This window comes from Cibotium barometz, chromosome 48 (genome assembly GCF_041138505.1).
Source record: "Cibotium barometz isolate CiBa-2024 chromosome 48, ASM4113850v1, whole genome shotgun sequence".
In the NCBI taxonomy this organism is placed as follows: Eukaryota; Viridiplantae; Streptophyta; class Polypodiopsida; order Cyatheales; family Cibotiaceae; genus Cibotium; species Cibotium barometz.
The window spans coordinates 31,446,616-31,518,704 of NC_141093.1; positions in this window are offsets into that span (position 1 = coordinate 31,446,616).

Sequence of the window (72,089 nt, forward strand, 5' to 3'; positions counted from 1 at the left end):
AGATGTCCTCATCTCGCAAAGTGGGGTTAATCCTGCATCAGTTCGGCTTCTTTCTCCTAGGTGGCGTCTTCAAAAGGATAGAACTTCCATTTGACTGATAATTCTCTTAGAATTCTGTTCCTGAGAACCTTCTCTCGAACATAAGGGATTTCTTCAAGTGTTAGAGTTCCATCTGCCCTTGGGTTGAAGAAGTTAAGAGTTCATCGTTAAGCACATAATTCGGGCTCGGTACATACTTCTTAAGTAGGCTGACATGAAATACGGTATGTACTTTGAGATGAGGAGGCAAAAGAAGTTCATAGGCTGACATGAAATACAGTATGTACTTTGAGATGAGGAGGTAGAAGAAGTTCATAGGCTGTCACCTACTTTCTTTGTAATTAGATATGGCTAACAGTATCTGGGGGATAACTTCTTGTACTTCCCAAGAGATAGAGAACTTCTTTTGGGGCGTACTCGAATGAAGACCATATCTGCTTCTTTGAATTTTCTGTCTGACCTCTTCTTATCTGCATACTGCTTCTGTCTATCCTGGGCAGCTTTTATATCCTTGCGGATTGACTACATCTGCTGCTCCATGTCGTCAAGCATCTGTCTGGACATCTCGACCCTAATCAATGGGTCGGACCAAGTTAATGGTGTTAGGCAATCTTGTCCATACAGAGCTTTGAAAGGGCTCATCCCGATACTTCAGTGATAAGAAGCATTGTAGATGAATTCGACTAGGTGCAGATAGCTTAGCCACTTCTTGGGTTCCCTGCCCCACAGCATGACCGAAGTATATCTTCGATTACTTGGTTCACCCTTTCTGTTTGACCATCGATCTTGGGGTGGTAAGCTGTGCTGAGATCCAAGAAAGTTCCTACTACTTCGAAAAATGCAGTCCAGAATCTTGACGTGAACTTGGGATCTCGATCACTTACTATTCTCTTGGGTAGGCCATGCAATCTAAAGATTTCCTTGAGGAACACTCTGGCCACATCCACTGTAGTGCAGGTTTCTTTTATTGGAATCAGATGGGCAACTTTGGTTAGTCTGTCAACTACCACAAAGATGGAGTTGTAACCTGATTGCACTGAAGGTTGTCCAGTAATAAAATCCATACTGATACATTCCCACTTCATCTGGGGGATGTCTAATGGATGTAACTTCCCAGGCATTTTTACTCTCTCGGCTTTGACTTTCTGACATATCAGGCATTGACGTACATGATTAAGTACATCCTTTTTAGTCCAGGAGCTTTGCTTCACAGACATGTAGGTCTTGATGAAATCTGGATGTCCTGCTATAAGGCTATCATGGGCTTCATTCAGAATTTGACCCTTAGTTCCCTCATCATTGAAAATGCATAGCTTACTATTATAATACATAATTCCTTCATCTAGGCTGTACCCTTGAACTCGGTTCAACTCCTGGAGGAGTTTTGCTTTTCTGTATAAGTAGGGTAGATAGGGCCAAATAATTTATCCTGCATGATATTCTCTCTTGCTTCATAAATCAATGGATTTGACACCATTGTGATTGCAAGCAAGAAGGCTTTCCTGCTGAGGGCATCTCCTACCACATTTTCTTTACCTGGGCGGTACTTGATTTCAAAATTAAATTCTTGCAGGGTCTGCATCCACCTTCTTTGATGCATGTTGAGATCCTTCTGAGTGAAGATCCACTTTAAGCTCTGATGATCTATCTCATCAAAGTGAATCTTTGACCCAGTAGGTAATGTCTCCACAACTTCAGGGCATAGACTACTGGAAGTAGCTCCACGTCATGGATAGCATGATTTCTCTCATGCGTTCTGAGTTTTCGGGATTCATAGGCCACTGCATGACCTTCCTGCATGAGCGCACCTCCCACACTGGCATCAGTTACTACCTCAAAGGGTAGAGAGAAATCTGGTGACTTCAAAATGGGATTGGTTACCAAGGCGGGGTCTTCAGCTTATCAAAGGCGCTCTGACACGTGGCAAACCATTGAAAGGGGGTATTCTTCTTGAGAAGATTAGTCAGGGGGGAAGCTATGAGAGCATACTTAGGTATAAAAATTCTATACCAACCAGTTAATCCCACGAATCCTCTGACTTCTTTCACTGTCTTTGGTTCAGGCCAATCTATGACTGCTTGGACTTTTACGGAATCTAGAGAAATTTTGTCTTTGGATACCAGAAAGCCCAAGTATTCAACATGGTCAGCAGGCACAACAGCAGAGAAAGTGCATTTGCTCTTTTTTGCAAAGAGTTGGTGCTTCCTTAGAATCTCAAGAACTTTACGGACGTTAGCTTCATGGTCAGCTGCATTCTTTGAGTAAATCAGAATATCATCAAAATAAACAAGAACAAAATCATCCAAGTATTCTCTGAGAATGTCAAACACCTATTCTCACTTCTAAGCTCATCCCTCTGAATCCTTGAAAAAGGTGGGGCTCCTGAGAAAGTGTTCTTAGGGAAGGGTCTTCCTTCACTTCTGAATCTCCCAGCATCTTGATTCTGATTAGGGCCTTGCTGCCTCTTTGGGGGTGGAAAGTTTGAAGCACTTCCTGGGTTTTGGAACCTTTTAAAGTTTGAGGGTGCAGGACCTTAACAACAAATACTTTTGCAAAGTCCTTTGCCATTCTGATAGCTTCTGCCATTGAGACTGGTTTGGCATTTTTCACTAAAGTATCCAATGGCTCGTTCATCCCTCGAATGAATTTGGCCATCACCTGCTCTTCATCCAAAAGTGGAGAATATTTGAGGAGAAGGGCAAATGCCTGATGGTATTCTTCAATTGTTTGGCTATCCTGCTTCAATTCCAAGAACTCATTCATTTTGGTTTCCAGGAAGCCCGGAGGACAGAACCTCTTCCTGAGGTAAGCTTTAAGATCTGACCAGGTTTGGGTATTTCGGTCAAGATGGTTTGTCTCGCAATGGTTCCTCCATGCGACCCTGGTCATTTCCACAATTTTCAATTTGGCGAGAGCCATCTTGCTCCTCTCATTATAACCGGTTACATTAAAATATTCTTCCATTGCCTCGATCCATTTTTTCACTGTTTCTCCTAATTGTTCCCCTTCACCCTTGAATGGACCAGGTTGGGATCAGTGCTGCAGGGCTTTACGAACGTCCAGATCTAACTCTTCATCATCGGTAAGAGGATCCGACTACCTACCAATGGGCTGTGCGCCTCATGATTCTGACCAAAACGAGATTTTTGTCAACTTAACTTTGTCATCAGATTTATGACTATTTAATTTTTGAGATTTATGTCTTAAACAATAATTATTCCACCATAATTCTTAAAAACAAGATTCACTCTGATATTTTTATTAACCAATATTCACAATCATGAAAACAATTTGGAATCTTTTACAAAACATTATTTATTATCAAAAGTTTTTGATATATACATAGAGCATCTCGGCTCCAAAAGTCACTGCCTCAATCGCGTACGCATAAAAAGGTGATACTACGATGGAGACATGCTATGATATACACGATTCATCACTGATAATGGTGCTATAATTCTTCTCCTAGGAATAAAGTGGCTAAGAAGTCTAAAAATTTGGCAAGAAATTCTAAAATTTCGGGGTGAATGATTATAGAGTTGGACATAATGAATAACTCCTAGCCTTATCAAGATCATGGCTAGCGAGATATTCTGTCTGAGTCTCTGATGTTGATTTGTATTGACGTTGTCACGCGCATTTTGGAAAAAAACTCAGCTTTTTGTACCTATTGTATATATGTGTGCATAAGCGGATGAAAGTATGATGGTTAGTTTTTTTTTGGGGTTTTACAAACCTTATTTAGAACCCATGTGCACATGAGTATATGGGTTGTGATGTAGATAGTGTTGAGGATCTGCTCTGGGATGACACCTTGGAAGGTGTCCATGATTTGTTTGAAAAGTATCTAGATATGGATGATGGTGAGCTATTTGATGCTCAGGAGAATGCTGAAAAAATGCGTGGGAGATAATCAGGTTTTGAATGCCATGAGCAGGTTGGAGAATAAAGAGTTTGTGGATATTGACCAAGAGATGCAGAATGCTGAGCAAGTGTTTGATTTGGGCTCTTTGTTTGATGGAGCTCAAGATGGTCTAGTTGGGAAAGTTTTTTATGATGATGGAGATGTATCGACGAGTGGAAACATGGTAGGGGTGTGATAGGGGAAGAGATGAGTGCAAATGTTTTGAAGCATGTGAGCAAAGGAGGGTTGATAAGGATGGAGAGACAGGAGGAGAGCTAGATGGTAAGTGCGCTTGGATGATGCAGCTAGTTGCGAAGGGAAAGGCACAGTTGCAGTTTGAAGACAGGCTGCAGGTTGTTGATCCGGGCAGTTGGATCAGTGCAGTTAAGTGGTTTTGGAACATTTTGTTGTTCCCCTTTGATCCAGGAGGGCTATATGTGAAGAGCAGAATAAATCCCTCACAAACACAATGCAAAGGCAAAAAAACAATGTATAAATGGTGATGCATGGTCAATCCAGGATGGTGAAAAGGGCCCGTGGCAACCAAGAGAAAAGGCGCAGGTGTGCAATTCAAAATAGAAGGTATATGGCGACCACGAGGAGACAGGGTGGAGCAAGGTTCTAAAAAGAAGGCGAAGGCGGCATCGGCTCTACAAAGGCGAAAAAAGATGATTTTTAGGGGACACACGAGGATGGGCAAAAGAGATCATCAGAGGTAAGGTTGCAGTTGAGAGTCTCCTGCAGATTTGTGCGCCTAATTGATGCATGCAGGCTAGAGTTCCTGCAGTTCTTTTCAATGGACAGTGATGACTAGCGTAACTTGAGAAGAGTAGTTCGTGGATCAAAGTAGAGAGAGGGTTGGATGTTGGATAGTATGTCTGAGGGTTCTCAAAGCATCTCCTCTGTTAGATACATGATCTAGTTTGATTTCTTCTCCGACAGTGGCCACTGAAGATGGGGCTTTGAAGTACTATTGTCAAGGTCTATCTATGGATGTTCTTTGAGTTTTTCATGAAGTTTCTTCTTGTCTGATTTTTCCCATGTCTCATGGTTGAGACACTACAATGATTTTGTATATGAAGAAGACAAAGAGGGGCTTATGTCAGTTGTGTCAGTTTTCTACTTTGATGTTTAGCTATGATATGTGTGGTGTTTTCATAGAATACATGAGGGTTGAACCCTTGAGTGAACCCGTTTGATGACTAGAGACCAGATTCTGAGTTAGAATCTATTGAGAAAGGGTACAGGGTCATTTGGTGTCAGCTGAGCTTCAAAATATGATACAAAAGGCTTTCTCTGACCTGTTTAAACTTGAGAGAAGTGTGTATGGGTCAGCGCTAAGAATCTAGACTATTAGCAGTTAGCAATAAAAAGGCTAGTGGACATAAGGTGTTACTGAGGAAGAAAGATATCAGTTACTATCAGTTGAGGGCATGTAGTGATGGATATTGGTTGGGTTTGAATGTTTTGAGAGCTTGAGTATGTCGGCTAACCCAAAGAAAAGAGAGTATGCTTCAAATGAGTCAGATTTTTTCAACCTTGAGAGGATAGTCATTCGGAGGCATCTGTGGATCAACAGTAGGCATTAGAGAGCCAATTGTGTGGTATCTTTGCATGGTGAGGTAGTCTGAGTGCTAGGGAGAGTGTGTAGGACACAGAGGGAAAGGTTTGTTTCTGTAAAGGTTTTGGAAGTAGAATTCTGCATCAGAATTCTAAGGTAGAAGTCAGTCTAGATAAGTCAGAAGAGAGATAGAGAAGTGTCAACATAGGACAACATCTCCTTGTCGTCAATTTTGCTACAGTTTATGGCAGCTTTGGTGTAATTCCGTGTAGTGGGGGCTACCTCCATATGTACACAAATTATGAGAGATATGTTCGAAGTGGATGACTTGGAGTGTTGAATTGCTGAAGAGGAAGCTCTTGCCTTCAAGTGCATTGGTAGACATGTGTCGTAATTCCATGTCAAGACAGGTGCTTTCTGGGTGTATGGAGTGATCTTTCGGGTGGGCGTGTGCTAGTAAACTCCCAAGAGATCATTTCTTTGAGTCCTCATGGTTCATGGAGGATTGTGTGTTGTGATTTGTGGTGCTGATCTTGTGTCTTGAGCACTTTTGGGAGACATTGCTATAGAGGTGTTTTGCTTTCTTGTTATCCCAACAACGTTAATACTTCGCTCTCTAGAGAACCACATATGCTGACGTCTCTCTACTGGATTAGGAAAGTATAGATCCTCAAAGTGACGAGCGAGTCTCACTCTGCTTTCTCGGGTTGTAGCGGAGTTGACGAGATTTTTGAAGGCAAAGGCGATCATATCCTAACTCTGGGAGAGTCCAAGAATACTACACAGATTTGGGGTATCCATCTAAAAATCCAATTAAATTTATGAGTTTTCAATTTATGAATTCATTTCAAACATAATCTTAACAAGTGAAAACATTATTTCCTAGATTTACTTTAAAATTTTAGGCAATTTCTACTGCTGTTTCATAATATTACAACACCGCTTTGATACCAGCTGATGTGAGACCCCTCTGCCCCCTCCGCGCACCGCATTCCCGGTTACTAGCATAGCGGAAGTAGCTTCCTCTTACGCGGGGCAGGGTTTCCCACTCGGGGCCTCGCCCACGAATGTTCGGACACGAGACTAATCTGGTGGTCATTCTGAAACCAAAATCGAGAAAATTTTCCTTGCCCGGAAAACGGGGACGATTCCACCTTTTGATTTTCTTAACAAATTTTCTAATAGGGTCAAGACGCTAAACTATCCTTCACGCAATTAAACCAGATAGAAGGAAAACTATTATAGACTTAACTTGAAGAAATCAACGCTTTTTTCCTAACCGAAATCAGGCACAGCCGTTGATCTAATCATTTGAGAAAGTCTTCAGGTTTTTATTTAACTACTCGAATTCTAAGCGTATTCCTATATTTTCAATTTCATTATTAAAACTCCACTGATTCCAGCCTCATCCGGCCCCGGCCCATGGGTTAGCCACCACCACCCAACCACTCGAATCGGTAGAACTAGATAATTACTCACCCACCCATAATTGAATGCCTTTCTTAACTTTTGCTTTCGAATACAGATACGCACACACTCCTCTTTAAAATTTTAACTTATAAAACAATCCATTGATAAATAGTTATTGGTTACAGATGTCATAACTCAAAATTTCCATCCAGCCCCTTGTTTCTCAAAAACAACAGTATCACTCTGGACTCTCTGTTGAGACTAGCTAGTCAGCACAACGAGATCCAGTATTAGATTTTAATAATTTCGTCCATCATACATATCTTCCACGACATACGCATGGGTGTCCTAGGTACCGCGAGCCCGTGCATCGCTTGGTCAGAACCCTCCAGGGTCCTCCTTAGAGGTGTCCTAGCACTTCACTCAGGGATCGCTTCGTCAGCCCTCATCCATCGTACCGCCGCGTGAGCTGTCCTTTGAACACTCCCACCAGCTGTTACAACCGTACTTCCCTTACAAAAACACATAAAATAGGGTTTCTATGCAAGTTTTCAATTTGATTTTCTTTTGAATACAATGAGTATATCTTAAATTAGTATCCCCAAAAACTTCTTGATCGTAATTCTGAATTTCATAACAGAATTCCTCGAATTCTGTAACCTTGATCCATAGATCAATTCGAAGGGTCTCAAACTTAGATTCAGATTTGGCGAGAGACTTGAGTGTATTTCTTTAAACTGGTCACATCTTCTTTCCTCGAAACTGACGAAAGTGTTTGGTCTTGGTCATAGTCTGATTCAAGGTTCGAGTCTGATAAGATTTTTTCTGAACTATCTTTCTCGAAAAGGTTTGATAATTCAGTTACTATTTTACTGAATTTCTTTCTTTGAATATTCACTTAACTGATTTCTAAATTAGTTACGAATTCCAAATGAGGAATAAATTAATCATTTATTTAAATATTTTGATCTCGATAGATTTCTTGAATTTTCTTTTTACAATCCGTGTGAGTATAAAACGATAGAAATTTCTCTCTTAGAGTATTTACTTATTCATTTATCAAATACTCATAGAAATTAAACATAGAATTAAAGAGAATTCTAATGTTGATATAAAAATTCTTTATGCATCTATTTATGCATAAAAATCAACTTTAATGGGAATAACACTTTTATAAAAAAATCCTTTTATGCATCTATTTATGCATAAAATCAAAGTTAATAGGAATAACACTTTTAAAATAAAAAGAATTTCTTCATGCATCTATTTATGCATAAAAATTAATTTTTATAGGAATAACGTTTTTATAAAAAAAAATTCCTTTATGCATCTTTCTATGCATGGAAATAAAATTTCATAAGAATAACACTTTTACAAAAAAAAAGAAATTTCCATTATGCATCTTTCTATGCATAGAAATTAAATTTAATGAAAATAACACTTTTATAATAAAAAATTTCCATTATGCATCTTTCTATGCATAAAAATTAAATTTCATGAAAATAACACTTTTACAATAAAACAATTTCCATTATGCATCTTTCTATGCATAGAAATTAAATTTAATGAGAATAAAACTTTTAGAATTAAAAAAATTCCATTATGCATCTTTTTATGCATAGAAATTCAATTTAATGAAAATAACACTTTTATAAAAAAACATTTCCATTATGCATCTTTCTATGCAGAGAAATTAAATTAAATAAAAATAACACTTTTATATAAAAAAACTTCCATTATGCATCTTTCTATGCATAGAAATTAAATTCAATGAAAATAACACTTTTATAATAAAACAATTTTCATGATGCATCTTTCTATATGCATAGAAATTAAATTCAATGAAAATAACACTTTTATAATAAAAAAAATTTCCATTATGCATCTTTCTATGCATAGAAGTTAAGTTCAATTAAAATAACACCTTTATAATAAAACAATTTCCATTATGCATCTTTCTATGCATAGAAATCAATTTTAATAATTAATATCAATGATATCCATGCATATTCATAGGTGAATATGTACATGGAGTAAATTAGAATATTTCTTTTAGAATGCACAAACGGTGGGAATTACTCTTTTGAAATAACATAAAAACAAACTTTCTTTTCCACCAAATTCTGGAAATTTTTTTCATAACTTCCTTTGTATGGCTGACCATTTCTCATTTTTATCATTCTAATTTCAACTTAAATTAACCCAATCTAGATGTATAGGACTCTAATCTACTCAATTTTTAGAATTCAAGAGAGTAAACAATAAGAAAAATTTAATTAATCATTTAACTAATCTTTCTAAGATTAAGAAGGGCTGAATTGTAAAGAAGAGAAGGGGGTGGCCTTTTCATCAAGGCATAGCATTATAATTTACTTCAATTAACTATAAAACAAGAAAATCAAGAAAACCATAGATTTAAAATTTAAAAAAGTAAGAAAATTTAGCTTACATGGAGCTTGTAAGCTTTCCTTTGGCTTGAGGGATTGAGGGTTCTACTCTTGTTTGAAGCAAGAGTGGCCACCAATTACTTTGGAGAGGATTAGGCCAAAAACAATTGAATTATCAAGAAATTCAATGTAAATGGCTCAGGGTAGGAGTAGAGTAACAGTGCATAATTACCATTAAGCTTTTACAAAGGGGGAGGCTTCTATTTATAGGAAAAAGTGAGCCTCTAACCCATTAGGAATTTTTTGGACCCAAAGAGGGCCTCTTGGATTAACTTTTGATTGGGAATGGACCAATATAGGAAGAGGACTGGGTGCACATTTTTGACTTCTTTGACCCTAGGGGGCCTAGGCTTTGGTTTGCTAATGGGGACTAATTACTACTCTTGTCCCCCTACCTCTTGGGCCCAAACTTAGAGGTCCCCCCACCACGCAGATTAAAAACCCTAAAAATTAAAAATTTTCAATTTTTTCCAAAAGTGTGTTTTCCCTCTCAGACTTCCTTCCAACATACTCTAGGTTTGGAAAGCTCATTTTAAACCTCTTTCTTTCTCTTCTAAGCTCTCCATTGCTGCTGCAGAAACTCCATACCTCTCAAGCTCTCCCTCCTTGTCAAGCTCCCTCAGTCTCAAGCACCCTCTCCCTCTTTCTTCCTTTTCTAAGCTCTCCATTGTTGCAGAAATTCCATACCTCTCAAGCTCTCCCTCAGTCTCAAGCACCCTCTCCCTCTTTCTTCCTTTTCTAAGCTCTCCATTGTTGCAGAAATTCCATCCCTCTCAAGCTCTCCCTCCTTCTCAAGCTCCCTCCCTCTCAATCTCCCTCCCTCCCTCCCTCCCTCCCTCTCTCTCTCTCTCTCTCTCTCTCTCAAGCTCCCTCCCTCTCCATTGCTGCAGAAAATCTATCCCTCTTTAGTCTACTCTAGGTTCAGGAAGCCTATTCTCAAACTCTAACCCTCTTTTATGCTTTCCATTGCTGCACTGAAAACCCTCAACTTTCTCTCCTCTCCACTCCTCTGTTGTAAAACAAGCTTTTCTTTTCATTTCTTCTCTTTTCTTACCACCATGGCCTCTTCCAGTAATGTGAGAAGACCTATGGAGAAGGTGGAAGAGCTTGTGCTGCATAACACAAGAGATGAGAATGGAGTTTGGGCTCCAACAAGATTCAGGGTTGGGGCTTGGGTCTACATGCAGCCAAGCTCTAAGGGACCACATCGAGTGCGTCAACTGGGGAGTATGCTACATCATTTGGAAGGGGCGGCTACAAGGTTTCAAGCATACTAAGAAGGAAGGATTGGTTGCCATAGTGCAACATGTGTATACCCTTGTGGAGACTTGTACATTCAAGGCCAACGACCAAGGTTTCCTTAAAATTGTCAGTGTAACATAAACACAGCTTTAACAACATGCTAATATTGGATTTTTTGTTTCAAATTTTCTTATGATTCTCCATTTTCTTATGTCTCTCTTCTGTATATATTTTCCCCTCTAATTATATTGAGGAACAACCACTCCAAAGCCTCAATGGAGTTTTCTATACTATGCATGCATCCATTGGAGAGGCAATGTTTGTATCTCAAAGCCCAAGTGATCTTGTACAGAAAAATATCTTTTTCTTTTCTCACTCATATTTTGTAGATAAAAAATCAGGTTTATTTGGCAAGCTAGAAGAGATCCCCAACCCCCCTCTTAACAATCTCGAATGGCCCAAACCTGATGCTGCTTGGACCATCTTATGCTTAAAGTTTAAGATGGTAAGTGATATCAAGACATCACTCAAGTTTTCAAAGGCATCTAGGTCAGTAGGGCTAAATTGGTTTTGTCCTTTACATGTTTTTGTGCACATGTTCAATTCCATGCCAATGCACCAAACAAAAACAATGTATATTTGTAATAAGGAGGTACGGTCTGCTGACCTCATTCAAGGATTACTAGGAGAGGGTTGGGAGGTTAATGAGGGGTCACATCAAGGTGATGCGTACAAAGTGCAATGTAGTAGATTCTATAGTGTCTTCAGGTTCTTGAAGGCATGCTCTATTTTGTACATGCGTCTACACTACCAAAGATGGATGCAAAAGCATGGGACATGGATCCCACTTCAAGTCTCAGAAGAAGAAATTATGCCTATTGAGGTAGTTGTGATGATGCAAAATGGATGGATTGAGTGAGTGGCAGCAAGCAAGCATTGGAGCCTAGCAGACCTACATCAACACTTTAGCATCATGGGCTTTGACAATGTGGAAGTTTCAAGTTTCAAGTTGATGAGAAGAAAGGTATATCTGATTCCACTACATGTCTAGAATTAACCCTTACACTTTTTGGTTATTGTGCCACTTTCTATATTTTTATAGATAGGGAAGCGTAAGGAGGGGACAACCATGGTCTCAGAATCATGGCAAATGGGGGACCTTGAATTTTCAGCAGGTGCATAGCCCTACCAACACATAGTAGGCATGTGGAAGAGCTTGAAGATGATTTGAGTATATGAAAAAATAGCCTCTATTTTGATGCACGTGAGGGGCAAGAGTTTCAGGATATCGAGGTGAAGGCAATGACAAGCTTTCAAGTCAACAAGGAGATGGAGATCAACATGAAGTAAATGTCACAAGAGGGGCAAAAAATGAAGACATTATAAAACAGTTTTAGATTAGATGATATGCTTGTAATTTTGTAGGAGGCTCTTTTTTAACCAATATTTATTTAATTGAAATCTTAATATTTATTTAATTAAAATCTTAATATTTTTACAAACTGTAATTTTTTTGTCTAGTGGTCTAGTGTGAAAAGGCCAAACTTTAAATTTTAACTATAAATAGCCAAAGCTGCCTTCTTTCTTATTTTCACGCGATAGAAACCAAGCACGAGCTCACAATATCTCTTTGCATTCATATGGCTACCCACTTTGACAACTTCTATGAGTTCCTCTCCACACCACCCCGTGGGCAGGCAAGAGTGAGCTCTTTGTCATGTTCTCTCGTGAAGTCGACTTTGAAAAGTCGCTCGCCCTTGCATCCCAACGTTATGAGACGCAGATTGCATACATGGAGCAATACTTGGCTCCCCACTCCATCTCCTTTCCCCATTGCCCCAATGATCGATGGGTGCCTATTGAGCTGTTTAAGTACATTCAACAATATGCCCGCCCCTACATCTAGCGCCTTGAACGCTTCATCGACATCTGCATCCCCGGAGGAGATTACTGTACCTTCAATAAAGTAGGAGGTGAAGAGGTTGGGGAAGGGTAATTTAGGAACTAGGTTCCTCTCATGGCTCGCCACTTTTGCATTCTTGGAGAAAACCAAGATATCATCAAAGAATACACGTGTGAATTTACAATGGGGTCGAAATATCATGTCCATCATATAGTTGAATGTTGCCAGGACATTGGTAAGGCCAAAAGGCATCACCAAAAACTCATACAATCCAAAAGCTGTCCTGAATGTGGTTTTATGGACATCTTGGGGTACCACACGAATCTGGTGATAGCCACTCTTTAAGTCTATACGGCTGAAACAAGCCGAGCCATCAAGCTTATTCGAGATGTCATCTATGCGTGGGATTGGAAACCAGTTCTTGATGGTGAGCTTGTTTAAAGCTCGATAATCCACGCACATGCGGAAGGATCCATCCTTCTTTTGCACAAGAAGCACATGAGAACAAAAGGGTGAAGAGCTTGGCTGAACCAAACCCTTCTCCAAAAGCTCATTAACCTGCTTCATGATCTCCTCTTGTTGTGCAGCACTCACACGATACGGGTTTGTTAGGTGGGGAACTACATCAGAGCACTTTCCAGAGGGGGCACAATCTGTAGTTGAACATCCCAGTGTAGTAGAAGATGTAGGGCCATCTTCCCACACGAGGAGAGCAAGGTGCTACCAGAGCTTGAGATCAATCTCTTGAGCACCATTGTGGTGGAAGGTGAAGAATACTTATTTCTTCATGACCTTGAAAAGGTAGCTGGCTTGAGAATGGATGAATGCTTGGGCATTATATGCACGCGATGTGAGGTGGACCTTGATACGTCCAACCTCAGCCCTCACCTAGATAGTGCTATATTACCCCTTGGAGAATCTATCGCAGAGACAATTGCTTTGGTCAAGGAAATTGTGGTTGAGACCGCGGAGCAAGCCCTAGTTCGAGAGGAGGAATTCACAACCTTACAAGACAAGCTAGAGGCTGAAAAGGATACCCTTGCTACTAGAGTAATGGAGGAGACCAAAGCACCAAAAAAGGATGAGGCTAAGTCCTCGATTGACCTCTCCTCCCCCACCAGCACTTTGGCAAAAGAAGACATTGAGCAAGAGGTACCTTTTACAACCTAGAAACATTTGTAATTATGTATAGGAAAATATTTTGATTTTTCCTTTGATTGCAGAGGGTGGTTGAAATTGACGCATTTGCTGGGAGAGGCGGCAGCAGCAGCAGAGACCAGGCCAAGGTCCATGGACATGATGCTGCATTAGCGCACTATCTTGGTCGACTTCTTGTGGATAGCATCGCCATTATCCATAGGGACTACACCCCTCAATCTACCTTCACTCTCTTCTTTTTGAAAGCCCTCTCTAAGGTGCTCTGTGTAGCCTCTATGGCACAGAGCACCAAATGTATAGTCCTGATTAAAAAATCCCTTGCCTTCGATGTTTTTGGTTCTGGATTAAGGGGTAAGCGCTCGTATAGGTATAGCCAAAAGCATAGGCATAGAGGATCCTCAAGAAATAGCCCAATCACTCCTTGAGCACACTCTGCCCAGTTTAACAAGACAAGGAAGCTCAATATTATAAGAAAGCTTTTGTAAAGATGATGTATCACTTCTTATTAGAATACAATACAATGTTTACAAACTTATTTTCATCAAGTATATCATTGTTTTTTCTAGTTTGTACCATCAATGTTTTTTGTGAATGCATCAGAAATGACCCTGGGAGCCTGGGGGAGCAGTGCCAAAACAATACGAATTTTGAGCCTGCACCATTGCTGTAAAGCCCAAATTCGCACTGTTTTGGCACAGCTTCCCCAACCCTTCAGGAGCAATTCTGATGCATTGGATGACAAATAATGTATTTTTGCACATGATTTTCCTAATGCACATTGGAAAGTTCATTTTGAACTTCTGTTTCAGGGGAAACCATTTTAGACACTAGGAGGATTTTTATATCCAAAGATATCTTAATTTTAGATTATCTCTCTCTAGACATTTTCTCTCTCTAGGCCAAAACAGGGCAAAACAAGATCTTTCTTCTATTTCAGAGAGGGGAATAATTACAAGAATAGAAGGGGAGGTTCTTACACTTACACCTCAAAAGCTGGAGGGAGGATTCTTACAGCTGCCTTCTTTGGTTTTCTGTGGCGTTGGTGGTTCCATATCGCCTGTCATTTCTTGTTTTCGTTTGTTTAAGGGGCTCCATAATGGAACACTAATAGTATCCTTGCCATCATGTAGTTGTACTGCTCTTTCTTCCCATTGGATTTGAGAATTACTCATCACATAAATCCAGGATCATCCAAGAATCATCTCTTCTTCCATGGATCTTGCAGGCATGACAAACACCTTTCCCACCACGGGATTATTTCTTATAGAAATATTAACATTTAAAAATCCCACAACTTTTTTAGTTGATAAATGCACACTTCATTCTTGTGCATTTGTAGCTTTGAGGTGAGGTTTGTTTAAAGCTACCCAGGTTTCATAAGAGATCAAGTTATGACTTGATCCCGTATGAATTAATGCAATGCTCTTTGCATGACTCTCTTTCGTAGTAGAGACTTTTACACTGAGATGTGTTGGCCCAATGTCCAGGTCATCCTCATTAAGAAGTGTGAGTGAAGCCATGTTCACATGCAATATTCTCTCTTGGAGTCTCTCTTTGGCCTTGGCTTCCCTCACCTTGGCTTCTTCTTAAGCTCGTTTGATTTTTTATTTGGCCAACTCTTTCTTTTGTTTCAGTGAATGCTCATGTGTGAACATCTCCTGGGTCAGTGGTCTGTAATACTTCTTGAGTTTGCTCCCATCGATGTACCCTTCCATTTTTATTCCCTCGATGGTTTCAATATAGACCGACCCTTGAGGGGTGATTTCGAACACTCTAAAAGGTCCTAACCCTTTGTATTTAAGTTTCTTCTTCTTGGTGCTTCCGACACCATGCATGAGGACGAGGTCCCTCGTTTCCAATTCCTTTTATTTCAGGTTTCAACAAGTTTTTCTAAATCAATCAATCTCCCAGCCTCTCCTATACTACAATTTGCAGGCTTGTAACTACTCCACAGGCATTACCACATCAAATCCATAAGCTAGACGGAAGGGAGTATATCCCTTCGCCCACCTTATACAATGTACGATACACCCATAGAGCTGCAGTCATCTTATGTTCCCAATCCATGCGACTGGCTTCTAATGTTTTATTCAAGATGGAACATAAAATCTTGTTCATGCTCTCTGACCATTTTCTTGTGGATAATAAGGTGATGACTTTCAATGGACTCCAAGAAATCCGACAGGTATTCAATCACCTCATTAATCAAATGTGAACCCCGGTCACTCTAACTAGTTTAAGGAGGCAGCCAAATCTTGAAATGATCTATTTGTATAAGAACTTGGTTATGGTGCATGCATTAGTCACTTAGAGGCTCTTGCCTTTGCCCATTTTGTGAAATATTCTATGGCCACAATCACATATCGTGCTTGCAAGCGACAGATGCGTTGCTGGACTAATGGGTCCAACAAAGTTAATTCCTCACTTCTCAAAGGGTTGTCTTACAATCACAGGGGTGAGTGGCATCTTGTCTCTTTGTTTGTGGGGTAGCAAATCTTTGACACTCCTCACATCTTTTCACAAACTCTATGGCGTCTTCTCTCTTTGTTGTGGCGTCTTCTCTCTTTGTTGTGGAGTAGCAAATCTTTGACACTCCTTGTATCTTTTCACAAACTCTATGGCATCCTCGAATAACGTAGGCCACCACAGTCCCGCTTGAAGCACTTTGTGAGCTACAACTTGTCCAGCAAAGTGTCCTCTGACTATTCTTGAGTGTGCTTCCTCTAGTATCATGACAAATTCATCTTCTCGCACAAACCTTCTAAGGAGATCATCATTGCCTAGCTTATATAATTCTCGAGCAATCAATTGATAAGGTGCGGCCAGCTTAATAAGCCGATGCATTGTATCCTTTTTCAAGGGTCGTTCTTTCTTACGAGATAATTCATGAGCTAGATAGTCAGATATTTCTTCACTCCACTCAGGCACCATATCTAGACAAGCATCTGGAAGGTCATCATCAATACCAGTGGTGGTGGATTCTCCATTCTTAATTCTAGACATGTGGTCAAACAAGACATGTTGTGTCCCATTTCAAACTGTGATCCATAAAGTCGAATTCCAAGAGTAAAAGTAACCAGCGTGTGATTTTCCCTGTGGTTCAAGGCTTGTTCGCCAAATATAGTAGGGCCTGATAGTCCATAAAGAATACAAATTTGTTGGCCAGTAAGTAATGTTGATATTTCTCTATAGCATAGACCATGGCCAACCCTTCACACTCCGTGGTAGTGTAATTTATCTCTGCATCATTTCGTTTGACAACTAGCAAAGCAAATTGGGTAATCTAATTTGAATTCTCCAGGCTGTGCTAATACACAACCTATTGCGAATTTTGATGCATCGATGTGCACGTGGAATATAAGATCCCAGTTGGGTGGTCTCAGGATAGGTGCACTGGCTAGTGCTTTCTTCAACTTATCGTATGCTTCTTGGCATAACTTAGTCCATTCAACAATAATGAGCGGTCTATACAATGGTCTGGCAATCTCAGCATAGAATATGATGAAGTGACGATAATACCCAACATGGCCCATAAACCTTTGTACACCTTTGTAGTTGGTGGGTGGGGGTAATTCCAAAATCAGTTTTAGCTTGCTCTCATCCATGGAAATACCGTTTTTAGACACAATGTGTCCTAAGATTACACCATGTTTGACCAAAATTAGAATTTCAAAGGGTTTAAGGATATACGATACAATCAACATCGCTCAAACACCTTTCGCAAAGCAAGCAAGCAAAATGTTCAGTCAAGCGTGAGTGTGCACACAGATCATTTTAATGAATACCTCCAAACAATTTTGCAAATAGTCCTTGAAGGTTGTGCACATCAACCATTGGAAGGTTGTTGGGGCATTGGTGAGGCCAAAAGGCATAACCTTATAAGCATATGGTCCCCGCATTGTATTTAAGGTTGTTTTGTGTTGGTCTTCTGGTGCTATGGACACTTGATTATAGCCTGAAAACCCATCTAAGAAGCTGTAAGCTTCTTCACCTACTACCCGTTCCAACACATGCTCGGTATATGGCAGTGTGGGTAGTGGTCTTTCCCGGTGGTTGCATTGATGTTTTTGAGATCAACACAGACCCTTGATTTTCCATTCTTCTTCGGCATAATCATGATTGGAGAGAGCCAATCTATGTGCGCAATCTCATAGATGAGTTTTCCAATTTGTGTGCTTAATCTCATAGATGAGTTTGTCAATTTCCTCCTTTATAATTGCTGCATATTTTGGATTCATCTGGTATGGCTTCTGCCTAGATGGTCTTGATCCTTCCATGATCAGAATCGTGCGTTGTACCACTTCAGGCAGCACACCCTTCATCTTTGTGTATTTCTAGGAAAATCAATCCTTAAATTCCTTGAGAAGAGCTATGACTTCAGTTAAGTCCTTAGCAATAAAGACAAGTTTGGTTGGCTCTGCAATATCAATTTCCTTAACTTCGACTGGACCACCGTATGATGTGGATAGACCACCTTCCTTTACTCTTTTCGTCGTCAATTGGATCACTTTTTTTTTGTGAATTTGTTGTTGGCACTCCTCAACCAGGGCTTTAGCTTCTACAAGCTTCCTTATCTCTTCTTCTGTGCTGGGACATTTGCCAATCTCCTTAGGGGTTGTTGGTCTCTCTCTTTGTGTTTCTTGGGTATGATCATCTAGTTTTTGCACTTGGTCACTCCCTTATTTTGATTGGGTGGATCCAGTGTCAATGGTATCTTCTTTGGATCCATCTTGGATTGTGACCATGGTATCACCCTTGCCCACTTTTTTCACTCTTCTCCTTCTCCTAGTTTTAGGGGTTGTAACACTGGCAGGGTTCTTCCCTTTGTCTGCTTGTTTTGCCTATGCTCGTGTCAGGACATTTAGTAGCATGGTATTCCCAGGTTGCACACTTATGGTCCTAATAGTGGCATGGTTAGAAGTGGAAGTAGAACCACTGGCACGATATGGGCAGTATTTGATCAAATGATCAACCCCACACTTAACATGAGTAAGTGTTGGCATGTTGTTAGGCTATGTTGCCATTTGCTGAGCTTGGCCCACATGAACCATGTTCTTATTTAGGACAGTCTGCTATTTGATGAGGTCCACCACAACCAAAACACTGTAGTGGTCCCCTTCTCATAGTTGAGTTTATGCCTTTACCTTTCCATTGTACCGTGGTTTGGAACACTATCACTGGCATGTTATTCTGTAAGACAAAACTCTGGCACAATCTCTGGGGCCTCTTCATAGAAATCATTACTGATTTCTACCACTGGAACACTATCACTGGCATGTTATTCTGTAAGACAAAACTCTGGCACAATCTCTGGGGCCTCTTCATAGAAATCATTACTGATTTCTACCTCATGCATGACTTCCCCCTCATCCAAGGGTTCCTCAATCAACACTTGGTTGATTTTAGCTTGTGGAGGTTGTGGTGGTACAATAGGAGACGGTGGCAAAGATGACGTATCCTGTATCGAGCACATCCTACAACTGCAGTGGTTTTGTAAGACTCCTCCCTAGCCCTCAAGATGTCCAGTTTCTTCCCCTGTAATCAATCCCCTTTTCAGAATAATAAAAGATCTTATTTCTACTTGTTTTGGCCTAGAGAGAGAAAATATTCTAGAGAGAGGTAATACAGTTTTTAGATATCTTTGGATAGAAAAATATCCTTTCTTATTAAAATAAATTCCCCCAAAATAGAAGTTTAAAAAGAAATTCCTAAGGTGCATTAGAAATAAATTATAATCTGCACAAAAGACCTTAGCCTAAGGGTCCAGATTTTCTGAAAATTTTGGATTAAGGTTTTGATGGACCAATAAGATTAATCCAAATGTAGGGAGGAGATAAATTGAAGAATAAAAGAAAAACCCCCCAAAAATGAGTAAATGCTCACATAAGATGAAGAGTGGACTAAGGACCAAAGAAAACATTAAAAAAGTTGAATTTTTGATACCTCAGAGTGGGGATCTCTCCTCATGAAGGAGGTACCTTTTTTCTCATCATTACTCCCAATTTTAAATCAATTAAATGAGATATTTCATCTCTCCTCTCTCCTATTTCAAGTCTAGTTCTAAAAAGTAAGCTGAACTAACCCAAAAATGGTCAAAAATTGACGAAACTGATCTGGAAAATCCTAGAATCAGTTTGCTTGCATTAGGAATTTTTTGGACCCAAAAAGAGCCTCCTAAGGATTCCTAATTTTAAGGGATTAGAGCTTAAAAAGATGGGCTTAAGGGAGACAAAGGCTATGATGACCCCGATTTTTTACCTTGCCACATCAACCATACCCCCCTAGTTTCACTTTTTTAAGGGAATATTCTCATACTCTCTCTCTTACTTTTTGACTTTTCTCATACTTTCTCTCTTACTTTTTGAATTTTTTATCTTCACTCTCTACAAATTAAATCTTTCTTGTCAGTTTGAAATCTCCTTTCTCATTAACTCCCACCATATCTCCCTTCCACATCAGCAAAACATTCTCGTATTTAGGTGGGCCCCAAAAAGTGAAAATTTTTTATTTTTTATTTTTTTACATTTTGAGGTGGAAAAAACACCACCCAACCAATATGTATAATGAAAATAAAATTTTCCCTCCAAAAAGCTTGTAATTCAAGGGTCATGTTAGAAGCATGTCAGGAGCCAGTACATCCATAACTAACTGTCAGGTCCCCACAACCCCATAAACATAACTAATTGTCAAGAACCACTACATCCATGAGATCCCCAAAATTGTGGGGATCCCAAAAATTGTTATTTTTTATTTTTTCTCATAAATGTAATTTATTGATGAAAAACTCCGTGTTAGTATATTTGTATATCAAAAATATCATTTTCTACTTAGAAAAATGGATTTGTGTTAAACCTGCAATAGCAAAGTTTTACAATCTCTCTCTCTCACTCCCCCCCCCCTCTCTCTCTCTCTCTCTCTCTCTCTCCCCCCCTATGAGGATCTCTTTGCTTTAGCTTCTTCCTCTGCTTAGCTATGGAGCCTTTGCAAGCTGTGTGTGTAGCCCCTTGTGAAGCTAGAAAATGGAAGGTTGATTTACACATTCGTATTCCTGAAGAGTATGGCAGCTCTAAAAAAACCCATCCTACTGATGCACAATCTGTCCAAGCTCGTAGGATAGCTAAGGAGAAAAATGTAGATCTTTGGGTTAATGGGCATCTCTATCCAGTTGACCCTCCATTAAGAGCAAACCCTCCTTTTTTCGTAATTTATCATCTTTTATGTAATTTGTTGGTGAAGGAGAGCTTGGCTTGTTTTAGGATACTGCAGAAGATTGACTACAAGTGGAGCTTGGCAAACCCATATTCTCCAATCTCAATTGCAAGCATCACAATTTAGTCTTTTACAATGTCAAGAAGGACTTAAAACATCATCAGATAAAATGAAAGAGATCCTCGCAGACAGAGAATGTGGAGAAGAATGCAAAGATTCAAAGGCTGGAGGAACTTATCAAAACGACTCAAAGCAACGCCAAATGGTGCTCGTGAACGCAAAAGTGTTCACCAAAAGTGTGCTAGGTGCTTGGGGAGAGAGTAAAGTAACACACTATATGGTAAGTTGTACGGTAAAAAAATAAACTGGTGTTTTATCCTTGACTTTTTCTAATTAAATTCTATTGTCATGTGTACAGCACATAGTTTATGCGCATGGTGCGTATTTCATGAACAAGTATGGATCGCTCGACATGTGGAGTACCCAAGGGATGGAGAAATCACATTATAAAGCAAGAGGGGTTTATTTCAAAAATACAAGACATGGAGGTGGAGCTTCTGCAGGAGGAGGAACACGTACAAACTATCTACAAAAGATGTTCAATTTGTTGGAATTAGGGTTGTAGGAAAGCACACAAAGCTTGGAGAAGAAGAAGCAAGAATGCACACAACACAAAGTGTATTAGATTGTGTCAATGTACAAAAGATAAGTTAGCCCTAGAATTATGGGCGTATATACAAGCCGGGGGAAAAAACCTCCTAAAGAGGGAAAAAGTGCCCCGGTGGTCCTAAGTGTGTTCACACACATCACTGCCTATGTATATGGCAACAAATCTCCCCTGGGAGTGATGGTGTGAACGAGAGCTGGCACTCATGTATAGGGGAGTGCCATGCCCGAAGTAGATCAATCCACAAAGGGGAGCAAGCCCAAAGCTTTGCGGAAAGCTTCAAACTTCTCACGAGGAAGCGCCTTTGTGAAAAGATCGGCGAGGTTGTCCTATGTTGGCACATAGGCCAAGCTGATCTCTCCTGCTGAGAGTCTCTCCCTGACATAGTGATAATGCACCTCAATGTGCTTTGTGCGAGCATGAAAAACTGGGTTTCTCGCAACTGCCAATGCGCTCTGACTGTCAGTGTAGATAGAGGTGGCAGACTCCTGTCCAACACCCAAATCAGCCATAAGCCGTCTGAGCCACACACACTCAACCGTAGCTGTGAAAGCTGCCCTGTACTCAGCTTCACAACTAGAAGTGGCCACAGTAGGTTGCTTCTTGCTTAACCAAGATATGCATGAGCCACCGAGCATGAAACAAAAACCACTTGTGGACACTCTTGTGTCATAGCAACCAGCCCAATCTGAGTCCGAAAAGGCATGTAAATCTGGCGACAACGATCTCCCCTTGGGATAAAACAACCCAAGATGTATGGTGCCACTCAAGTAGCGAAAGATGTGTTTAACTGCCTTCCAATGCTAAGACCCTGGGCTATGCATAAACCTGCTCACCTGTGAGACTGCAAACTGAATGTTCGGCCTCGTAATGCATACATAAATGAGGCAACCAACAGCTATCTGATAGAGTGTGACATCAAAGTGATCTCCAGCATCATGAAGACTCAACTTCAAACCTGTCTCCATTGGAGTAGCAATAGGCTTGCAGTCTTCAAGGCCAAATCTCCGCAACAATGTCTCAATATACTTTGTCTGACACAAAGCAATACCTCCATCACACTGCTTAAATTGTATCCCCAAATAATGATGCAAATGTCCCAAATCTGACATCTCAAAAGAGGCATTCAAATCAGCCTTAAAATCAGCAACATGACTCTCATTTGGTCCTGTGAGCAGCATGCCATCGACATAGAAAGCAATGATTAGATGTACATCATCCATACGTTTAACATACAAAGTGCTTTCTGTTGGACTATTTTGAAAACCATGTGCAGTCAAATATGCATGTATCTTTTCATACCAAGCTCCTGGAGCTTGCTTTAAACCATATAAAGCCTTTTTCAACCTGCACACTTTGTTTTCCTACCCTCTTTGAACAAAACCACCAGGCTACGATACATACACCTCATGCAAATCTCCATTCAAGAACGCAGTCTTTATATCCAACTGATGTACATTCCAACCATTATGAGCTGCCAATGCACAAATGCTACGAATGGTAGTCATATGACAAGTGGGAGCAAAGGTCTCATCAAAATCAATGCCCTTTTCTTGAGCATAACCCTTTGCAACAAGCCTAGACTTATAGCGATCAACACTGCCATCTGGCTTTCGTTTCAACTTAAAAACCCACTTACATCCAATGGCCTTTTTACCAATAGGCAAATCACACAAAGACCATGTACCATTCTTCATTATAGCATCATATTCACTTTGCATTGCAGCCACCAATTTTTTGATTTTTGTGCCTCATCAAATGAAAGAGGTTCTTCCTCTTCACACATACTAGACACAGCCAAAGCATAACAATCTGATGCATAAGAGGCATGCTGAAAACTTGAACGAGTACGACTAGATATACGTGCATCAATTTTACTATCACGCAAGGTTTGCACCAGCCATTTAGGCATACCTCTAGCCTGCCCATTTTCAGCCCTATCTTCATGAATTATATCCTGTAAATCTGCATTAGAAATAGGCTGATCTATGATGTCGTTTGAAATCTGCATAGGCTGAATATTTACCTCATTAGGACTTACATTTGAATTCCCACCTATAAATAGAGGCAACAACGTATTAAATATATCCCGTGAGCTCACACTTGTCTCTTTGGTACATGATAACAAAGGCTGCACAGCATCTTCCACAAAAACAACATCTCGACTAATCAAGATACGCTTTGACTGCGGATGATACAATCTGTAACCCTTGCTCTCAGCACTGTAACCAACAAAAATGCATTTAACAGCCTTATCATCCAATTTTCTGCATTGTTGCACAGGCACTAAAGCATAGGCCAAGCAACCAAAGACACGCAAATGACCAATAGAAGGTTTCCTGCCATGCCAAGCTTCATATGGAGTAATAGACTGCAAGGCCTTAGTGGGACACGTGTTGAGTACATATGCAGCACACATGACAGCCTCAAGCCAAAACGCATGTGGCAAAGCTTGGCTCTTGACCATACATCGTGCCATCTCCATAAGTGACCTGTTTTTTCTCTCAGCAACACCATTTTGCTGAGGGGTATACGGCACTGTACATTGGTGTTTTATCCCACGACTAGCCAGAAATGCATCAAACTCTTTAGACATGTACTCCCCCCCTCGATCAGAACGGAGGGTGCCCACATTACAATTGGATACATTTTCAACCATAAGCAAAAATTGTTTGAAGCACAAAAACACTTCGGACTTTGCCTTTAGTGGATATACCCATGCATGCCTTGAGTAATCATCAATGAAAGTCACGAAGTACAAGTGTTTACCGGAGTTTGCATAGGCCCACATACATCACTATGTACAAGTTGCAATTTGCGAGTGGCCCGCACCACAGAACCATCCTTTGGAAATGCAAAACGCTGCATTTTGCCCAAAATACAGCCTTCACAAACATGTTTTAATGGTGCCTCAAGAGGGGGCAATGAAGCAACCATATCAAATTTCTGCAAACGCAGCAAACTAGCAAAGTTCAGATGACTAAAACGAGCATGCCATAGTTTTGCATCTGAAATTGCCTTTTCATCAGAAACTGCATTTGCTGAATCTTCCACACACTTGTCATAAGAATTGAGCCTATACAGCCCACGAAACAAGGTGCTAGATACAATAATCGTATCACCAGAATTCAAATCATGAACAGTACATCTGTCATCCACAAATTTGATTACAAGTCCAAGTCTAGCAAGCGCAGAGACAGACAATAGATTCTTCTTTATCCCTGGCACATACAAAGCATCTGAAAGTGTGAAAGCGCTGCCATTTGCAGCCCTAAGCATAATTTTACCAACGCCCTTCACTGGGTAAGAAGCATTATTGGCACATGTGACAGTATTCCCATTAGGGACAGCCTCAAGAGAAGTGAACATATCACGATGCGAGGTAATGTGCTTTGTAGCACCACTGTCAAAATACCAAACATGAGAGTCAACAGAAACTGCCAAACGTGCATCATGTACAGATGGGTCATACTGGCAATAGACGCTAAACGCCCATTCTGTATCCTGCACAACATTTGCAGAATCTGCATTTGTAGAAGCATTCGCTATTGTGGCTGCATTTGACTCTTTCTTCTTTGCCTCTTTAGTCTTTAGCTTAGGGCAATTCTTAATGACATGATCATTTACCTTACAATAGTTGCACCTGATCTTTTTATTACCTTTATCAAGAGCCTTCTCAGACTTATTGTTGCTACCTGTGGAAGGATAAGAAGTTGCAGACCTACTAATAGGAGAAGAAACAGTGGAAGGGGCTGCCTTACCACTTCTTCTCTGCTTCTGCTACTAGGCAGCAATAAATGCTTGATCAACTGCACGCTGCCTGGCCCTGTTTTGCCTGGACTGCGCTTCTTGCAAGAGCTTGTTGACTAAAGTATCATACTTGACAGCATCAGGTCTGTCCTCAGTAAGAAGTCTCCACGTGGAAGCAAAAGTCTGATATGTCTCAGGTAAAGCATCAAGAACAGTCTACACAAGAGAATGATCAAGAATAATCTCACCTGCAAAAATCAACTATTCTTTGAGATCTTTAATCTCAGCAAGAAAAACATTCATGTCATCATCTTCCTGCATAATCTTCAATTCTAGCTCTTTACGCAGGTAAGCGATTTTTGCCTCGTTACGACCTGCATACAAACCAGCTAGAATATCCCAAGCCTGTTTTGCTCTTTTAGCTGAACGAATATGTGGGGTGATGTTACGTTTGACAGAAAGTGCAATCAAGGCATGAGCTTGCACATCTTTACCATCCCAACGAGCTTGTTTAGCAGTGGGTAAAACAGCAGCAATAGTAGAGCTGCTAGAACCTGCAACATCCTCAACAGATCCTACATCCACAGAACCTGGACGTACATCCATACCCTGCACAATGTTCCACACTCCTTTTGCAACCAAAACATGCTGCATCATGTATGCCCAAAGTGGGTAGTTGCTGTCTCCATCCAATTTGTCATCCGCATATAACATGCGAAATACATCATTGCTGTTATCAGCCATGGACACTGACTGAAACTGATGCAAAAGCTACCTGTAATGAAGCAAAGACTGAACAGAAAACAACTCGTGCTATGTAGCACGGTCCACAATAGAGTACGTATGCCTGTTTTGCAGAAAACTGCACTGTCGAAATTTCTGCAGAAAATGACGAAAACACCTGTGCAGAACTTGAAATGCAAAAACGGAGCCCAAAACAACCTCAGATGCGATTTCAGAGTATAGGGACCTGCAAGCACTCGTGAAAGCTCACCTCAATCAAACAACGTGAGTCGGAGGGTGCTGGCAGTGTAGCCCTAAGAGCCGATGCCTGCTCTGATACCAATTGTTGGAATTAGGGTTGCAGGAAAGCACACAAAGCTTGGAGAAGAAGAAGCAAGAATGCACACAACACAAAGTGTATTAGATTGTGTCAATGTACAAAAGATAAGTTAGACCTAGAATTATGGGCGTATATACAAGCCGGGAGAAAAAACCTCCTAAAGAGGGAAAAAGTGCCCCGACGGTCCTAAGTGTGTTCACACACATCACTGCCTATGTATATGGCAACACAATTGGTTTTATCATGCAACCTTTGGAAGGGTATTGGTTAGGGAGCGGGCCCAACAATCTAAGCTTTCGCAAGAGGCACACAAGGCTACAAAAAGTCATGCTCGGCTTGAATGGTTGCAGACGAATGCTCCCCATACGCATGGTGCTTGGCGTGCACAAATGAGGAGACAAGGGAGGCATTGGGTTGTGCATGCACCAACATAAATCTACATGTAATAAGGCTAAGAAAATAAGTTTAGTTAGGTTTTTTTTCCCTTAAAAATAACTATTTGTAAGATTCCTCCCGAGCCTCTCAAAATGTCCAGCATCTTCCCCTGTAACCAATTCCCTCTTTAGAAATATAAAAGATATTGTCTCTGGCTATTTTGACATAGAGAGAGAAAATATTCTAGAGAGAGAATATTTTGATTTTGAATATTTTTAGATAGAAAAATTTCTCATATTATTAAAATGAATTCCCCTGAAACAAAAATTCAAAAAGAACTTTCCAATGTGCAATTGGAATTTATTGGAAATGGGTATAAAGGACCTTAGCCTAAGGGTCTAGATTTTCAGAAATTTGTGGATTATGGTCCAATTAAGGTTCCTATGGGCCAATAGCATCAATCCATGTGTAGGGAGGAGATAAATCCAATTTGTAAAAGAAGATACCCAAAAATGAGTAAATGCTCACATAAGATGAAGAGTTGAAAATGTACAAGGTTTATTAGTAAAAAACTATGAGCAATATTAAAAATATGAGATATTTTGGGTATCCAAAAATGAGTAAATGCTCACATAAGATGAAGAGTTGAAAATGTACAAGGTTTATTAGTAAAAAACTATGAGCAATATTAAAAATATGAGATATTTTGGGTATCCAAAAATGAGTAAATGCTCACACAAGATGAAGAGTTGAAAATGTACAAGGTTTATTAGTAAAAAACTATGAGCAATATTAAAAATATGAGATATTTTGGGTATAATGATTCCATTTTGACACATATGTGTAAGGAAGGGGAATTCTTTAAAGGAGGTGCATATTTCACATGCTTGAATGAGTTTTAAACTCTAAAATAATGTGATATTTTTTATCTCTCCTCTCTCTTGAACCAATCCAAATCAAAATGGAACCAAACCGAATCAAAAAGTAACCAAACTAGATCCAAATCTAGTCCAAATTCAACCAAACTGAATTTGGAAAATTCTAGAATTCAGTTAGCTTTGGTTAGAGCTTCCCTCTCCTATAAATAGAACATGAGTCCTTTGAAAAAAGGGAAGAATTTTACTATACTAGAGTTATGCTGAAATAATGCTAGTTTCTACTATTCTCTAAAATTCTCTCCAAATTGAAGAAATTGGAACTTCCCTCTTTCTTCAATCCCCATTGGTGGCTCCATCAACATACTTAACCAATTGATTGGTTGGGGGCCTCTACGGTGAACAAAGAATCAAGCAATATGTAAGGTAAATGGTGAATTTTGATCTTTTCTATAATTTCTCAATGCTTCTCTCTTCTCAACCCCTCTCAAGCTTGAGAAGCTTAATTGGAATGGTTTTTGACTGCTATTGAAGTTAATTGATGAATGGTAGTGAAGAGTTACATAATTTGATGAATGCTATTGAAGTTAATTGATTAATGATAGTTAAGAGTTACATAAATTTCCATTTATGTTTAATTCAAATGGTTTTTATGTAGTTTCTCTCTCTCACTTAAGAAATGGTCATACTCATGATCCATTCTCAATCCAAATGAAGCTTTTCATAAAGTTTTTCCTTAATCCAAGATTAATCTATGCTTGAGGCCAAATTAATAGCTTTTTTCTATGCTTTTAGTTTATGTATTTCATGAATATTGATGATTCAATCCATTAGGGATTAATGATCCAATTAGGGATCGTTAATGATCTAATTAGGAATTAATGATCCAATTAGAGATCATTCTAATTATTTCCTTAAAGATAAGCTTTATCCCTTAGAAAATTTGAGATTTATCAGTCACATAGCAGCGGAGCTATGGCAAAATTTTTATAAAAATTACTCATAAAATAATTTCATTCAAAGCATAAAAAGAGGACTTCCTACCATATTCTAAGAATTATCATCCTAGATTAATTGAAAGATATTCATTGTAATCCTAGAGAAATTGATTTTTATATTATGCATAATTGAATTTCATGCATAGAGGTATGCATAAGAGATGAATATTTTATTATAAAAGAGTTACTTTTAGCTTAATTGAAATTCATGCATAGAAGTATGCATAAGAGATGAATATTTTATTATAAAAGTGTTACTTTTAGCATAATTGGATTTCATGCATAGAGGTATGCATAAGAGATGAATATGCATAGAGGTATGCATATTCATCTCTTATGCATAGAGGTATGCATAAGAGATGAATATTTTATTATAAAAGTGTTACTTTTAGCATAATTAAAATTCATGCATAGAGGTATGCATAAGAGATGAATATTTTATTATAAAAAAGTTACTTTTAGCATAATTGAAATTCATGCATAGAAGTATGCATAAGAGATGAATATTTTATTATAAAAGTGTTACTTTTAGCATAATTGAATTTCATGCATAGAGGTATGCATAAGAGATGAATATTTTATTACAAAAGTGTTACTTTTAGCATAATTGAATTTCATGCATAGAGGTATGCATAAGAGATGAATATATTATTATAAAAGTGTTACTTTTAGCATAATTGAATTTCATGCATAGAGATATGCATAAGAGATGAATATTTTATTATAAAAGTGTTACTTTTAGCATAATTGAATTTCATGCATAGAGGTATGCATAAGAGATGAATATTTTATTATAAAAGTGTTACTTTTAGCATAATTGAATTTCATGCATAGAGGTATGCATAAGAGATGATTATTTTATTATAAAAGAGTTACTTTTAGCATAATTGAATTTCATGCATAGAGGTATGCATAAAAGATATGGGAAGTGATAAGATATGATAAGATGCATATGAGGTGAGTTAGGATGTGATAAGATGAGTCAAGAAGTGATAGGATGTGTATGGGATGAGGTAAGAAGTGTATGTGATGGGATAAGATGTATATGGGTTGTGATAGGGTGAGAATATGGATGTGAATGTGGATGGGTATGTATGGATGTATGCATGTAGATGTGGATGCATGAATGTGGATGTATGGATGTGAATGAGGATGTGGATGTGGATGCATGGATGTAAATGTGGATGTGTATGTATGGATGTATGCATGTAGATGTGGATGCATGAATGTGGATGTATGGATGTAGATGTGTATGCATGTAGATGTGGATGTATGGATGTGAATGAGGATGTGGATGTGGATGCATGGATGTAAATGTGGATGTGTATGTATGGATGTATGCATGTAGATGTGGATGCATGAATGTGGATGTATGGATGTGAATGAGGATATAGATGTGGATGTATGGATGGATGTATAGATGTGAATGGGAATGTGGATGTGGATGTGGATGTATGTATGTATGTGGATGTGGATGTATGAATGAGGACGTGATAATGGATGTATGCATGTGAATGTGGATATGGATGTGTATGTATGAATGTGGATATGGGATGTGGATGTATAAATGAGGATGTGAAAATGGAGATAAGTATGTAGATGTGGATGTATGGATGTGAATGTGGATGTGGATGTGGATGTATGGATGTGGATATGGATGTGAATATGTGATATGTGATGTGAAGGAATCTGAAGTGAAGAGATGGAAAATGAGGTGATTGGATGAGTACACATATAAATGGAATGTGGAATAAGTAATGTGGATTAATGAGGGATAATGTGGAAAAATGAGAGTTAATATAGAAACTGTATTTGTAAACTGTTTGTAAATGCTATTTGTAAATGGCTATTTTATGTCAAGAATGCTGGGGAAGCATTTTGACCGTCTTGTGATTAAGGTCGTGGAGACCTAATTGATAAAGTTGCAATTGCTGACGGAGAGTCAATGGAGGACGTCTCGCGTAGCAAAGTCGACCGAGGTCTTGACCAGCCTTTCGATTAAAATGGTGAGCTTCTGGTACGGTGGATGAGGGACCAAGGAAGCAGCCTATGAGTGAAGCGTTAGGTCACCTGCGAAGGATCCTAGAGGGTGCTGACCATACGGTGCTCGGGCTCTCGGTCGCCTAGGATACCCACGCGTGCGTCGAGGAAGATATTGGAACAAGGAGTAAGAGTTGTTTTTCTGAAACCGGGCATGGATCTGGTTGATTGACCTTGCTGGTCTTCAATGGATGAGTCCATGGCTCTTTTTATGGATCTGTTGGTTGATCTTGCTGATCTTCAACGAGAGTCCATCTTGATTTTTATAAGTGATTATATTGCCGAGTATTATGGGCTAGGAACTATTGAAAAGGCCCCTGAGTGGACAGGTGGTGAGCGTTCTAGTTGCCAATGATGCCATAGATACTTTGATGAAGGAATGATGGGAAATTTGAGAATCAACCGGATAATTTGGAAGACTGTGATCAGTGGTACTATGGTTTCATTAAATAATTGTTTTAAAGTTAGCTGATGCTAAGAAAAAGGCAATTTCATATTGGGTGTGTAAGTGGTGTGCCTAATTTTATGTTTGCATGAACTTCCGGCTAGGGGGCCTTGGAACTCTTTTCCTTGGTACCCGGGACAAAACCTAACCAAATTCCAAATTGGATCCCATCACTACAGTGGTTGGGCGGTTGGCTAACCCATGGGATCGGATGGGGTTAGGCTGGACTAATGGATCCGTAAATCGAGACTCAATTTTTGTTATTACGATAGATAAAGTAAATCTCTGATAGTATTTGTTCTATGGATAGGAATCAACGGCTGTGCCTCTTGATGGGGTAAAAAGCGTTGATTCCAATGATCTAAGTGCAAGTTTCTTCCTTGATCCGAACGAGTACCTTTATAGGTGCAATCGGATTAGCTTGATCAGTAATGGTCTTAACTACGTTAGAGTAAAAAGTTATCCTGGTGGAATCGCCCGTGCTTTCCGGGTAAGGGAAGTTTTTCTGAGTCCGATTTTGGAAAAACCGACGGATTAGTCTCTTGTCCGGATATCTGTGGACGAGGCCCCGAATGTGGGACCCCTGTCCCGCGCGAGAAGTGCTACTTCTGCTGCTAGTACCCCGAATCTGTTGCTTGGTGGGAACAGGGATCTCACAGTTGGTATCAGAGCAAATTGACTAATAAAGATCAACTGAGAAGCCAAAGATGTCAAAAATTTATCAAGAAGCACAAAAAGGTTGTAATTGTGTGATATAATTCATACAATTTGATATTCAAACTGAAAATTCGTAAATTAGCAATTGGGTCTTCAATTGGAAGTACCGCAATTGTATAGAATCCCGGACTTGCTTGAGGCCTAAACATGATAGTATTTACCTTATAGTTCCAAGTACCATGACTACCCGTATATACCGAGGGTATAACTGTAGCTCTTTACCGGCAGTATATATGAGTAAATCTAAGACTTGAAATTATAAGCGTTAATGCTATCCAGATGATGATTTTGAATGTGGTTGATATGATTTTTAATTCTGTTTTGAGAGTTGATGAATTGATTTGGATGCTGATTGAAAAATGATGATTTCTGAAATTTAGTTGAAATATAATAACCTGAATGAAACCACAATGAGGGTGAATGGGACGAGTCCGTGTGATGATATTCATAACTGGAATGATGATAATGAATTCAGCAAATCACTATGAGATTAGTAGATTGTGCTGTCAGATTGCTACTGTTAACACTTGATCGGTAGACCAAGTTAAGGGATGACAAATTGAGAACTTACTTGACTGAAATTTCCGTGGGAGGAATGTTCAGAAAGAAATTTGCGGTCTAATAGACCATTATCGCGTTAAAAATATGAATGTTATTATCCGAATGAATTATATTTAATGATGAGTTCTATATAAGGGATATTTATCCCAGTATTCTGTTGAGTTGACCAGAATATAAGGAACCCCAGAATAAATTGGATCTTAAGAAAAAGAGTTGTCCTCTACCTTGCGAGATGAGGACATCTCGCATTTTAAGTGGGGTAGAATGTAAGATTCTCCTCTAGCCTTCGAGGTATACAGGAGTAAGAATATCCCTTTTTGATCTTATAATTATTCCCTCTCTAAAATAAAAGAAAGATTCTGTTTAAAAAAAAGAAAGACCCTTTCCCTAGAATACTTCTCAGGAGTCACGCCTATTTTAAGGATTCAGAGTTCACAATGAGTTCAGAAGTGAAAATCGGTGTTTTGGATACCAAGGTTATGGTTTTCATTCGAGTACGGCCCAAAAGAAGTTCTTTATCTCTTGGGGAGTATAGGAAGTTATCCCCCAGATATTGTGAGCCTTATATCTGAATTTAATGAAAGTAGGTGACTTAGCCTACAAGCTTCTTTTACCTCCTCATCTCAAAGTTCTTAATGTATTTCATAGAAATATGTGCCAAACCCAAATCATGGAAAGATGGTAAAACTTCAGTGACAAGATACCGTTGGCTTCTAAGTTACACTAGCTCCTTCCTTTATATAAGTCGTAACTTTTACCTGTCACTCACAGTAATCTTACTTCCATCGATCTCCCTTCTTCTTAATCTCCTTCATGGCTTGGCAACAGGAATTAGTTTTATCCATGACGATTTCTCACCTTCAAGATGCAAGTGAGTCTGTGAAGAAAGATTTTATAGAACAGTATGAGCGCTCACTTTTTCCTCACTTGGGAACTTCTGTAGCTCAGACCAAATGGCGGACCTATCAAGACATAACTAGGGTAACACCTTAGAGTCAGCAGCACTTTCATAACAATGTCCGCTTGGCCATGGTTATTGAAGCCTTGGGTTTGGGTCCCCGATACTACTGCGTCATGAGATCAAGGCATCTTGGTTTTTCTGAGCGGATCTTCTTACTGGCGTGTTTTCTTCCTCATCAGAAGATATGCCTTTACCCCGTTTTTGGCTCGCCTCTCAGAGGTCCTTTTGTTAGATCACCTCATACCACTGAGATAGGTGCGGCAATAACCAACAGAATTATTCCCATAGATGAGTTACCTTATACGTGTGCAGCTTGTGAGTGCTGCTTTTGTGATCATATGATGGACGGACTTATGGAAGTGTAAAGAGTTCTTCTATCTTTACTGTATATGTTCCAAGAATGAATAAAGTTTAAATCTTGTTCTTGTCTTGACCCTTACTCTCTTTGAGACTTTTTTATTTGGTGGTTAATCTTAATTAAATTTTTCTCTAAGTCTCATGTTCGTGCATCTTGCGAAATTATCCCAAGTTTGCGAGATGAGGACATCTCGCGTTTTTCAAGTGGGAGAGAATGTAAGATTCCTCCCCAGCCTCTCAAAATGTCCAGCATCTTCCCCTGTAACCAATTCCTTCTTTAGAAATATAAAAGATATTGTCTCTGGCAATTTTGACATAGAGAGAGAAAATATTCTAGAGAGAGAATATTTTGATTTTGAATATTTTTAGATAGAAAAATTTCTCATATTATTAAAATGAATTCCCTTGAAACAAAAATTCAAAAAGAACTTTCCAATGTGCAATTGGAATTTATTGGAAATGGGTATAAAGGACCTTAGCCTAAGGGTCTAGATTTTCAGAAATTTGTGGATTATGGTCCAATTAAGGTTCCTATGGGCCAATAGCATCAATCCATGTGTAGGGAGGAGATAAATCCAATTTGTAAAAGAAGATACCCAAAAATGAGTAAATGCTCACATAAGATGAAGAGTTGAAAATGTACAAGGTTTATTAGTAAAAAACTATGGGCAATATTAAAAATATGAGATATTTTGGGTATCCAAAAATGAGTAAATGCTCACATAAGATGAAGAGTTGAAAATGTACAAGGTTTATTAGTAAAAAACTATGAGCAATATTAAAAATATGAGATATTTTGGGTATCCAAAAATGAGTAAATGCTCACACAAGATGAAGAGTTGAAAATGTACAAGGTTTATTAGTAAAAAACTATGAGCAATATTAAAAATATGAGATATTTTGGGTATAATGATTCCATTTTGACACATATGTGTAAGGAAGGGGAATTCTTTAAAGGAGGTGCATATTTCACATGCTTGAATGAGTTTTAAACTCTAAAATAATGTGATATTTTTTATCTCTCCTCTCTCTTGAACCAAACCAAATCAAAATGGAACCAAACCGAATCAAAAAGTAACCAAACTAGGTCCAAATCTAGTCCAAATTCAACCAAACTGAATTTAAAAAATTCTAGAATTCAGTTAGCTTTGGTTAGAGCTTCCCTCTCCTATAAATAGAACATGAGTCCTTTGAAAAAAGGGAAGAATTTTACTATACTAGAGTTATGCTGAAATAATGCTAGTTTCTACTATTCTCTAAAATTCTCTCCAAATTGAAGAAATTGGAACTTCCCTCTTTCTTCAATCCCCATTGGTGGCTCCATCAACATACTTAACCAATTGATTGGTTGGGGGCCTCTACGGTGAACAAAGAATCAAGCAATATGTAAGGTAAATGGTGAATTTTGATCGTTTCTATAATTTCTCAATGCTTCTCTCTTCTCAACCCCTCTCAAGCTTGAGAAGCTTAATTGGAATGGTTTTTGAATGCTATTGAAGTTAATTGATGAATGGTAGTGAAGAGTTACATAATTTGATGAATGCTATTGAAGTTAATTGATTAATGATAGTTAAGAGTTACATAAATTTTCATTTATGTTTAATTCAAATGGTTTTTATGTAATTTCTCTCTCACTCAAGAAATGGTCATACTCATGATCCATTCTCAATCCAAATGAAGCTTTTCATAAAGTTTTTCCTTAATCCAAGATTAATCTATGCTTGAGGCCAAATTAATAGCTTTTTTCTATGCTTTTAGTTTATGTATTTCATGAATATTGATGATTCAATCCATTAGAGATTAATGATCCAATTAGGGATCATTAATGATCTAATTAGAGATTAATGATCCAATTAGGGATCACTCTAATTATTTCCTTAAAGATAAGATTTATCCCTTAGAAAATTTGAGATTTATCAGTCATAGCACCAGCGGAGCTATGGCAAAATTTTTATAAAAATTACTCATAAAATAATTTCATTCAAAGCATAAAAAGAGGACTTCCTACCATATTCTAAGAATTATCATCCTAGATTAATTGAAAGATATTCATTGTAATCCTAGAGAAATTGATTTTTATATTATGCATAATTGAATTTCATGCATAGAGGTATGCATAAGAGATGAATATTTTATTATAAAAGAGTTACTTTTAGCTTAATTGAAATTCATGCATAGAAGTATGCATAAGAGATGAATATTTTATTATAAAAGTGTTACTTTTAGCATAATTGGATTTCATGCATAGAGGTATGCATAAGAGATGAATATTTTATTATAAAAGTGTTACTTTTAGCATAATTAAAATTCATGCATAGAGGTATGCATAAGAGATGAATATTTTATTATAAAAGAGTTACTTTTAGCATAATTGAAATTCATGCATAGAGGTATGCATAAGAGATAAATATTTTATTATAAAAGTGTTACTTTTAGCATAATTGAATTTCATGCATAGAGGTATGCATAAGAGATGAATATATTATTATAAAAGTGTTACTTTTAGCATAATTGAATTTCATGCATAGAGGTATGCATAAGAGATGAATATTTTATTATAAAAGTGTTATGGATGTGAATGTGCATGTAGATATGGATGTATAGATGTGAATGGGAATGTGGATGTGGATGTATGTATGTATGTGGATGTGGAAGTATGAATGAGGACGTGATAATGGATGTATGCATGTGGATGTGGATATGGATGTGTATGTATGAATGTGGATATGGGATGTGGATGTATAAATGAGGATGTGAAAATGGAGATAAGTATGTAGATGTGGATGTATGGATGTGAATGTGGATGTGGATGTGGATGTATGGATGTGGATATGGATGTGAATATATGATATGTGATGTGAAGGAATCTGAAGTGAAGAGATGGAAAATGAGGTGATTGGATGAGTACACATATAAATGGAATGTGGAATAAGTAATGTGGATTAATGAGGGATAATGTGGAAAAATGAGAGTTAATATAGAAACTGTATTTGTAAATGCTGTTTGTAAATGATTGTTTTATGTCAAGAATGCTGGGGAAGGATTTTGACCGTCTTGTGGTTAAGGTCGTGGTGGAGACCTAATTGATAAAGTTGCAACTGCTGTGACGGAGAGTCAATGGAGGACGTCTCGCATAGCAAAGTCGACCAAGGTCTTGACCAGCCTCGGTTCGATTAAAATGGTGAGCTTCCGGTGTTGTGGATGAGGGACCAAGGAAGCGGCCTATGAGTGAAGCGCTAGGTCACCTGCGAAGGATCCTAGAGGGTGCTGACCATACGGTGCTCGGGCTCTGGGTCGCCTAGGATACCCACGTGTGCATCGAGGAAGATATTGGAACAAGGAGTAAGAGTTGTTTTTCTTAAACCGGGCATGGATCTGGTTGATTGACCTTGCTGGTCTTCAATGGATGAGTCCGTGGCTCTTTTTATGGATCTGTTGGTTGATCTTGCTGATCTTCAACGAGAGTCCATGCCGAGTATTATGGGCTAGGAACTATTGAAAAGGCCCCTGAGTGGACAGGTTGGTGAGCGTTCTAGTTGCCAATGATGCCATAGATACTCTGATGAAGGAATGATGGGAAATTTGAGAATCAACCGGATAATTTGGAAGACTGTGATCAGTGGTACTATGGTTTCATTAAAGGATTGTTTTAAAGTTAGCTGATGCTAAGAAAAAGGCAATTTCATATTGGGTGTGTAAGTGGTGTGCCTAATTTTATGTTTGCATGAACTTCCGGCTAGGGGGCCTTGGAACTCTTTTCCTTGGTACCCGGGACAAAACCTAACCAAATTCCAAATTGGATCCCATCACTACAGTGGTTGGGCGGTTGGCTAACCCATGGGATCGGATGGGGTTAGGCTGGACTGATGGATCCGTAAATCGAGACTCAATTTTTGTTATTACGATAGATAAAGTAAATCTCGGATAGTAATTGTTCTATGGATAGGAATCAATGGCTGTGCCTCTTGATGGGGAAAAAAGCGTTGATTCCAATGGTCCGAGTGCAAGTTTCTTCCTTGATCCGAATGAGTACCTTTACAGGTGCAATCGGATCAGCTTGATCAGTAATGGTCTTGATTACGTTAGAGTAAAAAGTTATCTGGTGGAATCGCCCGTGCTTTCCGAGTAAGGGAAGTTTTTCCGAGTCCGGTTTTGGAAAAACCGACGGATTAGTCTCTTGTCCGGATATCTGTGGACGAGGCCCCGAATGTGGGACCCCTGTCCCACGCGAGAAGTGCTACTTCTGGTGCTAGTACCCCGAATCTGCTGCTAGTACCCCGAATCTGCTGCTTGGTGGGAACAGGGATCTCACACTATTAATAGTTCCTTCTCTCACTTCATTTTCATTTCACTTTTTTAGAGAGCTTGAGCTCAAGATCTACATAGACATCCATGTAAGGACACCAGCACATCACCACGTTAGCATAGTCGTACATGGATATGGCATGCACCAAGAACACCGCACGTGTGACCATGCCTTCACAAAACACAATGCAAGGCACCCAACGACCACATACTGGCGACACCACGGAAGAGAGTGACCCCTTGGATTCTAGGACACGCCCAACGGGATCACCAGAGTCCAACCCTCCTCCCACAGCAACACTAGCGCACACACATGCAGGCGCTTCTAGTGGGAGCAAGCGTGTGAAGAAGACCCCACAATGTAGCCACCTCAGAGATCAAGACAAAGAGGCCGATGATGAGCAGTTCGACTGGGTTGGTGAAAACATTCCTACATTGCGTAGCACCATAGGTGGCAAGACCCTACTACCAGGACAGGGTCCCCTACCTACCCGGGAGGAACTTGATACTACACAGGTACCACAGCCAACAGGAGCAGGAGGATTCAGACTATGAGAGAGACCAAGAGGAGGTTCCTGCAAGTGCGCGCAAGCGTAGAAAGGTCAAGCTCTTCAAGCCAAGGAAGTCCCAACCTCGCCAATGCACTAACACAACACAGAGAGCTCCAAGTCATCTAATCTCTTTGTTAATGATGTTGATTCTAGCACTTGATCCACCATAGCTCATCACAATTGCTACAAATTTAACATGGTATCAGAGCCTAGCTTAGAATCCATAAAATTTATGAGCCCATTATCTTGCTAATCACCTAGTTAATTAGGATTAGTAGATAATCAACTTTTTAGTCGTTTTTCAACAAGCCTTCTGTACCCACGGCTAGTGGAGGGACTTGATCTCCCTCCAAGCCTAACAATAGGCTTCAAGACTCTAGCCCCACATAGCCACAATCCCTATGCTCTAGCCCATCAATGCGAATCGCCAAACCGCCTTCTGGAGCTGTCAATTTTTGCAAAAAAGCCAGCCCTATTTTTCTAAAGTTAAAATGAGATCCTCTCTCCACCAAATACACTTGGCCTAATTCCTCTTGGCCCTAGAGGTTTTCAAGGGTGCTCTACAAGCTGGTGAAGACAGTTTTTGATTTCATCAAGTCTATAGTGAGATCCAAGCTCTGCATCAAATCTACACGTGACTTTGGTAAAACAGAGATTAAGCATTCAATGTCTGATCAAATCTTATGTTTCTTGGATTAATACTCTACTAGACTAACTTCTTTTTATGGATTTGAAAGGATTTGAGCTCATTTGAGCTCTAAGGCCCCAAATCTGGACTCCCCACATACTCTGTTTTTGCACACAAAATAGAGGGTTATTTTGCTTATCAGTGATTAATCAGTACTAATCATTATCTTTTGGTAAAATTGAGGGTTCAAATTAACCATTGGGTATCTGATACAGATCCCTATAACTTCAGATTACAATTCGGAGATGGTTTGATACTCCAACCATTCAGTACAGATTTGTTACCCTTGGTTTTATGTAATTGGTGAATTTATGCTGACAAATCTGTTGTAATCATTGCCTAAACACTAGATTGAGTTGTAAAAGGGTAGACACTGCCCTTGAATCTTGAAATTAGATCAAGAGGTAAGATCCACGGGACAAGAGATAGCCAAATTTAATGGGGAGCAGTTTTATACATGGCAAACAAAAACCATGTATTTGTTCATGAGGAAAAATCTATGTAGTTGAGGGAAGAGATGAATGCCCAGAGGTGAGTGGGAAAAATGAGTGAAAGAGCAGGAATGAGAAAGCATTAGACCTAGCACAGGGCAGAGCTTCCCACTCGGGGCCTCGCCCACGAATGTCAGGGGGGCAAGGGACTAGTCCGGCAGTTCGTCCAAAATCGAGACCGGAAAAAATTTTCCTCCACCAAGCAAGCACGAGCAATTCCTCCAGGAAAACGTAGTCAAGAGCCTTAACTTCCCTTTTGCATTCCGACTGAGCTCGTGGATCACATGGCCAGGATCAAGGGAGGAACTTGCACTTGGATCATAGAGACCAACGCTTTTTTCCTCGTCAAAGAGGCACAGCCATTGATTCTTTTCCATAGAACAAGGATTATCCGTGATTTACTTCAACTATCGTAACTTGAACAGAATTAAATTTTATTATAGGAATCCATCAGTCCAACCTAACCTCGTCCAATCCCATGGGTTATCCAACCACCCAGCCAACCATCCAACCACTGTATTGATAGGATCCATTATGGAAATTTGGTTATGTTTTGTCCCGACCCCCGGGTACCAGGGAAAAGAGTTCCTAGGTCCCCTAGCCGGCTCTCATGCAAAAGTTAAATAGACATACCACTTACACACCCAATATGAAATTGCTTTTTCTCTAATTCAACTATTTTCAAAATAGATTTGCAATAAAACCACAGTGTTTCCATCCTAATCCTCAGTATTCCATTTCCAGATCCAATTTTCAACTTTTCCACTTTCCAACCAAAAAATCCAATTTCGGTCATTCCTTCCTCAGCGTACCTATGGCATCATCGGCAACCAGAACACTCACCACCTGCTCGCTCAGGGGCCTTTTCAATAGTCCCTAGCCCATAGTACCTAGGAGTTTAATCACATAAAAACCATATGGACTCTCAGTTGGAGATCAGCAAGATCAACCAACAAGATCCATAACATTGTTAAAGATAAAATAGGTAATATTTCCTGAAAACGAGAAACATTTGGCATCTTTCAAAGATTCCATAAAAAAAGTTCAGTTTTAAACATCTTTTTAAAAAGTGGTCTACACATGCCTACAACACTACCAAAAAACGATAATATTTTGGGCACTTTACATGTTTCTTACAAAAATTGACATGAAAAAAAAGACTTCGTTTTGCTTACTTTTTGAGATTACGATTAAAAATTTAACAATAAGTTTTAAAAAAACATGCCAAAATAGAGACAATGTTTATTATTTTCATCTTCAATCCATTAAAAAAATGATACAACTGTAGAAGAAGCCATTTTCTAAACATATAGCTTATAGCATAGGTATGGTTCCTCATAATCATTGCTACACCATCACTAGTCGATGTGCCTTTCCTTGAGAAGGTAGACAAGGCATCCTCTTCTTCACTATCCACAAATACAATTTTTTTCTTCTATGTGTACACTTGAAGCTTTGACTTCTTGGGTCATCTGCCATGTTAGCATAATTGAGGATGTGCTACAGAGTGCAACTATAAAAAACTATTTATATAATTATATTACAAAAGCATTATCTTGATACAATTATTATCTTAATTGTAAAACCCTATTTTGGCTCTCCACGATGAGAGTAGTATTAAAATCCATTTTGAAGCTCTTGAGTATCACAATTTCTTAGTTGATAATATATACCTTTTTAAAAAGAGTTCGTTACGTACATATGAATTTTAAAATATCATGAATAAGCTATTTAAAAGTTGTCTAATTTTGAAAATTAATTCCACACTCATTTTTAAAGAAGATGTGTCCTTGATGTGACAAAAAAGGGTTAAATGGTAATTTTAGTTATTAAATGAGTTTAGAAAGTATGAAAAATGTCTCTTTAAGAAACAAAAGTTTATACTTTCCAAAATACTTTTTTGTAAAATATCAGGCAAGCAGGGACTTAGGTTCGAATCCTACTGGTTACTACACATAGTAAGGATGTTTTAGCTATAACATTTGCGGTGGCCAACTTAATGCTGAGTAAGAACTTCTCAGCTAAGAATTGATGTTTTCCATCAACTTGATACAAAACATCAACTTTTATGAAAATTTGATATTTTGCATCAAGTTGATGTAAAACATTAACTTTATATTCAAAACATTAACTTTCTATGCAAAAGATCAACTTTTTTACAATACTTGACGTTTTGTATCAACATTATACAAAACATCAAATTCCCACAAAACTTGATGTTTTACATCAACTTTGATGCAAAACATTAAGTTTTTTGAAAAAGTTAATGTTCTGCATAAAATCGATGTAAAACATCAACTTTTTCATAAAACTTGATGTTTTGCATCAACTCGATGTAAAATATGGAGTTGTGTGGAAAAGTTGATGTTTTACATCAACTCGATGCAAAACATCAACTTATGCAAAACATCAACATTTCCACACAACTCGATGTTTTGAGTTGATGCAAAACATCAACTTTTCCACACAACTCAATGTTTTACATCAAAGTTGATGCAAAACATCAACTTTTTCACACAACTTGATATTTTGCATCAAAGTTGATGCAAAACAGCAACTCCACCACAAAACTTGATGTTTTGCATCAAGTTTCAGATGCTTCGGAGAAGAAAGTTGGAGGATCGGAGATCGATTTTCACAAACGGCCTGTTTTAGCGATTCCGTTCACGTAGACATGCTTAAATGACCCATTCCATAAATTTTGAGTAGCAACACAACTATGTTTCAATGCGATTTACAGACGTCACAAAGCGACTTGATGCATCAGCAAGGTGCTTTGTGACATCTGTAAATTGCATCAAAACATAGTCTTGTTCATACTCAAAATTTGTGGAATAGGTCCTTTGAGCATGTCAACGTGAATGGAATCGCTCAAATAGGCCCTTTGTGAAAATCGATCTCTGATCCTCCAACTTTCTTCTCCGGAGCATCTGAAACTTGATGTAAAACATCAAGTTTTTTGGTAGAGTTGATGTTTTGCATCAACTTTGATGCAAAACATCGAGTTGTGTGAAAACGTTGATGTTTTGCATCAAAGTTGATGTAAAACATCGAGTTGTGTGAAAAAGTTGATGTTTTGCATCAACTCAAAACATCGAGTTGTGTGGAAAAGTTGATGTTTTGCATCGAGTTGATGTGCAAAACATCAACTTTTCCACACAACTCGATGTTTTGAGTTGATGCAAAACATCAACTTTTTCACACAACTCGATGTTTTGCATCAAGTTGATGCAAAACATCAAGTTTTACGAAAAAGTTGATGTTTTACATTGATTTTATACAAAACATTAACTTTTTCATAAAACTTAGGATAAGGTGATATAGGTAGAACATAGGTTTACGGCTAAGGATGTGAAAAACACATATGGTCGCAACCTTCGACTACAAATTTGAGAGGAGCTCATTAAAAAAAAATGCTGTCTATGTAACCGTGTAACCTTTGTATCATAAATAATATCGCTACATAGTAGATGCCAAAAAATCATGATAACAGAAGAGCTAGATGAGATAATCCATGATGACCTATAATCCATTGGTTTTAATCCAAATGTCCAAGGCTCCATTGATTTAGCATACCACAAGTCTATTGATTTGCCAATCCTGATTTTTATTCTACAATTCAATTTTAAAGCTGAAGAACTATAAGCAAATACACGTGGTGCGACCATCTATGTCAAGGAGGGGGGTGCATGTGAGCCTCGACTCTGCCATGCCTATGTGCAGTAGTATGCTCTCCAGCATAGGGGACCTTGAATCTACCATCATCTCGTGAAAGCTCTAAGCTCTTCTCTACCACCATTCTAGAAGCCCTAAGCTCCTCTCTTTTCTCTTTGTACACAAAGACAATGTCGCAAGCAAAGATTGCATCTCTCAGCATCCTTTGCATGTCCTCTAAATAATTATAACCAGAGTTCATTCTACACTACCCTTAGACATACCATCTTTCAACATCCTTTACATGCATTATAAATATATATAACTAGAGCTCATTCCTATACTACTCTTAGATATACCATCACCTATGTTCATGATAATGGCTATCTGGATCAAACATCAACATATGCATACTATGAATTTTTGCCACCACCGTATGTACATGATATAGGCTACAATTTCTTCCCGCCACCCTTATCCATATTGCATAACAAAACTTCCCTTCATGAAAACAAATGCCTATGTGGGTCGAAATTTACACCCATAAGCTATATGATGTCTACCTCTAAGATTGTCCTGCTTAAAAGATATCTCTTTTAACATGCTTAGGTTTACTCAGAGCTACCATCTTCTATATATATATATGAATACAAGTCTACCTTTGCACACCTATAAGTTGACCTCTTTAAACTCTTAGCATTGCTTGTATATCATGCCCACTATCTTCTTATAAATAATAGAGAAAATAACTATATCATGCAAACTGTCAAGGTAAGTACATACTAAAGGCTTTACTATTTGGGTCTAGAAATACAAGTCTACCTTTGCACACCTATAAGTTGACCTCTTTAAACTCTTAGCATTGGTTGTATATCATGCCCACTATCTTCTTATAAATAATAGAGAAAATAACTATATCATGCAAACTGTCAAGGTAAGTACATACTAAAGGCTTTACTATTTGGGTCTAGAAATAGACTCAAGGATGTTTGTAGATCTTTTCATAAATTATGGAGCTTATATTGTTATGTATTCTAATATTTTTTGAGTGCTTATTATCAAATAATGTGCATATTTATGCAAAGTGGTGGAATTTGTCCCAAAAAGTCCATTAAAAAAAGTGTCTTATATTCATGAAATTTATAAAATAATTTTTTTTTGAAGAAGATTGATAAGTTATGTAGACTCCTATGTTAATTTGTAAGTCAAGTTTATTTTTATGTCACAAACAACAATAGTTTATAAATCTAAGAAGGTTACACGTGTTTTCAATCTTGAAAAAAATAGCAAAATTCATTTATTTTTTAAATTTATACGTGGAATTCTAGATCTATTTTCAAAAAACTATGTTTTTAAGCCATTTTTGAGATTTCACACATTTTGGGAGGGGATCTTTTTAGGTAACCCTCATCAGTTACCTATTTTGCTCGCAATAGTGTTCCATGTAAACGAGCCATGAACTCATCCGTTGAAGACCAGCAAGGCCAATCAACCAGATCCATGCCCGTGTTCAAAAAATGGCTCCAAGTCATTTTTCTTCCTCGTCGCACGCGTGGGTATCGTGGGCGACCTAGGGCCCAAGCACCGTATGGTCAGCACCCTCTAGGTTCCTTCGCAGGTCACCTAGTGCTTCACTCATAAGCCGCTTCCTTGGTCCCTCATCCACCGTACTGGTGGAAGCTCACCATTCGTCAAGCCCTCGGCCGATCTTGCCACGCGAGACGTCCTTCATTGACTCTCCGTCAGCTCGCCACCTTTTCACTTAGGTCCTCTCACGACGTTATTTGACAAGATAGTCAAAATGCTTCCCGAGCATTCTTGACATAAGACAATCTTTGAAAACAGGTCTCATATACAAATACAGTTTCCAAAAAACTCCCATCTTTCCACATCATTCTATGTCATTTCTCATCATTCCACATTCTTTTGCATCAATTCACATCGCATCATTCAACATCCATTTACATCGTTCTACATCCATTCACATCATTCCTACATCCATTCACACCATTCTTGCATCCATTCACATCATTCCTACATCCATTCACATCATCTACATCCATTCACATCATTCCTACATCCATTCGCATCCATTCACATCCATTCGCATCATTCCTACATCATTCGCATCCATTCGCATCATCCTACATCCATTTGCATCCATTCACATCATCCTACATCCATTCGCATCCATTCGCATCATCCTACATCCATTCGCATCATCCTACATCCATTCGCATCCATTCGCATCATCCTACATCCATTTGCATCCATTCACATCATTCCTACATCCATTCGCATCCATTCAGATCATCCTACATCCATTCGCATCCATTCACATCATCCTACATCCATTCACATTATTCCTACATCCATTCACATCATCTTACACATTCCTACATCCATTCACATCCAACCAGGTTAAAACCACAGTTACTCTACTTTCCACACTGACAGAACTTTCTAGGTCTCCGCCAATTACTTGGCTTAGTTAAACTCGATTCCATTAAATCTAAATTTCCGTTCACTTTTTGGATCCTTGATCCTCTCAAGGATTCCATATTCCTTTCCCAAGGAATCTAGGGATAAGTCAGTCACTCATAAGTATTCACGCTCATCCAACTAAGCGTGTTTCTGGTCTTTTTCTGGGAAATCCTTTTCTAGTTCCAGAACGTACTCCAAGATTCTATTTTCCAAGAATCTAGACGTATACTTCAAAATTCCAAAAGTTAAATGTGTTCAAAATTCCAAATGTTAAATGTGTTCAAAATTCCTTTTTCTAATTAAGAATTATCCATGTTTTCTCGATGCATTCATATGAATATTTTCACGTTCTTTCTCAAATTTCTCAAAATAAAATATTTTCAATATTCTTCTTTTTGAATAAAAGATTCATGGGATTTACAAAATCAATTATACCCATATTTACTCTTTTAGTATAAACACTAATCCATTTATCTAAATGAATCATTTCCAAAATTCTCATAAATTGAATGATGCTTTAAAATTTGTGCATAACCTATATTTTTCTGACTATTGAATAATGCTAAAAACTCCACTTTTAGCATAAAATTTATTTATGCATAAAATTCATTTTCTAATGCTAAAATTTTTACCATTGTTTTCTCCGCATTTTCTATGAAATGATAATGTCTAAAATTACATTCTTAGAAAAATTTTATTTTATGCAAACCCTTCTTTTTCCATTGATAAAATTTTACCACAGCTTTGCTGTAGTTTCTGAGAATATTCAAAATTCTACTTTTAAGTAAATACTCATATTTATGAAATGTGGTGGGAATTCCTCTTTTAAACTAAAAATTTTATTATGCATACATATCATAATTATAAGCATAATTATAATTAAACCTCTTGATTATTCTTAAAAATATCCATTTATCATTTCTATATGAAAATACTTACAAAAATGTCAGCATAACTCTCTTTCAACTTAAAATGAATTAATATGATTTTTTCTTAGTCAAAAAAAGCTTAAATAATTAATCATCAATTTGACTAGATTAAAAATCATAAAAATACTTAATCTTTTTCTCTAGCTTGTCAAGCCCAGAGTTTTGATTAAGATAATGAAATTAGCATTAAGATGCATCCTTCTAGCAATGACCCAACCATAAAAATGATTAATCTTTCAAAAAGAGGGATTTACTAATCAAAAACATTAAATTTCAGCATACAAGATTAGCATTAATCCAATTAAACATTATGAATCACTAAAAAGCTTGATTTCAAAGAAAAAACCATTGATTCAAAAGCTTCCCAAGCATTAGAGAGGTTGGGAAGAAGATTACCATTGAGAAAGATAGAAAAACACCATGGATTAAGGCTTACCCTTGGTTTTTGGCTTGATTCTTTTAAAAAGAAGTGAAGCCCACAAGGAAATCTTGGCCACCAAGATGGAGAGGGTAATCTCCAAGAGAGGATGAAGATTTGTGAAGCTCCAAAGCTTCCCAAAGTAGAGGCAAAATAGAGGGATAATAAAATTACATTAATTTTGAAGATAATACTAGCATGTAAATACACAAAGATGAAAATACAAAGGAATGAGGGTCTATTTATGGTGAGGGAGGCCACTAACCAAGTCCAACTGGGTTCTAGAGGCTTCTAGCTTCAGTTTGACCCAATTTGGACAAGATTTGGACCAGTTTGGCTCACTTTTTGATCCAGTTTGCAGGAGGAGAGATAAAAATATCTCATTTTTTTTGAATTAAAAATGCAAAGCAATTATGTGAAATAGGTTCCGCCTTCATGAGTCCCCTTCCCCACTCCTGAGGTGTCAAAAATTCATTATTTCATTAAAATATCCCACTTTTTAACTAGTAAACCGAGTACTTGGTCAACTCTTCATCTTATGTGAACATTCACTCATTTTTGGGGGATTTTCTTTTATTCCTTGTATTTTTCTTATTGAAACACTTGGATTAATCCTATTGGCCCTTTTGAACCTTAATGTGGACCCTTAGGCTAAGGTCTCTAATACACATATTAAATTAATTTCTGATGCACATTGAAAAATTCTTTTTGAACTTATGTTTTAGTGATATTCATCTTAGATATTAGGAGAAACTTTGTATCAAAAAATATCTCAAATTTGTATTACCTCTCTCTAGAACATTTTCTCTCTCTAGGCCAAAAACAAGGGAAAACAATGTTTTCTTGTATTCTGAATTAGGGGATGATTACACAAACTAAAGGAAAGGTTCTTACACCTTTACATCACAAAAGCTGGAGGGAGGAATCTTACATGTCTACTATTCTCAAGGAGTCACTTGCATGTATGATGAGACCTATTCAAATAGTTCATTAGTGTCTACTATTCTCACAGGTTTACCTAATTCATACCAAGGTTTTTCATCCACACTTTAGCTCATATGATGAAGGGTATTCCCAATGCCCTTATGCTTGATGAGTTGGTTATCTAGTGCTCCTACAAGAAGAGCAATCTCAATAAAACCAAATGAGTATGTGTATAGGAGATTAGACATTCTTTGAGACTACTAATCAAAAAGATAAAGGTGGAGCCTTTTCTCAGGGTAGCTATAAGCCAAAGGTAGAATTATTATAGTCTTCTAGCAAGGATGCCGGTTGGAGAAGAAAAAGAAGAAAGAGTCAAGCATGGCTTTAGTGATGCACCATCACCAAATGCTGAAAAGAAGGAGTCAAAAAATTATTCACAAGATCATTCATTGTGCACTGCAATTATAATCATCCTCTCTATGATGTATGCATGTCAAAGAAAGATTAGCGTGTCTGGTATTTTGATGGTGGTACTATTTCCTAGAGAGCTGGGAATTTATGTATCCATTAGGAACTCAATGGAGTCTTCTTGGGCCCTTTTATTTGGCAGTTTAAGGGAGTCAAACCTTTTCTCTTAAGAAGAAACGTTTTCTAATTAGAAGCTTCAAAACGGCTACTTTATTCGAATTTGAATTTTGGAGAGAAAATGGAATTTAAAATCTAGCGGATAAAACCATATCATGTAACATATCTATGGAAAGCTCTTGATGCGTAGATCACGGATCTGTAATCTCCGCTTAGATCGGAGCTTGTATGTAGAAGTTATGGAGGTCCGAAAATTGTAAAATTGCCCCCCCCCCCCCCCTTTTTGGGGGAAAAAGTGCACCCTTTGACCACTCTTACACCTCTCTTACAAACCAATGGTTTTTGCTTACATGGCGGGCTCCTATTTGTCAAAAAGTTAAACGTTTCCATAACCTCATGGCAAATTAAAGGGCCCAAGAAGACTCCATTGAGTTCCTAATGAATAGGAGAAGGTGTCAATGCCAAAACCCAAGCACTAGCACGACAAAATCAGGTTTAGTAGTGACTTTACCATAGAAACCTAGATAAATAGTTCCAAATCTGTTTAGGTGAGTAGTGCAATGTCATGATTGGCTTCCCCGGATGAGGCGGTAGGAGCTCACACACGTAGATATAGAAGGGCTCGTTTCCCGGCACACTAAGTGGTGGATCTTCTCTGGATAGTATATTCGGAGTCTTTAATGCTCACAACATGATATGGAAGAAACTATGAAGTGGAACATGACACAAGAAAATAAAAGATTGCAATGTCATGATTGGCTTCCCCGGATGAGGCGGTAGGAGCTCACACACGTAGATATAGAAGGGCTCGTTTCCCGGCACACTAAGTGGTGGATCTTCTCTGGATAGTATATTCGGAGTCCTTAATGCTCACAACATGATATGGAAGAAACTATGAAGTGGAACATGACACAAGAAAATAAAAGATTGAAAGAGGAACAATAACACTTGCACTACTCCAAGAACATTGAATATGTCCTTCAATGTACCGTGCATAGTCAAAATCGGTTACATTGAAGAGGATGACACAACTAAAGCTGATGATGACAAGTGACTGAAGAAAATGGTATGAAGAATGAGCATGAAGGATGTCCTCCAAAATGATGGTGAGGGATGAAGGATAAAAGGATGTACTTTTAGAAGATGGTTGAGGAAACAAGGATGTCTTCCAAGAAGATGAGTGAGTGTTGAAGAATGAAGGATGTCGGATGTCCTTCAGGATGAATTGAGGGACCATATATGCATGAGGTCAAGTCTATTGCATCCTCTACCCACGGATATCCGGAAAAGAGACTAATCCCTCGGTTCTTCCAAAATCAAACTCGGAAAAACTTCCCTCGCCTTGAACGTAGTCAAAAGCCTTAACTAAGTGAACTGATCTGACCGAACCCGTAAGTCCCATAGTCAGAGCAAGGAAAAGATTGCACTTGGATCATAGAGACCAACGCTTTTTTCCTCATTAAGAGGCACAGCCGTTGATTCTTTTCCATAGAACAATTTTTATCCGGCATTTACTTTATCTATCGTACCATAACAGAATTGAGTCTCATTTTAGGGACCCATCAATCTAGCCTAACCCCATCCAGTCACGTGGGTTAGCCAACCGCCCAATCACTGTAGCGATGGGATCCATTTAAGAATTTGCTTAGGTTTTGTCTCAGGTAGTACCAGGGAAAAGAATTCCTAGCCCCCCTAGCCGGATATTCATGCAAACTTAAAACTAGTCACACACCACTTACACACCCAATATGAAATTGCCTTTTTCATAGAATCAGTTGTCTTTAAGACAATAATTAACGATCATAATCCTCCAAAATATCTGGTTGAATCCTAATTTGCAATGGCTACTGGGGCAGGTGGTGAGGAATGTGTGGAGATGATGTCCCCATGTCCCTCTTCTATTCCTGTTGAATCTAGTCACTGATGTCACCCTTAAAATAGTGTTGACCTAAATCTTTGGGAACGTGCAAAATTGGTCATATCTCTAGAAGATGCCCTCAAAGTGGCAGTCTTTGGTAGAATCTCTATCTTTGGGAGATACCATTGGGTGCCGGTGTGGTGCCTTCAATGCCAAGACATGCACCACTCCTTCTAGACGGTTCCTTTGGTAGAATCTCTATCTTTGGGAGATACCATTGGGTGCCGGTGTGGTGCCTTCAATGCCAAGACATGCACCACTCCTTCTAGATGGTTCCTTTGGCTTGATCCACTATAGTGGTGTTACAATGTTATGGTGTGACACTGTTATGGTGTTACGGTGTTATAGTGTAGTACTGTGGGCACCCTTGTTGGTGGCTATAGGTTGCCCATCACGAGTGCTCATCATCCTCGGTGAGGAAGAGAGAAGTACGGTGAGGAAGATAGAAGTATGTTGCCTTGAGGAGGATTCCATATATGGAAAGTATGCATGATGTGGTGATGACATTATATGAAAGATGTATGTATGCACTGATTACATTATGTTGATTACATTATGAAGATGGTGCGCATGCACTAATCCTATTGCAACTTCTAAAAAGACCCAAAAAAAAGAAAAACTAATCCTATTGCAACTTCTAAAAAGACCCAAAAAAAAAGAAAAACTAGTATCTGTGGTCTGCTTAAAAGTAGACTCGATCAAAATAGGCATCTACATGCACTTACCAATCTTAAGAAAGATAGCAAGAGTTAGTTTTCTAATCCTCGTGCAATGCAATGCTATTTTGGTCTTTGTTGGCATTATTTTTCATTTTGGGAGAAGACTCTAACTAGAAAAAAAAAGGCTCCTCTCTGTGGATTAGCACTCGCTAGCATACTTCCATATTTACACTACCCTCTTTTTGTGATTTAGCCAAAACAATGTGGGAAGCAAGGAGGTCATCTTGCAAGGATATTATCTGCAATTCTAGGTCATTTTGTTGGTTTTCTCTAGCTATAATATGGGATTGAAATGCTTTCCTCCATTATCTTGGAATTCAAATGCTTGGTTTTCTCGTCCAAAGCTTTGAAGTAATCATCTAGCAGCATCTCATTGTCTTCTTCTTCCTTTTTCTCTGCTAGTGTTCTAGTTTTTGCTTTCTCTTCAACAGGTTGCTTATCAACCACATCACAATACTCCTCTTCAGCCGTGCTCACCTCCCCTCTTTCATGGTTCACCCCATCTTTAGTTTCCACACCCCCTACAAAATCTTTCTTGACATAATTTCTCTATTGTTGCTCTCAAGTAACTGGACAATCCTTTAGAGAAGACCCCTACCATCAGCACCTTCACCAAACCCATGACCTTGTCTATGTCCATGGCCCCATCCCCGCCCATGGCCTCTACCACTTTCAAAGCTCTACATAACTTCTCCATCCTCCAAAGGAAATGAAGTAGCTTTGTCTCAACCATAAAAATGGCCTCTACCACCTTGAAATCCATTACCATCATGGTTATAGCCTTTACTATGGTTAGAGCAGTTGCCACTGTCCCCTTGAAAGGCTCCATGAGGTGGATGAGTAAAGCTACTATCGCACTCTCTGTCTCTGTTCCCATGGCCACCCCAACCTCTCCCTTGACCTCCTTTTCCCCTTCCACCATCATACTAATAAGATTTAGACTCCCTTACACATTAGGTAGCAGGCAAGGACTTGGAAACATTATTGTATTGTGACAGTGTTATAGTGTAGCAGTGTGAGCACGCTTGGTGGCTACAATAGAGCAGTATAGTTAGGGCTCCTCACCAATGGTAACACCTAGTAATACATGGAAGGAGAGCCATTCTAGAGCCAATAGGAGTTCCTCTATACAGATGGGCCTAGAGCTGTGAAGGATAGGAAAAGGAAAAGAGAGTTGGAAAGCCATGTCTATGACAATGTGCCTATTTCCTCAAAGTACACAAAGGCCCACACCTTTGCAATATGTGTGGAAATGGATGTTATGAACATGGCTAGGTAGAGGCATCTGGAAGCTAAAGTGGCCGAGGTAGAGCACAATAGACAGGAAAGTAGGCAAGAGTAAGACATAGTCTATTGGCAGTGAACTAGCACTAGAAGTTCACCACCAATAGTCTGCCAACTTAGTAGTAAATGGAGCCATCATGAGTAGGGTAACTCCTTGTAATTATCTTTGTGTTAATGGGTGGTACACAGATCTACAGCAACAAAAGTGTAAAAGAAAGAGTGCAAGTGTTAGGGAGATGTGTAAAAGTTGTCTAGAGATTGTTGTCATAATGCATGAGCACTAATCTAATGTGGTGTTATTCTTTAGGTAATGTATGTGAGTGAGCACATTAGGAAAAATCAGAGCTCATTTTGGGCCCCTCTAAGAAATTCTTTATTTTTCTATTTATTTGATCTCAAAAATGTGTAAAAGTGAAAAACAAGATGCAAAAGAAATATTATAATACCCCCACACATTGAAAAGGTAAATATATTTAGGAATAAAGAGATCCTTGTACATTTAAGACAAAATATGACACTAAATATTGTACACATCATACTAACGAACACTAACTATTGTACACATCATACTGAAGGTATTTTCTATTTAATATCAAACATTAAATTTGTCAAATTTTTAAATTTTGGAGGGTAACAAACAAGTTTTTCACAATTTGTCCTAATCTTGTATGATAAAAGGTCTCGTTTGTATCAGCGAGAGACAACCAAAAAAATGGAAGGAGGTAAACATTCAAAAAACGGAAGAGGCTTTATTATCTTCATATAGATCTTGAAGATAATTATGCTCTAGTTCAAAAAAGAAGATAAGGTCCATGCATTGGTGATATGGAGAGAAAGAACATGAGGACATCAGGATTGCACCATATTGATCTATGGTGTGATGGCTCAATTTATCCCAAATGCCCAATCACAAACTACACCATATTGATCTATGGTGTGATGGCTCAATTTATCCCAAATGCCCAATCACAAACTACACTCCCTCTTTTTTCAATCCAACATCGCTCTTAAGATTTATAGGAGATAGTTACAAAGGTCTGCTTGGATACATATCAAGTCACTCAGCAGTTAGAGATATGTACAAACACTTATATATCAACAAGAAGCAACAAAAAAATAAAAAAAGATTGTTGAGTGTTCAAAGTTGAAGGAACCACTACAAGTGAGACTGAAAAATTGCAAAAGAAAAAAGAGAAACTTAAAAAAGCAACAAGCATAGAAACCCTATTAGGCAAAAGACAAAGAAAGAAGAAAGTTTGCAATCTTGCAGAATTGAATGCAAGGAGTGGAAGATATAAGCATAGAGTGCGAGAGGTAAGGTAAGCATTATTATTTAAAAAAATGTTATTTAATGTAATTTTGAATAAGTAATAGATTAGTAAGATACTATTTTGTTAGATATTGAGAACACAATTTATTCTTTAGGAACATCTTGGAAAAAAAACAAAGAAAATGTGAATCCTAATAAACTTCCAATCAAGCAAATGAAAGGATTGGTACCTTCTAGTATTGCAAAGGACATGATTGAAGAGAAAAGTTATTAAAAAAGTGAAAAGGAATCTCGTGTAGCAATTTGTTGATAGCAACAAAGTTGATGTTTATGCACTTCAAGAAGCATTAAATGAGAGCAGTGTGTTAGTAGAAAAGAGTATACTTCTATTTTCAAAGCTGTATCCAAAAAATTGCAAGATCAAAGAATCAAATGCATGCTTCTATCAACACCTACAGACATATGGAGACTAAGACGTCTTTTAAATTAGTATAGGTGGATGAGTATATTGGACAATGTTTCCATATCTAAGGTTCTTTTGAAGGTGAAAAAGGGAGTACAATGTATAATGCATGGAATAATATTTTCCTTCACTTACAACAACTTCAAGAAATAATGGTAAAATTTTATGATAACATGTTTGAAAAATGTAAGGGTCTTCTTAAGTTTGTGATCAAATTGGATGCATGTGAGATCGTAAAGGAAACAAAGGTGGAATATGTGACAGTCACATTGATGAATAAGTCAGGTTGATGAATAAGTCACTTGATACATCCCCACATGCTAGAAGAATCCAAAGTATTTCAGTGTGCAATCAAAGAAAAATATATGGTGGTTGGGATCATTTGAGGTAAGTAAATTTTTGAGACATATATCTACTTATGTCATTTGTATTAGGACCACTAAAGATTTACTTATGTCACTTGTATGTTTACAAGTCAAGATAGAGGATCATGAGATGCTAAATTGGATGTTTCATCAAACTCAAATACCATCTATCATAAAAAGTCAAGTTGAAGGTGAATTTATTCATGTAGAAGGGAGAGGTTATTTTCAAGTTGAATGGCCTCTTGCCGAGGACCTCAAAACACTGAAGTGTATGTACAACATTAGCAAAGGAGGTAACTCATTTCTGACTTAAGACCAATTAGATCCAGAGTAGCAACCTTTTTCTCTTCTTCTTCATGAATGATTTCCTCTTCTATATCTTCAATCACTTTTGGCAAATGTGAGGGCACTTCAGCACTAGAAATTCTTGCATCTCATCTTCATGATCCTCCTGCTGGCACCAAAAAAAAAAAATCCAAAAGTAAGGTTTTGTTCTAAAATCTTGTACCTTCTTGAATGAATGCCACACCTTGCTTTGATTGTCTGTGGAAAAATATCTTACTTCTTATTTATCATATTTTCCCTCCTCTACCATATAGATATCTGTAATATGCACATAGCCTCTATCTTCAATGCATATCCTTTCTTCACATGTATGGTTCTTGAAAACATGAAGATCTTCCTCCAAAAAATCATCATGTTGACTAATTATTTTTGCATAATCTAATGGCTTATTGAACATCTCATAAAAAATATGGAACTCCTGATCAACTTTACTTCTTTGCAAAAACTCAAACAATAACATATCACTTGACTTTTAATATAAACAAGGAAATACATTGTGTATTAGGTAATGCAATTCAACACGTAAAGCAAAATAGTAAGAAATAAGTGTTGGTTTACACCTTCTTCAAGTTCATCTCCTTAGAGATTAAGAGATCTTTTGAAATATTTTTTGGTTCCATATCTATAAATTAACAATTCATTTTCAACTTAAGGTATATATTAAAGAAGAAAAATACAAAGGAATGATGCACAAAATGTTCGTTACCTTGATTTTTTTTGTGGGACTTGGATTTACAAGGGCCTCCTTTTCTTTTTCAATATTTTTTCTTTTTCCTATTACCAAAATAAAAATTCAAAAGCTAGAATGATATGCAACAAAATAACCCTCACAAGACTTAGCATAACATGGATGAGAAGAAAATCTACCTACTGCTAGAGATTTCCAATCCTGGAGAACTTTACCACCAAGGCAAACTTTTCTTAGCCCCATCCTCCATGTCAAAAAAATCTAGAGCATAAGGGATGGTTATAGCCCGCAATACATACACATTATGATCTTAAGGTATGATTATAGCCCCCAAACGTAATTTTGGGCCCTCATTTGCATGCCATGCCCCCAAATTGACATTTAAGGGCTATCATCATCCCTAAAAAATTTGATGCAAAACTAAAGTACCTTTTTCTTCTGGGTCCATTACAAATGGACTAGATCTCATTGGACTTTGAAAGGATTGTGCTTAACTATGAAGAAGAAGATTTTGGCTGTGGAGGATCTAGGTGGTCACAACTTAAGAGGTGGACATAGCTTGATTTGTGGTGGAGCTGAAGGTTGGAAAGTGGCTTGTGTGTGGAAAGTACTCTTGTAGTAGGTGAAGAAGACGTGGAAAGAAAAAGTACAAAAAATATTATTTAATGTCACATGCATGGTCGATACCTTTTTTCACAATTCTCACCGCCGCCATAGTTTCTTACACACGTATGTACCTTTTGGGTGTAGCTTTTTGAGACAGTCATTACTCTTGCATGGGGTTGAATTTATACACACAATATGATAATTTTTTCCACTACACAAATACTATTGGCTCCTTGTGCTCGCCATCTTCAATAGGCTCCCTATGCTACCTTGTGTGCATTCAATAGAGTCACCCTTCCGGGCTAAGGCTTTGCTCAACAAAGTAACATGTAAACACACTTGTGAGATCCCTGTCCCCACCGCGCAACGAATTCAAGGTGCTAGCAGAGCGGAAGTAGCACTTCTCACGCGGGGTAGGGTCCCACACTCCGAGCCTCGCCCACACGGATATCCGGACAAGAGACTAATCCATCGGTCCTTCCAAAACCGAACCCAAAAAAACTTCCCTTGCCCGGAAAGCATAGGCGATTCCTCCAAGATAACTTTTCTCTAAGGTAGTCAAAATCCTTAACTAACTTAACTAACTAACTAACGTAGTCAAAATCCTTAACTAACTGAACTGATTTGACCAAACCCGTAAGTCCCAAGTCAGATCAGGGAAAAGATTGCTCTTGGATCATAGAGACCAATGTTTTTTTCCTCATTGAGAGGCACAACCGTTGATTCTTTTCCATAGAACAATTTTTGTCCGAGATTTACTTCATCTATCGTACCATAACAGAATTGAGTCTCAATTTAGGGATCCATCAGTCCAACAACCTAACCCCATCCAGTCCCATGGGTTAGCCAACCGCCCAACCACTGTAGTGATGGGATCCAATTAAGAATTTGGTTAGGTTTTGTCCTGGGTACTAGGGAAAAGAGTTCCTAGGCCCCCTAGCCGGATATTCATGCAAACTTAAAACTAGTCACACCACTTACACACCCAATATGAAATTGCCTTTTTCACATAATCAGCTATCTTTAAAAATAATCTTTTAATGAAACCATTGTGTCACTGATCATAATCCTCAAAATCTCCGGTTGAATCCTTATTTCCAATCATTCCTTCATCGGTGAACCTATGGCATCATTGGCTAACCAGAACGCTCACTACCTGACCACTCAGGGGCCTTCGATAGTTCCTAGCTCATAGTAACCAGCAATATATTCACATATCAAAAATGGAATCTCCGTTCAAGATCAGCAAGATCAACCAACGGATTCATATAAAAGAGCCATGGACTCATCCGTTGAGGACCAGCAAGGTCAATCAACCAGATCCATGCCCAATTTTAGAAAACAACTCTTACTCCTTGTTCCAATATCTTCCTCGACGCACGCATGGGTATCGTCACTCGGCGACCCAGAGCCCGAGCACCATATGGTCAGCACCCTCTAGGATCCTTTGTAGGTGACGTAGGACTCATCTGTTGAGGACCAGCAAGGTCAATCAACCAGATCCATGCCCGATTTCAGAAAACAACTCTTACTCCTTGTTCCAATATCTTCCTCGACGCACACGTGGGTATCGTCACTCGGTGACCCAGAGCCCGAGCACCATATGGTCAGCACCCTCTAGGATCCTTCGTAGAGGTGACCTAGAGCTTCACTCATAGGCCGCTTCCTTGGTCCCTCATCCACTGTACTACCGGAAGCTTACCATTTTAATCAAACTGAGGCTGGTCAAGACCTCGAGACCGACCTTGCTAACATGAGACGTCCTCCATTGACTCTCCGTTAGCTCTTGCAACTTTATCAGATTAGGTCTCCATGACCTCATTCACAAGACGGTCAAAATGCTTCCCCAGCATTCTTGACATAAAACAGTCATTTAAAAATAGGTCATAAATACAGTTTCTATAATGAACTCTCGTCTTTCCACATTGCTCCACATCAATCTACATTATTTAATTCCACAACCATTTCATAAGTATTCCTATTCTCATCCAATCACATCATTTTCATCTCATCACATCTTTCCTCAATTTATCTTCATCAGATCTCATCCACTCGCATCTACCCATATCCACATCTCATCCACTCGCATCTACCCATATCCACATCTCATCACATCACATTCATTCACATCTCATCCATTCAGACCACATCACATTCACTCACAACTCATCCATTCAGACCACATCACATTCACTCACAACTCATCCATTCATTTTACCTCACATCTCATTCATTCACATCTATCCCGATTCACATCACATTCATTCATATCCATCACATTCGCATTCATTCATATCCATCATATTCATCTCATCACCATTATATCACATCACTTCTATCCACATCATATCTCATTCATACACATCTCATCTCATTCATCCACATCCATCCAATCCTTCACATGTACGACTACTCATTCATACACATCTCATCCACATCCATCCAATCCTTCACATGTACGACTACTCATATCTATCCATACATTCATATCTATCACTTTACATCCACATATATTCATGTCACATCACATCACATTCTTTCACATACACATCTATATCCGTTCTTTCACATACATCCACATCCATTCTTTCACATAGTCATTCACATCCATTCTTCACATGCACATTCACATCCATTCTTCTCATACACATCCTTATCCATTCTCTTATATACTCATTCACATCTATTCCTCACATACACATTCACATTCATTATCATCACATACATTCACTCACATCCCATATCATTCATTTACATTTTGATTCACACGACATCACATCTCATCTATTCATTCATCATCTATCTGATTCACATCTTATCCCATCACATCTATTCACCTCACATTCTCATCACCTCTATTCACATCACATCCATCCATTCTTCTCATCTATCTCATTCCCATCACATCTCATCACATCTATTCACCTCATATTCTCATCACTTCTATTCACATCACATCCATCCATCCATTCACATCTCTGATTTGCATCACATCTCATCACATCTATTCACCTCATTTTCTCATCACTTCTATTCACATCACATCCATCCATCCATTCACATCTATCTGATTCACATCACATCTCATCACATCTATTCGCCTCATATTCTCATCACTTCTATTCACATAACATCCATCCATCCATTCATTCCCATCTATCTGATTTACATCACATCTCATCACATCTATTCACCTCTCATATCATCACCTCTATTCACATCACATCCATCCATCCATTCATTCACATCACATCTCATCACATCACCTCTATTCACTCTCATCTCATCACCTCTATTCACATCACATCCATCCATTCATTCACATCTATCTAATTCACAACACATCTCATCACATCTATTTACCTCTTATCTCATCACCTCTATTTACATCACACCCATCCATCCATTCATTCACATATATCTAGTTCACATCACATCTCATCACATCTGTTTACCTCTCATCTCATCACCTCTATTCACATCACACCCATCCATCCATTCATTCACATTTATCTAATTCACATCACATCTCATCACCTCTATTCACATCACACCCATCCATCCAATCATCTATCTGATTCACATCTTATCTCATCACATCTATTCGCCTCATATTCTCTTCACCGCTATTCACATCACATCCATCCATCCATTCTTCCCATCTATCTAATTCCCATCACATCTCATCACATCTATTCACCTCATATTCTCATCACTTCTATTCACATCACATTCATCCATCCATTCACATCTATATGATTCGCAATGTTCGTGATTTCTCTTTCTGATTAAAATTTTATCCATGATTTCTCGATGCATTCCCATAAATATTTTCTCATTCTTATCTCAATTTTCCCAAAATAAAAAATACTCAATATTCCTCTTTTTGAATAAAAGATTTATGCATACGATCTCATGGGATTTACAAAATCAATTATACCCATAATTCCTCTTTCTAATTAAAATTTATCTATATTCTCTCAATGCACCCCTATGAATATTTTCACCTTATTTTCTCTATTTTTCCAAAATGAATTATCATGAAAATTTCTCTTTTAGCATAAAATATTTATGCACACCTACTAATCTATTTTTATCTCAATGAATTATATTCATAATCATTTTCATAATTCTCATAAAATAAATGAATATAGAGAATTTGTGCATAACCTTCTTTATTTTTCTCAAAAATGAATAATGCTCAAAACTCCACTTTTAACATAAAATTTATTATGCATAAATTCATTCTCTAAATATATAAATTTTTCCATAGCTTCCCCACATTTTCTAAGAAATGATAATACTCAAAATTCCACTTTTGATATCAAAGTTATTTATGCATGAATTTCATTTTCTAATCATAAAGATTTTACCATAACTTCCCCATATTTTCTATGAAATGAGAATGCTTAAAATTCCACTTTTAGCATAAAAATTAATTATGTAAAAAATCATTTTTAATAATAAAAATTATCCCATAGTTTTTCCGCATTTTCTATGAAATAATAATACTCAAAGTTCCTCTTTTAGAATAAAAATTATTTATGCATAAACCTTCATTTTCTACTGATAAAATTTTTCCATAACATCCCCGCATTTTTTATATTTTAAAAATGGTTAAAATAACACTTTTAACATAAAAAATTGGTTTATGCATAAGACTAAGCTTAAACAGGAGTGTTGAACACAAGCACATAAAACCAACTTCATACTTCGAGGATAAATTCTGTGAATCCATAAATCCTTAGTCCAAGAAGCTGTGTACTTCTCATGCTTTTGATACATGATTGTTGATCATTGTAGTCCCCTCTTCTGATCTTTTCTCTTTCTCATTGTTGGAAGAAAGCCTCTTGCTTTCGAGAAAGCATTTGCTCTGATACCAATGTCACAAGCAGGGGTATCCCAGAACAATAATAGAACAACACTTCAAATACCAGATAAAACATGATAACACAGTAGAAGAACCAGGATTCACTCTTCGTGATCACAACAATGACGTCTCGAGAAGAGGTCAGTGACACACATGAAGCGGTGGAATGGATTGGTGATAGTGGTGCTTCTGCCCACATGATCATTCAAGCCCATATCTTGGAGGACTACAAGACTCTCTCTTCTTTAGTTTGTATCCTGTCATCACTGGTGTTCCTCTACCACATTACATGATGTTGGTAATGTTTATTTGTGTTCCTCTACCACATTACATGATGTTTTATATGTACCACGGATTTCTAAAAATTTGTTTTCTGTATACAAAGTTTCTCAGAAGGGACTTGGTGTGTACTTTGATGCTTGTATCGGTCATTTTATGAGACCTGCATTGGCATACTTAGAATATATTATTTAGCATTTTCACCATTTTTTAGGGATTTTATAGCATTTTATGCTACTGGATAGCTTCTATCGACCTGCTTACAGCTAGTCGACCAACTCTCTGGAGGGATATATAAAGGTGCTCACCCTTTCCCTCACTTTTTATCTCATTCTTGCATATATGTTTCTTGCATATATGCTGGAGATCATTGGCTGTTGTAAGGGTCTCTTATGCTTGTAAGCACCTACAATCTTCCCTCATGCACTCATTTTCAGCAATAATCAATTGTTTCCAACCTTCTACAATTTGTGCTTTGGGCCTACAACCTCTGATGCTCTTTCTTTCAATTAGTATGTTCTACATGTGCGTCCCCTTCAAAAAACTTCAATATTGCATAGCTTTTCATATAATGTATGCTAACACAGAGTATCTCTCACCACCTCTCATTTTTTTTAAAGGAAGAAATTTAGCTACATAATCATTATTTTAACAACCCTCAAAGTTTGCAAACACATATGTGAGTTTTATCACCATAAATTGTCAACATTTGAGCGATGGAAACTACCTCTAACCATTCTAGGGTTTTAAAGCGTATATTATAATGACTATTTGCAGTAATAAAGGCTGTGGTGATGATCAGAAGAAGAAGATCATGACCATACTCCCCCCTCCTCTCTGCATTGTGACCTACTGCCTTTCTTCGAGTTGCATCCCTAAACTCTCTCCCAAAGAAATTGTATAAGCTGAAGCTCTCTCTACACAACTTCTCTCAACACACAGAATGGCAAGGACCAAAATGACACATAGTTAACTATGCCGCTTCTTCACAACTCTCGCACACACAGCTAGATTGTGCAGGTGACTCACAACTTCAATCCCCTAAGAGCTACATGACATAGCAACAAATAATTGGCAATAGATGAACGCCACTAAACGGATGATAGTAGTTTATAGAACAAAAATATGATAGCGGATGGACGAACGAATGACAATGCAAATCAACGATATTCTAGACAAAATTGTTCACGGATGAAAGCACACTCTCTTAAAGCAACAAAGGCTCATACAGGAAAAACTTTGTCTCTTCCTCACAAAGGCTCTCTACCTCTCTACCTCTCTAAACATGTTGATAGCCCAAGCTCATCTTCTTCATCTATGGCTGTACATCATGAGCTTGAGAGGGGCTATAAGATTATAAGCTCGATGACAACTAGAGCTAGGCACGATATGTGCTAGCATGGTAGATAGCAGCATGTGTGTGACAATAAATGGCCGCGTCCAGCTGGCCACAGTGTGTGGACATTAGATAGGGTTATTTGGTGTGTGAACATAGCACATTTAGTGTGTGGTGTGTAGTTCTCTTCTATTATGCATTGTGTGAGAGTGGATATGGCTTCTCTCTTTGGTTAGGGTTACACTAATGGATTAGGGTTTGCTCTCGTGTGTGTGCTCTCTCTTTATCAATCTTTTATCATGGTATCATAGCCTAGTGCTCTCTATTAGGGTTTTGTGAGTGAGTAAAAAAGAGGGAAAATTTTGTTTAGGAACTATCCATTGGAGCTTGGAGCTTGGAGCAAAGAGAAGCTGGAAGCACACCTCTACTCAATAGATCTGAAAGCTAAGGACCACAGGTAAGCAAAGCTAAACACCCTTGAGAGGATTGCAGGTGATTTGACACAAGTAAAGCAGGATTTGAGTTGCCCAAAGCAAGTGAAAATTTTGGTTTTTAGCAAGATTTAATGCAAAGCTTGAGGGCTTGATTGGAAGAGGCAAATGCATGTATTAGTTGAAGGAAACGTGTATGTGGCATTGTGATATGTAATAGAAACTCAGGAGCAAGCACAACCATCGATTTTGAAGCCATTTGATGCATTGCAAAAAGAGGGTAAATCACTGTTTTGGAAGCCTCACAAAAACAGAGGATACATGCTCAAAATCGAAGCCATTGGAGCCCATTTATATGCAAATTGCAAGCGTTGATGTGTGGGGAGCATACCTAGGACCATTTCTAAGCCATGTATGATCTCATTGATGATTAGCAACCCCTCATAGGAGCATGCGGTGCTGGAAATACAGGTTCTTGGAGCTGATTTTAACCATCTGATGCCTCCCAAAGCTATATAATGTGGTTGGATGCATATGAAGCTTAGCAATTGTGTGCATGTGAGCTTCGAGAAGCCTTTCGAGAGTTCATTTGTGAGAAACAACAAGATTGGAGCTGATTTGGAGTAGATTAGGAGAGGATTAAGCCTGTAATTAGTAGAACAGAGCTTACTAATTCATCAATTACTCACTCACTACTCAAAATTGGATCAATTTCTCTTACACGGAGGTGGAGCAACATCATTTGGAGCTAATAAATGCCTGGGACCTGAATTCGGATCTCATTTGAAGCAATTAGAGCGGGATTAGTGACTGTAAATCACTGTTTATAGGTTTTTATCAAAACAGAGTACAACATTTGGCATGTGTTTAGCATGTAATGACCTTGGATGATGTTTATATGCTACATGGAGGATGTATGGGTGTTAATGCATATCTTCCACACTTGATTTGATCATTTCCCAATGTTTTGGAAGATTGGAAGGCTCAGAAAAACTTGTTCACAAGGCAAAGTGGACTATTTGCACATAGTTGAGCTCAAATGCTATGTGGATGATCTTTTATGCATAATACGAGAAAATTAAATGTTTCTAGAAAGTGGAGGACTGTTTTGGACACATTTCTCAAAATTTGTGAGCGGCACCAAGTTGTTTTCAGCATTTACAAACTGTGTTTTTGAGTCCAAAAAGTTATTGCCATAAAAATTTTGGGTTCTGTGGACAACATTGGTGCCGAGGTTTATGTGTGTATGTGCATATCTGAGTTGATTATTTGAAATCCTCAATGATAATTGTGGTAAACAAAATGAGTGACAGTCCTGATAAAATTGCTAGCGAGAATCTCGACAGGCACAACTTTCACATTTGGAAGTATCGTATGACAAATTTTCTCAAAGGCAAAGGCCTATGGAACTTGGTGACAGGCGATGAGGCGGAGCCAAGGGTTCCCCAAATGAATGCAACACCTACCCAGCTTATAGCACATTGAAATTGGACAGAGAGAGCCTTCAAAGTGTTGCATTACTTCTCAATATGTGTTACAAACAACATATTATGTAATATACAGGACACACAAAATCCCAAGGATGCATGGGATACTTTGGTAAAGTTATATGATATGACTACAACAACAAAGAAGATGCAATTGAAGCAGAAGATTCATGGTGTGACTCGAGGCGATAGAAGTGTAAATGATTATGTGCAAGAGATCAAAGAATGTGCTGATACACTAGCATCTATTGGTACTCCCCATTACATTTGTAAGGTTCCTCCTCAGCCCTAAAAGATGTATGTGCTCTTAGTTTGCTAAAAAATTATGTACCCAAGTCATGTGCTGGGATGATGAACAGTTAACTTCTTCGACCCAAGGCCAGATGGAACTCCAACCCGAAGAAATCCTAGATGTTCGAGAGAAGGCTCTCACGAACAGAGTCCTTAGAGAGTTTCTGGTCGAGTAGAAGTTCTATCCTTTAGAGGATGCCACTCGGGAGAAAGAAGAAGAACTGGTAAAGGACTACCCCCACTTTGCGAGATGAGGACATCTCGCCTTTTTCAAGTGGGAGAGGATGTAAGGTTCCTCCTCAGCCCTAAAAGATGTATAAGCTCTCCTTTGGGTCCCCTGTGATCATTCCCTAATTCAGAATACAAGAAAACATTGTTTTCCCTTGTTTTTGGTCTAGAGAGAGAAAATATTCTAGAGAGAGATAATACAGTTTTGAGATATTCTTGGATATAAAGTTATCCCTTTTATTCAAGATGAATTCCCCTGAAACAAAAGTTCAAAAAGAGTTTTCTAATATGCATTAGAAATTAAATGAAATGTGCATTAGACACCTTAGCCTAAGGGTCCACATTTTCAAAAAATTATGGATTAAGGTCCAAAGAGTGTTTTAAATAGCCAATGGGGTTAATCCAAGTGTTGGGATGAGAAAAATACAAGAATAAAATAAAATCTCCCAAAAAGGAATAAATTCTGACGTAAGATGAAGAGTTGACTACTAGTACTAGGGTTTATTAGTTAAAAAAATGAGGCTTATTAGTTAAAAAATGAAATTTTGACACCTCAGTAAGGAGGGAGGGGACTCATGAAGGAGGCACCTAATTCACATCATTACTTCTCATTTTTAATTCAAAAAATGAGAAATTTTCATCTCTCCTCTCTCCTCTTTCAAATTGGATCAAAAAGTGAGCCAAACTAGTCCAAAACTTGTCCAAAAAATGGATCAAACTGAAGCTGGAAGCCTCTAGATCCCATTTGGACTTGGTTGGTGGCCTTCCTCACCTATAAATAGACCCTCATTCCTTTGTATTTTCATGTTTGTGTATTTACGTGCCAGTATTGCTAGGACACCCATGCGTATGTTGAGGAAGATATTGATGGATTGGCAAGAAATTATCTAAGTGAATTGGATCTCGTTGGTTGACTAGCTCGTCTTCAACGGAGAGTCCGGATGACATTTTGATTGTAAAACTATGGAACTAGAACATTGAGGATTATGATGGAAACACTGTGGTTTCATTCCAATTCTATTTTGAAGATAGTTGAAGATAGTTGAATTTGAGAAAAGGCAATTTCATTGAGGATTATGATGGAAACACTGTGGTTTCATTCCAATTCTATTTTTGAAGATAGTTGAATCTAAGAAAAGGCAATTTCATATTTTGAAGTAGTTGAATCTAAGAAAAGGCAATTTCATATTGGGTGCGTAAGTGGTGTGTCTATTTTGTATTTTGCTTGACTGCCAGTCTAGGGGGCCTAGGAACTCTTTTCCCTGGTACCCGAGACAAACACAACCAAATTTTTATAAAAAGGGATCCCACGACGAATACAGTGGTTGGGCTATTGGCTAACCCATGGGTCGGTTGGGGTTACGCTAGATTGGTAGATTTCTACAATAAATTCAGTTATGTTCTAGTTACGATAGTTAAAGTAAGTCCCAGGGAGATTCTTGTTCTATGGGAAACAGCTGTGCCTCGCTTCAGAGAAAAAAAGCATTGATCTCTATGAATCAAGTGCAAGTCCCTTCCTTGATCTGGCCACGTGACCTATGGGTTTGGTATGATGCCTTCTTGAGAGAGCATGGGATAAGAAGACAAATTACATGCAGGTATAAACCTCAGCAGAATGGTGTTGCTGAGAGGAAAAATAGGATAATTGGTGAGATTTCAAGAGCCATGCTTAATGAGAAGTCTATGCCAAATTATTTTTGGGCAGCAGCAGAAGCATGTGCTACTGCAGTGCACTTGTTGAACAGGACTCCTACCGCAGCTATACATGAGAGTACACCTATTATGAGGATGACAGGATTTAGGCCGGATATTGGTCACTTCAAAGTCTTTGGATGTGCTGCATATGTTCATGTAACAAATGAGAGAATAAGGAAATTGGATCCAAAGGCTGAAAAATGTGTTTTCATTGGGTATGCGCAAGAGAGAAAAGTATACAAATGCTATAATCCAGCGACAAAACAAGTTGTCTTAACAGAGATGTGATCTTCGATGAGATGGGAACTTGTTATAAAGAAAGTGAGCATGTCATAGTTGATGACATAGAGATGCAAATGAGGATGTGAATCTTCCTATGCAGCAGGAATCTACAAGTATGAGTGGACCACTTGAGTCATCCAGTGATAATGTGACTCCATGGTCAGGAAGATTGAGACATGATGTGAGCACTGAGAGTAGTGTTGTGGACAAAGGAAAGAAGAAAGTGGAAGGAATTAACATTGGTACTACAGGTTATGATTCATTAAGCTCAGAAAGCCTTGAATTGGGGATTCCAAAAATAAGAACTCCAGGTGTTAGAAATGATAGGTATGTGCCATTACATTCTAGAGAACATGGAGCTCGTAGTGAGCCACAACCAATGAGGAGATAATAGAGAGTGAGATACCCAATACAGAGGTTGACATAGAGCAGTTATGCTATGCATTATGCATATATGACATCAGTGGTAAAGCATGTAGAGCCTTCATGTTTTGAAGAGGCTATTGGCAAGGAGACATGGGATAGAGCCATGGATGAGGAGATGGATGCCTTGGTGCATAATGACACAGGATTTGGTAGATTTTCCAGATGGCAAGAATGTGATTGACTGTAAATGGGTTTACAAAGTGAAGTGTAAATAAGATGGTTCAATAGAAAGGCATAAAGTAAGGTTGGTTGCAAAAGGCATAAAGTAAGGTTGGTTGCAAAAGGATATGCCAGACACATGGTTTGGATTATGATGAGACATTTAGCCCAGTGGCTAAGATGGCTATAGTTAGGTCTGTGATATCTTTGGCTACTTCTCGTGGATGGAATCTGTTTCAAATGGATGTGAAGAATGCCTTTCTCAATGGTGAGCTACAAGAGGAAGTATTTATGAAACAACCAGAGGGGTATGTACACCCTAAGTATCCCACACGTGTATGCAGATTGAAGAAAGCATTGTATGGTTTAAAGCAGGCACCAAGAGCTTGGAGTGACAAAATCAGCAAGTATGTTATGAGCATTGGTTTTCATGTGGAAAATTCATATTCTTCACTTTATGTGAAGAAGACACAGAATGGATTGGTTGTGATAGTCATTTATGTGGATGACTTGATTGTGACAGGTGATCATGGGAAAGACATTGAGGATGTGAAGACATCTTTAAGCACACAGTTTGATATGACGGGTTTCGGTGAACTCATATTCTTTCTTGGTATTGAGGTGATCAGGACATCTCATGGTATATGGCTGGTGCAAAGGCAGTATGCCTTAGACATGTTAGCAAAGTATGGCGCATGACAGGTTGTAAGCCTATGATGACATCTTTGAAGCAGAATATGAATCTTGGGGTGATGAACTAGAAGATGTCACCATGTACAGGAAAATGGTTGGTAGTCTTATCTACTTGACTATTACGAGGCCGGACTTATGTTATGATGTGGGACTAGTGAGTCAGTTCATGTAGAGTCCCACGAAGCCTCATTTGGAGGATGCTGTCAAGAGGATTATGAGATATGTGAAGAGCACTGCCCATTATGGTCTATTTTATGAGTCAAGGAAAGAGTTGAATGTGTATGGTTACACAGATGTAGATTGGGCAGGAAGTTCATATGACAAGAGATCTACTAGTGGGTATGCGCTTAGCATTGGGAGTGCTGCAATGAGTTGCAGTAGCAAGAAGCAACCCATAGTTGCCTTGTCTAGTACAGAGGCAGAGTATAGAGGTGCGGCTATGGCCGTATGTGAGGTGATGTGGCTGAAAAAGCTACTTGGTGATTTGGGTTAGCATTGTGATGATGGATTTGTCATACACTGCAACAACATGAGCAATATACAGCTGGCTAGTAACCCTATCTATCATGCGAGGACTAAACACATAGAGGTCCATTATCATTTCATCAAGGAGAAAGTGTTGGATGGACAGATTGATTTTTCTTATATGTGAAGACAGATGAGCAAGTGGCTGACATATTCACTAAGTCACTTGGGAAGGACAAGTTTGAGTACTTTCGAGACAGTAGGCTTGGAGTACGAGAGATGGATATGATGAGCTTGAGGGGGAGTGTTGATATCCCAAGCTCATCTTCTTTATCTATGGCTGTACATCATGAGCTTGAGAGGGGCTGTTGAGATTACAAGCTCGATGAGATAGTTAGAGCTAGGCACGATATGTGCTGGCATGGTAGATAGCAGCATGTGTGTGACAATAAATGGCCATGTCCAGCTGGCCACAGTGTGTGGAGATTAGATAGGGTTATTTTTGGTGTGTGAACACATCACATTTAGTGTGTGGTGTGCAGTTCTCTTCTATTATGCATTGTGTGAGAGTGGATATGGCTTCTCTATTTGGTTAGGGTTACACTAATGGATTAGGGTTTTCTCTCTTGTGTGTGTACTCTCTCTTTATCAGTCTTTTATCAAAACACAAAATGTAAGAAGCCCTCTCTTCCTCTCTCACAAAGCATGGAAAAACTCTCTTTCTCTACAGACAAGCTCTTGATATTCACCAAGAAGGATGCATACACATAAAGAAACTTTCTTTCTCTACAGTTAAGCTCCCTCAAGAATGCAGCTATGGTACCAAATTGGAACCGTTGGAAGCTATGGTAGGAGGATCGATTGATGGGAATCTCCACATGTAACTAAGCACGATTCTACCAAGAACTCATGTCTAACTCAACTAAACTCATCTAAACCTTTTGGGCTTATCCGTTCAACCCTTTATTTCTTAACGTCTAATGCACACAATAATATTACAAGATGTGCACATTTATGTGTCATTTGAGCTTGATGTTTCAAGTTCTCACATTCTTCTGGCCTTTGATTTTGCCTCTGAGAATTAAGTTGAGTGTCTACGTACTTGCCATCACATGGCATACAGGCTACAAAATACATACCATAGCTTCAAACAAAAGTATCCTTCATCGATCTCCTTTGTGGTGATTAAGATTCTATTGATGACACGTGCAAAGCCAGAGAAACAAAGCTAGAGCTAAGTTCATGATACCATCATCAAATGACTAAAAACATAAAAACATACCATTTTTGCATGCATACATTAGGGTATGGAACCGTAGATGACTCTCCGGATAGGTATTTCTTATCAGGCAGATAGACACACATGTAGGCAACTGGAACCACAAATACATGTAAAGTGTGAGGCCACTCATAAATCTAGCAAGAGGTACTTTTATTTTAGCCTTCTCCAAATTATATCATCACCAAAAGGATTGTACAAAATTAATGTGTAAGTGATTCTCATGAGAGAGAGAGAGAGAGAGAGAGAGTGCATACCTACTATGACATGGAGATGTTACCGATAGAGGAGATTGAAATTGCACCTGAGGATAAAATGATGCATAAAGGAGGTGGGAGAAGTTGTAACAATAGAGAATGTGAAGGTTTTGGCCCCAACTAAGGTTTGCAAAAACCTTAGAATCTGAGGTTATTGAAAAACCTTTTCAAAAAATTAATGATTTTTTTTCAAACTTAGGGCCCCTATTATATTATATTAGATACCAAAAAAAACCTTTAATAAGTGTGTTAGCCCATAGAAAATACTGCACAACCCTTGAAATAGCCCTTCAAATAGGCACCACCCTTTCTTCATAAATGTTTTATCATATTATTTTTAATATTAATTATTAAAACGTTTTTTACACATGGAACCTTTCCCACATTGTTCATATCCAAATCTCCACGTGTCACCTTGCCATGCTACCATGCCCCACATGGTCATGTAGCCTCATCTAAGTTGATGAGGAACCTTGCTGCAAGATATGTGGAGAAGGATTAGAAGGAAAGAATCTCTATTAATTTACACCCGCAAGGTTCAATATTATTTTTATAAAAACTAAGGTTCACCTTAGATGCCTCTAATCGACTCGCTTTTCGGCCATAACAAGCTTCTCCACTACCCACCACCCCCTCCTCCTTTTTTATGTGTGAATTTCTTTTTTGGGACCAATAATATATATATTATAAAAAGAGATAAACTTTACATTGCATCCTTCCAACCCCCCACCACAATCAGCCATCATCAATAGATTTAACAACCTCTATTACGCAAGATGCACACTAAATCCCATTTATCATCCTAAGAGACAAAAGATGATTCCTCCGAAGAAAAATGGTACCCAAGCAAAATGCAAGCTTCAACCAAAGCTTTAGTTGAGCAGCCCCTAGGAGTCTGCTTCTCCAGTACATCACCCTTCACATCCCCTTTTTGAAACCAAATTTTGACTGTTGGTCTAGTCCCTACTAGACTCTCAATAAAGGTAACAAAGATGTAACTTGCTTGCTTGACCTTCTTGTACCATCTCTTTGTTTTAGGTGCATATATGATTGGTTTGGCATCCGCCTTTTGCTTTCTGAGACCCTGCAATCCAACACACCACATCATTAGGCACAACCCTGCAATCCTTCTGCAAACAACCCCTAGAGAAGAAGGATCAGATGATAGTAGATTGCAAAGTATGAATTGGATGAAACAGTTCAGCCCCACTCACCTTATTAACCAAGCATATAGATTGCAAAGTATGAATTGGATGAAACAGTTCAGATGATAGTAGATTGCAAAGTATGAATTGGATGAAACAGTTCAACCCCACTCACCTTATTAACCAAGCATATAGACCAACACATACATATACATTTATGCATCAATCCACTCACATCAATTCCTGTATCACAAGCTTTCTGGAAAACAATGCAATTTCTAGAATTCCAGATCTCCCACAAGCAACAGAATTTGATAATATTAAAGATCAAATCAACATATCCACCATTTGTTGCCCATCTGCCAATCAACCAGTCCCCCCTCACCCCTAAGAAGCT